The sequence below is a fragment of the Peromyscus maniculatus genome, chromosome X (assembly GCF_049852395.1).
Source record: "Peromyscus maniculatus bairdii isolate BWxNUB_F1_BW_parent chromosome X, HU_Pman_BW_mat_3.1, whole genome shotgun sequence".
NCBI lineage: Eukaryota > Metazoa > Chordata > Mammalia > Rodentia > Cricetidae > Peromyscus > Peromyscus maniculatus.
Window position 1 is genome coordinate 71,987,800 of NC_134875.1, and position 72,089 is coordinate 72,059,888.

General features: G+C 36.2%; 1 protein-coding gene across 1 annotated transcript; it reads right to left on the reverse strand.

The window, feature by feature from the left end:
- Nucleotides 1-17,613: 17,613 nt before the first annotated feature.
- LOC102922622 (ubiquitin-conjugating enzyme E2 D2-like) lies at nucleotides 17,614-18,430 on the reverse strand. The gene is made up of 2 exons (XM_016009425.3): nucleotides 18,292-18,430; nucleotides 17,614-18,175 (listed from the first exon to the last, which is right to left on the reverse strand). The coding sequence occupies exon 2, from the start codon at nucleotides 18,130-18,132 to the stop codon at nucleotides 17,665-17,667; it is 468 nt and encodes a 155-aa protein (XP_015864911.1). The 5' UTR covers nucleotides 18,133-18,175; nucleotides 18,292-18,430; the 3' UTR covers nucleotides 17,614-17,664.
- Nucleotides 18,431-72,089: the final 53,659 nt, after the last annotated feature.

Sequence of the window (72,089 nt, forward strand, 5' to 3'; positions counted from 1 at the left end):
ATCTACTGCTGTTATAAATTTCCAAGACAGCATGACAGTACACAGCTTTAATCCCAGTACTCAGGAGACAGAGGACACTCTCTGTGCATCTGAGGCCACCCTGAGTTCTAGGTCATGCATGGCTACATAGCAGGATCCTATCTCAAAAGAAAAATCTTTAGGAGATACCACTATTCCAGAAAACTCCCAAGGTTATTCTTCTGGGTATGTAGGGAATGATAGTGTATATGTGGTAGGAGTAAGGAGCTTGACATGGTATCAAATGCTTATAATCCTAGCACTTGAGAGTTGGAGACAGAGGAATGCAAAGTTCAAGATATCATAGGCTTCATAGCCAGTTCTGGCCAGTCCATATCCAACAAAATTAATGTAAATGGTAGCTATATTTTTAGTTTGCAGGAACAAAGCTGTAGCACTCAGCCTCCAAAAGTTACAAAGGTTTGAGCACTGTGATGAATAAGATAAAGCAGCGTGCTGAATAGTCTAATCACAAAAATCTAGAGCATAGGTGAATAGCCCTAGGGTATCAAGCTGTAGTTTTGATTTAAAACCAAAAGCTTTTACTTACTAATTTAGCTTTAAACAAAGACAGAATACTTGACAATAAAACATCAAATAACCACATAGCCTCAACTATATGTACATCATACATTGGCTGTCGCCGGACCCACTCCCAGTTATGGTTTTAATATTTGTCTCCTTCTAAACTCTTGTTGACATTTGTAACAGTAACAAGCTGTGATGTCTCCATCTTCAATAATAAGATCAGCACCATATAAATGATGCTGATCCTAAATGATGATTAGGTTCCTTCTTACTCAGTTATCATTCTACTTTCTGAATGAGGCAGCAAGAAATACTATGGTCAGATGGTATGTTCCATATTGTGGCATCCCCCAGTCTCACAACAGTGAGAAATATTTTTATTATGTATTGTTCAATGTGAGTTACTCTTCTGTACTAGTATAAAACAGAAAAGCACACACATTAACCTATACATTACTTCATGAACAATAGTAAACATCAAATTGAAATATACATATCATATATGTGTAAGTATATATAAAATCCGGTTCAAAAAAGCCTTGAAGAAGATGTAAGTTATATGAAATTGGGCATGAATTCTCATGATTTCCACTTCAATGACATTACTTTCTCTCTTTCATCTTGCACCTATTGTCTCATGGGAAGTCTCTAAAATCATTTGACAGAGGTAGTAAAAATTCTGACATGTATTATGAGAATATCTCTGTGTGATATACTGGCTATTCATAGATGTAGACTCAAGCAGCTTTAAAAGCCATGTCTTGGAGAGTCATGAAATGATGTACTTCAAGGAGCCCTCTCAGTAGAAAGGGCTTTGATTAATGCATTTAGCTGTTCATTTGCATTGTGGGGTAAGTGGAAAGAGGTAATCATCATCAATTTATTATGGGCTGAAGCCGATGAGTTGGTTTAATTATCAGGAACATGGAATATATATATATATATATATATATATATATATATATATATATATATTGAAATTAGTGATAAGGAGATGATCTAAATTAATTAAAAATCTGAAGATATTTTGTGTTCAACATAAATGGTTACCAAAGGAATTCCTAAGCAGAACAAGGATTTATTGATATGTTGGATATAATAACATATTTTATGCAACCATTCAACTTTTTCTTATACCTACCTATGACATTTAGTAATGGAGACACTAAGAAAGGATGCCAAGCAACCATTAAGGAGTTTATTTATACTCTCTGTATTGTAGACTTCAACTAATCAAAACAATATAGGGTGATCACTACAGAATGTCATATATAGCTGCAAAAGAGATCAACACTGTATATTTGATATGACAAAATTTCTCACAACGACCATGTGACAATATTTTCCTACTTTCATCAAGATACAGGCCAAATTTTACTGTTCCTTCCATAGGCTTTCTGGACATGGATTTATTTTTCTGTCTGGCTATGATTCTGCTATAACTACCATCCATATATTACAGAATGCTTCATAAACCATAATGTTATTCAAGACAGCATTGCTTCAAATTAAGAAGCTCACTTATACAGCACATGATGTGTGACAGTGGAATTTAATGATGTTTCTGTTTCGCATCATCCAAAAACAGCAGGACTGATGGGATTGGGAATGGCCTCTTTAAAGTGTTAGTAGTAATGCTTGATGAGTGCCCATAACTTTCAGGGTGGGAGCAAGGTTCTCCAAAAGGCTGTGTATTCCACATATAAGCTTCTAATGAGAAATTGTTTTTCTCATAGTCATGATTAATGAAATAGGACTCAATATCTGGAAATATGACTGATGACACTGCTCACCATAGTGACTCAGTATTAAAAGCTCTGTTTTCTGTCTGTGTTAACTCCATGCTCTAAAAACCTAAAAGTCTTACCCATAAAAGCAGAAATTATTCCAACAGGAACCACAGCAATTATTTCATTCAATTAATCATTAATGCTGCTAGCCTAATTGAAATTTATGTTATTCTATCTTTAGCCTACTGAAAATCTTTCTTTTCTTTGCTCTGTGTTGGACCTAGCATTCTATCACTAATAGATAACACCAGCCCTAACATTGTAGCAGATTTTAGAAAAAAACTTTTGAAATCTATTAACAAGCACCAATTTTTCATTAATCAAAAATTAAGAGTGTCATCACATAGTATCTAAAGCCTGGAGCCAGGGTATCCCTGCTTTGCTATAACCACCAACTTGGTGATTCTATCAATGTACTTTACAAGCATCTTAATTTATGGCTTCCTTTGTTCTGTTAGTGTTAAAAAAAACTTTATGGAACTGCTTCCACATTGGAACATGAACTCAGAGTAACATAAATCTGTGCTAACAGGTCATGGTCACTCATATTTGCCTCCATAATAAGTTATTTCTTAGCTGTGTGTTTGACTTGACATCTTTTATCTTCTTACTAAAGAATATAAATACACTGACTTTATATTGCAATGTTATTAACTTTAAATCACAGCATTTTCTTATAGGATATCAAGAATGATGACAATAATGAAGCATCTTCTTGGGCAAGATTTAGCTTTCTTTTCTGGGTTTGTAAAGAACAATTTGATCACTTTAATGTGTTTATTTGGAAAGCACGAATGGATTCAGTACATGTGAATGTGTGCTAATTTGATAATAGTCGCATTTGAACTGGTAAATTGCAATTGTCAATTTGGATAGGCCTATATTCTGTGAACTATTCCTGAAAAAGCAAATTAGCATCCACTTACCCCTGATATATAAATAATAACAGACTTATTAAATTATTCTACCTAAGACCAGCTTGGTGAGCCAAAGAGTTAATTGGGGTTATTTAAAGGAGTGTGGGTGAAGGGTAATAACAAGAATGGGGGTATTCCTCTATATTTTTCTCTAGACAACTTTTGCCTATGTATCTTTGTGATGGTATAGTGCCTCATGAGCACCGCCCACCCAGTAGCAAATGAACTGCTCATAAATCTTTGGGAATATATTGTTGCATTGGTGGGCACTTCTCACTAGCAGCAGTTAACTGCCTACAAATCCTTGGGGAGGGGCAGTGCTTCAGGAGCCATTCTGCAACCAACAGTTAACTGTCTATAATTCCTTGAGGAAAGGTAGCCCTTACCTAAGTCCCTGCTATCATTAACTGCCTATACCTCCATAGGGGTTTTCAGGACTCATGGGCCATTCTTCTACGATTGAATAATATTGAGTTCAATCTTGTTCACTTCTGCTAAGCATAGTCACAACTTCAAGGAGTTCAAGAGAGCAATGGACATGTGGTGGCAGGAGATAGCTTTCCACAAAAGCCATATTAACCCGATAATTCTTCAAATAATCTCAGTGTCATTACTTTTCCTTTTATTTTTGATAATTTCATGTATGTACACAATATATTATGATCATAGTCACCCTTCCTTTACTTCATCTTAGCCCTCTCACATTCCTTTTAACCTCCATCTTTTCAACTATATTTTTCAAATTAACATTTATATTAATTTACTTTAAGGAAGCTATATTATCCTTCATAATTTGGACAGATGTTATAGACCATTTGAAGTACTGGAAAAGTAAAAGACTGACATTATCCTAGCAGGTGGAAAGTCCACCTATGGGACTGAGATGTGAAATCAGTTCTCTTCCCTTCTTTTCCCTCTCTACCCCCTCTCACAGGATATTGAATAATGCACATAGTTACATTCATAAAAAGTTTTACTATTAGCATATGCTGTAGGGATGACTCAGACAAAGAAACATTGATAAATTGGTGGTAACACACTATCACCATTCCTTTAGAAAACAACACATCATCTTCTTCATTGATGTACTGTAATCTAGTTTGACTTTTAGAAGTATTTGTGTTATTTTTTGTGACAGGAATTAGTATTTTTCTTTACCTACTGTTGCTAGAGTTTTCCGCCTTGCCCACAGGGACAAATCTTTGTCACCCGCCAGTCCCACAGCCGCTCAGACCCAACCAAGTAAACACAGAGACTTATATTGCTTACAAACTGTATGGCCGTGGCAGGCTTCTTGCTAACTGTGCTTATAGTTTAAATTAGTCCATTTCCATGAATCTATACCTTGCCACGTGGCTGGTGGCCCACCGGCATCTTCACATGCTGCTGGTCATGGCGGCATCTGGCAGTCAGTCCTTCTGCCTTCCTGTCCTTTTATTTCTCCTGTTAGTCCCGCCTATCCTTCCTGCCTAGCCACAGCCAATCAGGTTTTATTTATTGATCAATCAGAACAACTTGACATACAGACCATCCCCCAGCACAGCCAAGTGCAGACCATCTCAGACACCTGCATTCAGGCCCATGGTCCTAATCATCCTCTATGCGGACCTGCTGGGTAATGCCACAAAGAACCCAAGAAGGGCTCCCACAGGACATACAGAACATCCCACAGCAACCTACAGTTATCCTGTTTATACAGGTACATCAAGAATTATTAGTGGATTTCTTTTATTTTATATTAAAATGTTATTATTAGTAAGCCAATGACATAAGTTTCATAATCTGACAAACTCTACTTTGATTTGATATCTATTCCAGTAAGCTTATGTATCTCTGGCATTTAAATGCCTTCATTTGACCCATATAACTCAGGTACTCAGCTTCACTGGTGGTAGTGTCCTCTTTAACATGTGTGTTTTGATTTATAGAATATAAATCATGAAATCATAAATGATGAAACAAGATCCTCCATCTAAACTTACAAGTTAATATAACTTAACTATAAAAGTTATATATTACAGAATTTTCTCAGTGTGGAAAGATCTTAAATGACCATCCAGTTCAACATTTCTTCTTGATAAACCTTTAGGTTTTTTCCTAAGCAGTTTATAAAGAAATATATATGCTCAAATTTAATAGAGACAACCTTTTCATCTACATTTTGAAGAGCTACAAAATTACATCTGAATTTCAACTTAGGAAGCCTAACTCAATAAACTTAAGTTGTTGTACTTTCTATTACCTCACAGTGTTAGTATACATTATGATACATATCCTGTGTTTTCTACCCATATATGTTGAGGGAAAAGTGTAATATTTTGAAGCATAGCATACTATTTTATGAATTTCTTCATATTTAAGAATATTCTGTAGCATAATTCTCCCTTAATCTCTGATGACAAAAATGTGTGGTAAGAGTGAATCTTAGGATAATTTAAATCTTTTCCAAATATTTTATAGATAATTCATTGAATTTTTAAGATAAATAATTGCAGTTTCCTCAGGCAGGAACTTTAATCTATTCTTTTAGGGATGAAGCACTTCCATGACCAAAGGTCAATTTCAGATTGTCTTGTGCTCAACTGTGAAAGGATCTTCCCAATTATGATAAGAAGAAAACTTTAACATTATTTTCTTAAAGTTTAATGTTTTCACTTTAGCAGTATGTGACATTCTTAGGCAGGAATTAAAGTTTAATTGCAATTAAGCTCTTCACAGTTTGATATGATGGGTTTGATCTTAGGCTATTTCATCTCCAAAGGTAGCAGGAGTGAAAGTATCATTCAAGATGCATTAATTAGTTTTAGGACACTATGAAAAAATAACTGACAGAAAAATCTTATGAAAGGCTATATTTTAGCTTATGGTTTCAGAAAGGCTCAGTCCACCATTTTTGGGAAAGTACCGGGAAGTTCATGGTGGCAAACGTCTGTGACAGAAACTCCTCACATTGTAGTGGATCAGATAGAAGAGTAACCAGAAACCAAGAGCTAGTCAGGAACCATCAAAATCTTACCATTGCTTTGTCTGCCAGTTAGAGTGTGCATGCGGAAAATTCTCCAGGCTCCCCAAATTATCATGCCCTAGATAGTAAGCATTCAAAGCACTATCTTGTGGAGACATTTTAGAATGAAACCATGACAAGAGAAGCCCTAGAATCTTTCAAGTGATTTATATAGCTCTTAAACTGGACAACTGATTCCCTCAGCTTATCTCTTTCTTTCTCCACATTGTTCTCAGTGCAATTAATATTGATATTTTAGCTTAGTCTAGTGGTATAATTCCCTCTTATTTAGGAGATTATGGGGATTTTTTAATCCTAAATTCTTCAAGTTAATAAATAAAGTATACCGTATGTTTACTCAAAGTTTGAAGTTTTATTCTCATCTGTAAAGTACTTTAACAAAGTCATGTCGACTCAGGTTTGAACAAATTTGTGGCTGTGTATATTGGTCTAACCTGGATAGCAAGCAAAATTATATAAAACACACTGGACCACCAGCTTATGAATTGTTTCATATGTTTGACTGAACTTTTCATGCCAGTATGTACATTCATATACCCCAGATTGACATATGAGTACTTCTCCCCTCTCTATGTAAGTAATTTATATAGTTTAAATTCAATCCTCTCTGGTACTCTTAGAAATGAAACACCATGATTTGAAAATGCTCATGAATATTAGGTTAATACAGATCCATTTGGGAGGAATGATTCATTTAAATTTCCTAATATACTGATATATAACTTATACATTAGCAATGTTTTAAAAAATACATCTGCAATTCAATATGTAATCTTATCTATTACCTTGAAATACTGCATGACTCTACAGTATATATTCATATGCTTTGCTTTACACCCATGAATAAATTACAATCAGTAACTTTATAGGTGTTTATACTTAAGAACTGTTTAAGAAACTCTTAATGTATGCTTCCAAAACTTTAGCAAAATGAACATTTCTCTGTTTAAGAGGAATTTAAAATGAAAGTTTCTTCTATTTTTGTTCATTTTTTTAAAATGCTTCTATTGAATTGCTATCTTAGTTAGCACAGTTGATAGAACCTAATAACAATCTATGCATGAATTTGTACAGGAAACAATCAAGAATCACCTACAGTCACAATCCTATGAAGCTTTTCTTTAATTATTTGACCTGATGCATATTATCCAGCCATGGCATGTAAATAACCTCAGATATTGTCTTAATTCCAAAAAGATGTTTTTACTTATGATAGAATCATAGAATCATGCAGAACGTCACAAAATATCTGGATTAGAATCAAATAACATTATTTCTTGTTGTACAGTAGGCAGCATAAACTCCAATTTTGCCACAGTTTTTTTTGCCACCAAAGTCCATGAGTAAGAAGAAAAGACTAGATAAAAACTGAATGAACAGTGGATTTGTGTTATAGCCTAGAAATTGTGAATTTTGAAATATATCCAATCTTAAACTTATCTGATATTTGCTCTGGAGGAAAATATTATTATTATCCTTGTCATGACACAAACCTTTATTCTAGTCACCAAGAAACAAATTGTGTATTACATAAACTTCTGTTATGTGATAATAATTGAAAAGATAGTTCAAAATTATGCCCCTAGAAAGTTAAAAATTCATGGAGATTTTTTTCTCAGTCATTACTAACTTATCTTAGCCTGTTTGTAAAGAATCTTCTAGAGTTAACCATTCTTAGCTAAAGTTAAACTGCTTGCTTCTGTTATGCTCACTACCCTCACAACATTTCTGCTGTTGAGCAAGATGCCAGGACATAGTTTGCCTTAAAGGAAACATGTTTTGCATACCTAGGGCCATATCTTTGTCCCTGAATACCTGGCTGTGGTCCCAGCTGGTTGGAATAAAGGCTTTAAATTAGCTGTAAACTGTATCTGAATGGTTATCTTTGGTAGGATAACTTTAATATAATAGGGGTATACATTGTTTATAATATTTGTTTAGCTCATTTATACATATGTATGAATGTGAGTACACAATGGATTATGATAAACATTTATATCTTACTTGAGGTTATGGGCAATGAAGCTTGAAATTCAATGACTTTGAGTGATTAAACTGAAGAAAACACTGATGACTTAAAAAAATTAAAAGAAATAGAAGTCTAAAATATATTTTTCCTTTTTTCAGTAAGACATGAGATAATTTTAAACATATAAGACAGACTATAGTTTAATGAATTTAATAAGCTTGAAAATGCTATATTTGTTTTCTTTATTTTCCCATAGAATTTATTGTGAGTCTATTATAATTACTTATCTTCAACATCCACTTGTGCAAAGGAGACTTATATCTACTCAAAGGCAATTCAAGTAACAAAAGTTTCAACTATTCCTTAATCCAACTTAACATTAATTTTCATTGCCTCTATTTGGTTTATCTCAAAGGGAAAACTGATAGTTCAGATTACTCATCTTCTCAATCCTTAAGAATGCAGGAATAACCTGGGTATATCCAGCTATGCCACTTTGTATCATCTTCAAGGAAATAATTTCACTTCACATTGCCACAGAATCATGTTTTAATGATGTTAGTATTTTACTCACACAGTGTGTCTTAGTAAATCAAAATCATTCTCAACGAATAACTGAAAAAAAGAAGAAACTCAAGTAGAGTTACATGACATTTGGAAGTAATTTATTGATAGTATAGGATTATAGGGAAGCTAGTGCCAACATTTATTGATTGATTGATTGATTGATTTTCCTTTTATTTTTATTTTACAATACCATTCAGTTCTACATATCAGCCACAGATTCCCATGTTCTCCCCCCTCCTGCCCCCCCCGCCCCTTCCCCCCAGCCCACCCCCCATTCCCTTCTCCTCCAGGGCAAAGCCTCCCCCGAGGACTGAGATCAACCTGGTAGACTCAGTCCAGGGAGCTCCAGTCCCCTCCTCCCAGGCTGAGCCAAGTGTCCCTGCATAAGCTCCAGGTTTCAAACAGCCAACTCATGCACTGAGGACAGGTCCCGGTCCCACTGCCTGGATGCCTCCCAAACAGATCAAGCCAATCAACTGTCTCACCTATTCAGAGGGCTTGATCCAGTTGGGGGCCCCTCAGCCTTTGGTTCAGAGTTCATGTGTTTTCATTCGTTTGGCTATTTGTCCCTGTGCTTTATCCAACCTTGGTTTCAACAATTCTCGCTCATATAAACCCTCCTCTTTCTCACTAATTAGACTCCCGGAGCTCCACCCGGGGCCTAGCCATGGATCTCTGCATCCAGATTCCTCAGTCCTTGGATGGGGTTTCTGGCATGACTATTAGGGTGTTTGGCCATCCCATCACCAGAGTAGGTCAGTTTGGGCTGTCTCTCGACCATTGCCAGCCGTCTATTGTGTGGGTATCTTTGTGGATTTCTGTGGGCCTCTCTAGCACTGTTTCTTCCTTTTCTCATGTGGTCTTCATTTACCATGGTCTCCTATTCTTTGTTCTCCCTCTCTGTTCTTGATCCAACTGGGATCTCCCGCTCCCACAAGCTCTCTTTCCCTCAACCCTCACCCTTCATTACTCTCAATCATGTCCAGGTTGTTCATGTAGATCTCAGCCATTTCTCCATCATTGGGCGATCCCCGTGTCTTTCTTGGGGTCCTGTTTTCCAGGTAGCCTCCCTGGTGATGTGAGTAGCAGTCCAGTCATCCTTGTTCCACACCTAGTATCCTCCTATGAGTGAGTACATACCATATTTGTCTGTCTGAGTCTGGGTTACCTCACTCAGGATGATTTTTTCTAGATCCATCCATTTGCCTGCAAACCTCATGATGTCATCATTTTTCTCTGCTGAGTAGTATTCCATTGTGTATATGTGCCACAATTTATTTATCCATTCTTCAGTTGAAGGGCATCTAGGTTGTTTCCAGGTTTTGGCTATTACAAACAATGCTGATATGAACATAGCCAAGCAAGTGCTCTTGTGGTATGATTGAACATTACTTGGGTATTTGCCCAAGAGTGGTATAGTTGCATCTTGGGGGAGATTGATTCCTAATTTTCTAAGAAAGTGCCATATTGATTTCCAAAGTGGTTTTATAAGCTTGCATTCCCACCAGCAGTGGAGGAGAGTTCCTCTACTTCCACATCCTCTCCAGCATAAGGTATTTTCAATGTTTTTGATCTTAGCCATTTTGACAGGCATAAGGTGGTATCTCAGGGTTGTTTTGATTTGCATTTCCCTGATGATTAGGGATGTTGAGCAATTCCTTAAATGTCTTTCAGCCATTTGAGTTTCCTCTGTTGAGAATTCTCTGTTTAGTTCTATAGCCCATTTCTTAATTGGACTGTTGGGCATTTTGATGTCTAATTTCTTGAGTTCCTTATATATTCTGGATATCAGTCCTCTGTCAGATGTGGGGTTGGTGAAGATCTTTTCCCATTCCGTAGGCTGTCACTTTGCCTTGTTGACCATATGCTTTGCTCTACAAAAGCTTCTCAGTTTCAAGATGTCCCATTGATTGATTGTTTCTCTCAGTGTCTGTGCTACTGGTGTTATATTTGGGAAGTGATCTCCTATGCCAATGCATTCAAGACTACTTCCTACTTTCTCTTCTAGCAGGTTCAGAGTAGCTGGATTTATGTTGAGGTCCTTGATCCACTTGGACTTAAGTTTTGTGCACGGTGATAGATATGGATCTATTTGCAGCCTTCTACACGTGGATATCCAGTTATGCCAGCACCTTTTGTTGAAGATGCTTTCTTTTTTCCATTGTACACTTTTCGCTTCTTTGACAAAAATTATTTGTTCATAGGTGTGCGGATTAATGTCAGGGACTTCAATTTGATTCCATTGGTCCACATGTCAGTTTTTATGACAATACCAAGCTGTTTTTATTACTGTAGCTCCATAGTAGAGCTTGAATTCAGGGATCGTGATGCCTCCAGAGGTTGTTTTATTGTACAGGATTCTTTTGGCTATCCTGGGTTTTTTGTTTTTCCATATGAAGTTGAGTATTATTCTTTCCAGGTCTGTGAAGAATTGTGTTGGTATTTTGATAGGGGTTGCATTGAATCTGTAGATTGCTTTTGGTAAAATTGCCATTTTTACTATGTTGGTCCTGCCTATCCATGAGCATGGGAGATCTTTCCATTTTCTGACATCTTCTTCAATTTCTTTTTTTAGGGACTTAAAGTTCTTGTCATATAGGTCCTTTACTTGCTTGGTTAGTGTTACCTTAAGGTATTTTATGTCATTTGTGGCTATTGTAAAGGGTGATGTATCTCTGATTTCCTTCTCAGTTTCTTTGCCCATTGTATATAGGAGGGCTACTGATTTTTTTAGTTGATCTTGTATCCTGCTATGTTGCTGAAGGTGTTTATAAGCTTTATCAGTTCCTGGGTGGAATGTTTGGGGTCACTCAAGTATACTATCATGTCATCTGCAAATAGGGAAATCTTGACTTCTTCCTTTCCAATTTGTATCCCCTTAATCTCCTTATGTTATCTTATTGCTCTGGCTAGAACTTCAAGTACTATATTGAATAAGTATGGGGGGAGCAGACAGCCTTGCCTCATTCCTGATTTTAGTGGAATTGCTTTGAGTTCCTCTCCATTTAATTTGATGTTGGCTGTTGGCTTGCTGTAAATTGCCTTTATTATGTTTAGGTATGTTCCCTGTATTCTTGATGGCTCCAAGACTTTTATCATGAAGGGGTGTTGGATTTTGTCAAATGCCTTTTCTGCATCTAGTGAGATGATCATGTGTTTTTTTTCTTTGAGTTTGTTTATATGGTGTATTACATTGACGGACTTTCGTATGTTGAACCACCCTTGCATCCCTGGGATGAAGCCTACTTGATCATGGTGGGTAATTGTTTTGATGTGTTCTTGGAATCTGTTTGCCAGTATTTTATTGAGTATTTTTGCATAAATGTTCATGAGGGTGATCGGTCTGTAGTTCTCTTTCTTTGTTGTATCCTTGTTTTGTATATCAATCAGGGTAATTGTAGCCTCATAGAAGGAGTTTGGTAATGTTCCTTCTGTTTCTATTGTGTGGAACAATTTAGAGAGTATTGGTATTAACTCTTCTTTGAAGATCTCGTAGAATTCTGCGCTGAAACCATCTGGTCCTGGGCTTTTCTTTACTTTTCTTTTCTTTTTTTTTTTTTTTTTCCGTTGGGAAACTTTTAATGACTGATTCTATTTCCTTAGGGGTTATTGGACTATTAATAGTTTATCTGGTCTTGATTTAACTTAGGTATGTGGTTCCTATCCAGAAAATTATCCATTTCTTTTAGGTTTTCCAGTTTTGTGGAGTAGAGGTTTTTAAAATATGACCTGATGATTCTCTGGATTTCCTCAATGTCTGTTGTTATGTCCGCCTTTTCATTTCTGATTTTGTTGATTTGGATTCTCTCTCTCTCTCTCTCTCTCTCTCTCTCTCTCTCTCTCTCTCTCTCTCTCTCTGTCTTTTGGTTAGTTTGGATAAGGGCTTGTCTATCTTGTTGATTTTCTCAAAGAACCAACTTTTTGTTTCATTAATTTTTGTATTGTTTTCTTTGTTTCTATTTTATTGATTTCACCACTCACTTTGATAATTTCCTGGTGTCTGTTCTTCCTGGGAGACTTTGCTTCCTCTTGTTCTGGAGCTTTCAGGTGTGCTGTTTAGTCACTAGTGTGAGATTTCACCAACTTCTTATGTGGGCATTTAGTACTATGAATTTCCCTCTTAGCACTGCTTTCATTGTGTCCCATAAGTTTGGGTATGTGGTGTCTTCATTTTCATTGATCTCTAGGAAATCTTTAATTTGTTTCTTTATTTCTTCCTTAACCCATTGGTGATTCAGTTGAGCATTATTCAGTTTCCATGAGATTGTAGGTTTTCTGTAGCTTTTAACATTTATTTGTTAAGCAACAAATGCCTTACCCATTTTTTTTGCTAGTGCGATCTCTTGAGATGAGAGCGACATAGTTTTTCCAGAGTCATTAGAGATATTGCATAACGACTATAAATTACTTTTTCTCTGTATGAGAATAATTCTGTTAGCCCTACCACAGATCTCATACCTTCATTATATTCACTCTCTGGTTACCTTCTCGTCTCAGTGCCCCCTATTACTTGTCTACTTTTTTTCCCCAAATAGCTTGCTTCCAGTATATTTATGTTGTTTGTGGAGGTAAAATGTTCCACACATGAGAAAAAAATGTGTGATATTTGTATACCTTACTTCACTTAGAGGAGCATTTATATAGTCCACAAAAATATAAATTAATTAAAAATACTCAGTTCTTGCATGGGGAATGACTCATGAGCTCCTCGTGCACAAAGACTATTGGCAATTAGTTACAAGTGTAGAAGCATATCATTTTCTTCTGTGATGTAGTAACTGAAAAGCATTAGCTAGCCCATATTCCAGTAATCCACACCCCATCATTCCCATTCAAGCAACCGTAATTAAAATCAGTGTGTCACTCAAGAAAAATATGGTATGTATTGCTTATATGTGGGTATTAACTATTGTTAATGATAAGTAACCTACAATACATAGAAAAACAGAGTAAAGGACAAAAGGGGACAAATAGATTTTCCTAGGAAAGAGAAATAGGATAGGTAAGGATGGATTGGGGTGGGGTGACTGGAATTAGGGTATCAAGCAGAAAGAGTGTGCTGGCTAGTTTTATGTCAACTTGACAAATGGTAGTCATCAGAGTAGAGGAACCTTAATTGACAAAATGCCTCCATAATATTGGACTGTATGAAGATTTGTAGGACATTTCCTTAGTGATAGATTTTGGAGGACCCAGCCCATTATGAGTGGTGTCATTCCTGCAAAGGTTATCCTGAGTTCTCTAAGAAGGCAGGATGAGCAGGCCATTACATGCAAGCCAATAAGCAGCATTTCTCCATGGCCTCTGCATCATTTCCTGCCTCCAGTTGCCTGCTGTGTTTGAGTTTCTGTCCTGACTTCCTTTGATGATGAATGCTGATGATGAAGGATAAGCTAAATAAATCCTTTCCTCCCAAAGTTGCATTGGTCATGGTCTTTCATCACAGCAAAAATAAGCCCAAGAGGAGGACAATGGAGGGAATGTAAGGAGAAACAGCTAAAATTTCGGGCCATTTGAGGAGTAATATGAAAACCTAATATAGTAGAAGCTTTAAAAACCATATACATATATTAAGGCAATCTAAATGAAATCACCAAAGTACGACAAGGCTCCAACTGGACATCTATTTTAAACCAAATGAAGATTTCAGTGATGGAATTGGGTTATACCTGATTGAGTTATTCCCCAAAGGGAACCCTCCAAAACCCAGGCTGTTGCCAACGATACAGGTTGCTCTCCAAAAACTTACAACAAGGCTCTATTGATGAATATAGCACCTTCACAACTGATTAAGCACAGAGAAATCAAGCTAGTACCTCCATAGAGCCTTCACCCATACAAACTAGTGTTCTTAGTTACAGAAGGTATTCTGCAACCTACCAAAGCAGAAACATCAACCATTTCATTTACAATGATGTTGTACCTTCAAGAAATGCTAGTGCAAAGCTGGCACAAACCTTGTGGGAGTAACCAACCAGGATCTGATACAATTTAAGGCCCACTCCATGAGATGGAACCCATACCAGATATAGTTTGGATGGCCAAGTACCTGAGACTAGATATCTAGGAGAAAACCCTATACTACTTTTCTGTTAAAGGAATGTAGGGATAAAATGACTCCTAATAATGTTATCTTATACTCATATATCAGTGACTTTCTCAGCCATCATTAGAGAAGCTTCCTCCTACAGCAGATGGGAACAAATACAGTGATGAGACAATATGGGAGAGAGAGAGAGAGAGAGAGAGAGAGAGAGAGAGAGAGAGAGAGAGAGAGAGAGAGAGAGAGACTGACTTTCGAATACTCATCAAATCCCTCCCCTCAGACCTCAGGAAACCCTTCAAAAGTGGAGGCAGAAGAGCATAAGAGCCAGAGGGTATGAGGAAAGCAAAGAAACAAGGCTTTCTTGTAGTCAATCTTGTGTTGTAGCAGGAATCTTAAAAGTTCTTATTAATAAAGTCAAACCTGGTGCTAGTTATTGGAGTGAATGCTGGAAGATCAGAGAAGCAGAACAAGCCACAACTTCCTCACCAATTCCTCAGCTGATCCTTTTTCCTCAGCCTAAAAACTTAACCAGGCTCATCCTCATCCTTAAATACCTTTCTGCTTCCTGCCATCACTTCCTGGGATTAAAGACTCTTGTTACCACGCCTGGCTGTTTCCAGTGTGACTTTGAACTCACAGAAATCCAGACAGATCTCTGCCTCTGGAATGCTAGGATTAACGGCGTGTGTGCCACTATTTTCTGGCCTCTATGTCTATCTAGTGGCTGTTCTGTTCTCTGACCCTAGATAAGTTTATTAGGGTGCACAATATTTGGGGGAACACAATGTCACCACACTTTCTAAACACAATAACCAATGCACATATGATCTCAGAGACTGGGGCAGCATGCCAGGGCCTGCATGGTTCTATATCAGATGGGGTTGTATAGTTGAAAGGAGAAGTGGACACATAACAAATCTCTAACCCAGAAGTTGTCTCCTTTGGATAACCACTTGGAAATGAAATTTAATTTTCTCCAATGGAATTTGATTAGGGAATCTACTCTTAAGGATAGGCTGCCTGCTCAGTAGTAGATGGCCAACTAAAAACAAACACAAGATATGGCATCCTTTGAGGTTCTTTGTCTCATAATTTCAGGATGTTGTTTTTGTTTTTTCATGAGAAGGCTTTAGGGAAGTGTTAAGAACATGAGAAATCTGACTTAAAAAGTTAATGACTTGAAGGGCTTATCATTTGGTGTCATAATTGGGAGAAAATGAAAATTAGGAAATAGGGTGTGATTAGAGGAACTAGTTTACAGATAGTGTCACTTAGAATTATATATGTTGTTCCCAGACCCTTCTTTTTTTAATAAATATTTTTATTTTATAATTAACTTAATTTTACATATCAGCCACGGATTCCCCTATCCTGCCTCCTCCCACCCTCCAGCCTCTCCCCCCCAACCCACCCCACATTCCCACCTCCTCCAAGTCAAGTTCTCTGCTGGAGAGTCAGATTGGTAGATTCAGTTGAGGCAGGTCCAGTCCCCTCCTTCCTGCGCCAAGACTGAAAAAAGTGTCTCAGCATAGAGACCAAGCCCTCTGGATAAGTGAGACAGTTGATGAATTAAACTGTTTAGAAGGTCCCCAGGAAGTGGTACTGGGACCTGTCCTTGATGCATGAGCTGGCTTTTTGGAACCTAGACCCTCTTGTCTGTCTCACCTTGGGATGAACAGTTTTTCTGCAGTATATCCTTCTGTCAAAATGCATTACCTCACCAAGCTTAGAAGCAATGGTGGCAATAGACATTCACAGAAACCACTGAAACTGAGAGAGAAAAAATTCTACCCAGGGCTGGAGAGATGCTTGCTGTGTAAGTATAAAGAACTATGTTTGGATCTCCAGGATCCAAATAAAATGACAGGTGTAGTGATAGGCACCAAACATGTTACTTATAACAATTCCTAATCCACTCAATTTTAGTGAGATAAATGTGGATTTCAAAATACAGTGTCAAAACTACACATGGCAAAGATCCCCCTGTGAAAATGAGGGAAGCTTTACTCTCCGGCTGGTAATGACAATATTAGGGGAACATTGGGACAGAAGGATCTGGAATTCAGGCCAGCATGGACTACTGAATAAAGTTGAAGACAGCATTAATTACATAGAAACTCTTGGTCAAAAAATGTTCCGCCATTGCTGGTTGGTTATACTGTTTGGCATTGGATTCTAAAGCCTGCACAGCTTTTTCTTGCTTTGTTTTCCAAACCTAATTCAATAAAAATAATTGTTTAGGCAAATCTAAACTGCAACTAGTTTTACACTCTTTCCAGAACCTTAACTCTCCTACTCTCCTGCAACTTCCAGCAACCCCCTCTCACTCTCACCCCATACCTTGCCCACATCCCATTCACCTGTTCTTCTCACTCTCATTCCCCAACCACACATCCATCTGTTCTTTTCTCACTTCCCAAGTCCCCCACACCCAATCAGTCTACCTTTCTCACCTCTTCCACACCTAATCCATCTATCCTCATTGTCACCCCACCTTCCCCACACCCCATCCATCTTCCCTTCCCCTTGCTCTCACCACCCCTATCTCCCAGCCATCTGCCCTTCTCTTGCCTCCCACCTCCCCATACCCAATCCATTTAACCTTTTCCTCACTTTTACTCCCCACCTCCTCTGTATCCCATCCATTTTCCCTTCTCTCCCACCCCTGCCCCTCACTCCTAGTTATCCTAGTTTGAAAATCGTACAGTATTTATCTAGAAAAGATTGGAGAAAGATTGCTTTACTCAAAGTAATAAAACATGACTGATAGGTTTATTATTATGACCACAGAATACAAGTTGAAATTATATGGCATATCTTTTCGTCCACTCCCGAGCTAGTTTATTATACTCCTTAAGATCCTTGCGGTAGACCCTCGCAATTTCTGGAACTAGAGGATCATCTGGGTTTGGATCACACAATAGAGAACAGATAGAAAGAAGCACTTTGGAAATTGTAAGTGCCGGTGACCACTGAGAATCCAATATATCTAAACAGATGCTTCCATTTTTGCTAATATTTGGATGGTAGATTTTAGTAATAAATGAAATTTTGGGGGGCTTGAAGGGATAATTGGTTGGAAAACGAATGGTCAAGAAAAAGACCCCTCCCTGATAGGGGCTGTCATCAGGCCCCATTATGGTCGCTTGCCAATGAAACATGTTTTCGGCCACAGGACCTGCAGAACACTGGGCCGGAGGATCTTGAGACATGGCAAGGAATTCCTTGTGGATCCGTTTAAGGGCCATTGACTCCAAACTAGGACGGAACATCTCCTTCAATGGGTGTGCCAACTGGTTGATGGCTCTATTGAACCTAGAGTATAAAGAGAGATAAGAGGATATATGATTAGGCTGAGGGTTAGGTCAAGTTATTAAGGCATTATTCAGAGATGGATGAGGCAGACAGAGCCAAGGGCTCCTCAACTATACCTGAAGATCTTCAAAAACTCATGTAGCTTTGGGTCAGGATCTGGAGAATTCTCTGTAGTTGCTCGAGGCTGAGATGCGGGGAGGCCGAACAACTGCTAGGAGGCCAACAACGACAACTGCCAGAAGACACAGCTCTCCGGAAGGGCCAATAACTCCAGCTGCTGGCGCTATTGTGGGTAAGCACCTTGAATGTCTGGGTTGCTTCTAAGGAATATTCTGTGAGGTCATAGAGAACGTAATGACAAGTCTAAGGAATATTCTGTTGAGGTCATAGAGAACGTAATGACAAGTGATGGGTACATGGGGTCAATGTGGCATCAACATGGGGGTCAGCTTCGCACCAACGTAGGGTAATGTGGGTGGAACATGGAGTCAACATGGGGTCAATATGAGGTCAGCATGCAAATTAGAACAATCTGCTAGAGGAGCATGAGAGCAAGGGGAAAATGACTGAATCTGGCAGTGCCTCAGGGCCTCACTTAGCAATTGCTCTTTGAGCTAATAAGTAGAGTCACAGTGAACCTCTTCTACCCATTCACAATAAATCAGTCATCTCCCCTCTATTCATTATAATGACTTTGCTGTAATTTTTATATTTTTAAGTTGAACACACTACAGCCATCAATTTTATATATTTCCTAAGGATGATATTCTCTAGTGTAAACAACTTTAGAAAATTTAATACCAAGGTAACCCTTTTAAGAGTTTTATTAGTTATATTTTTATAAAATTTAATGTGAAAGTCTTTAAAAATTCAACTATGAAGTTAAAAACATAAGTTTTGATTAAATTCTGACAGCAAATGGGTAAAAAAAAATAACAATCTATTGTTATTGCTAGCATTGAGAAGCAATCAACCTAATGCCAATATAGTAGTTATACCTAATGTAATAATATAATACTGTATCTGTAGGACAATTTCCTTCAATGGTTAATATTGCTTTTAATTTTTAAAAAGTCCTCTTGTAAAGAATCTACTCTAGGGCATATTTGTCTATTTATTACTCTTGAGTCTGGCATATTCCCATAACTGTCTGAATGTTTTCCACTGGTACTTATGAAGAGTGCATTTCAGACCCTTTATTTCTCAGTCTTAAGCACATTGACATTGATAATGAACTCAGACAATTTGGAAATGAGGAAGAGGAAAATGGGACAAGAAAGTAGATTCATTTTTGTATTTGGAAAAGTTTTATGAAGTTCAAACACTTGATGCCTTACAATAAGGGTATACTTACTCTCCATAAATAAGCTACATGAACTTACTTTCATTTACAGAACCCTTTTTGTTTGGAAGCAGGGATGTACAGAGAAGCTGCCAAGTCTTTGTAAACAAACAATTATTTATTTACTAAAAAGAGGAGTGAAGAAACGGGAAGGTAGGGTACACACTGTAGTTTTCTTTCTTTTTACTCTTTTTTTTAATGCTTCCCTGACTTCCTGGCCTGAAATTACCATGTATGTAGACCAGGCTGGCCTAGATGCCATAGAGATAAATCTGCCACTGCCTCTAATAAAATAATTAATTCTTATTTCTAATTAAGATATTCTATGTGTCTGTTTATATGTGTGTTAACCCCTCAAATCATTGTTGAGTAAAAATATTAATATGAAATGTTATACAGAATTGCGCTTTCTTATGTGCTTTTTCTGTCCCCTTTTTTCTTTCTCTTCCTCCTCTTCTATCTTGTGTTAGGTCTGTTGTGCAAAAGTACCACAAAATGAATGACTAAAAAAAATTTAGTTTCTCACAGCTGTTGAGGTTGAATTTTGAAATCAAATTGTTGGCAGGCATATAGTGCTTCTGAAGACAATGAATGAATCTATCATCACCTCTCCCTAGGTTTTAATGTTTCTGATGTCGTTGTTTTGTTTCGTTTTGTTTCTCTACTTTCAAGTAACCAAACCCAGGGTCGGTATTTTTCAGGCAAAGGCTCTACCATTGAGCCCAACTTCACATTTTCCATAGCTTCTGCTGTTCTCTGCATCCCTGATTGTGTTCTTAAAGTCACTGTTCCTTTTTGTTGAAGAATGCACATGTTGTAACTGCTTTCAATTAGAAAGTTTTGCTGCCTTCCAAATCCCTGAAGTCTACAGGTCTTCCTTTATTTTTTCCTGTTTCTGTACTCTATAGTTCAATATTGCAGAGCTTCTTTCTGATATTAAAACAATCTTTAAAACTTTGATAAATTTTCATTGAGAAAGAAAAAAATCCACACTTCTATACAACAAGATTATCTATGGAAATTCACTGAATTACCTTTATCTCTGTTTCTTGCTACGAGTGATGTTCATAACTTCATCCCTATGTCACAACCTTAATCTTTTAATCTTTTACTGAAAGTTAATGTGTCTATGTGCAGATGCTCCTAAAGTTTAGAATAAGATTATTTCCCCATAAAACATAGTAAGCTAAAAAAATCAGTGTTTAAAAATAGATTGGATATACTTACCTACCAATCAAATTATTATAGCTTGGCAAGAGAGTGCACTGTAGGATATTGATTTTTACCTTATGTTCATATGGCTAACTGAAAATTTACTGGTGTCAACTGCTTACCATCTTGATAATGTTATGTCATACATTGCTAGATTATAAATGGCTAAGTAAAAAATTAATGAATGATTTCTGAGTGCACATTCCTTCCACTCCATCATATATTTGAAAAATTGTAAGTTGAACTATATCATCTAGTATTGTCTATATTGAACCCTGTTTGTATAGTATGTAGCTTGTTTAGATAGCTAATATTTATTAATCATCAATTTCCTTGGGTTTTCCTTGATGTTATTGTGAACAAAAATGTATGGAAAGAAAGTGTACCTTACCATGAAGCTACTACAAAGCAGATTAACTGATTAGAAATTTCTTTATTAAGAAATATTTTATTCATTTTACATACCAATCTTAGATCCCCCTCTTCCCTCTTTCTGCCTCTCCAGTGTCCCACCCAGCCTACCCCCTATTCCCTCCTACAAGGAGGTTAGACCTCCCTCAGGGAGTCAGCAGAGCCTGATACATTCAATAGAGGTAGGTCCAAGCTCCTCCCCCTGGCTCAGGGCTGTGTTGTACAAGGTGTTCTCTACCATAGGTAGTGGGCCCCAAAAAGCCATCTCATGTACCAGGGATGAATCCTGATCCTATTGCTAGGGGGCCCCTTAAGCAGACTTACAATAGTTGTGGAAAGGTTAGAACTTTTCCAGTCCAGAAAGAATCTAACTATAATTTATCTTAGGCAATCTTTAGTTCTCTTAATAGTCATTCCTTGACCACCTCTGTATGTGACCCAATACCCCTGTAGTTATAAAGTGAAAGCTTTTGGAATGTATTCACTTAACAGACAACCATATTTCACCCACCAAAAGGCTAAGGATGTCATCAAACAACATCTGAGGCTTATCTTATTGCTCTGCTGTAAACCATCTACTGAATATTTACACAAATTCATTTGAAGTTGATTTATGGTTTTCGTTGTTCTGATACTACAAAACTTCATGAAACTGTTATTACACTGAAAAATGGATTTGGGGAAATTTGAAATTGTTTTCATACATCATGGTTGCTCATATTTTATTCTAGAATAAAATATCTTTAATACATTGGGAGATAAAACCTATTTTGTTGTTGTTGTTCATTGGAATTATCTAACAGCTCTTTGCATAATTACTTTATCTTTCAAATTTTGTTAGCATTATTGAGGAAAAATAAGACTTCACATTCTATACATTGTTTGGAAATAAGGCTAAACCAATTAGTTAATCACAAGCGTTGTTTTCTTTCTAATAACATAAGGCAAAGTAATTGTTTTGCCAATTTGCTTAAAGAAAAGGGATCACATTTCCACCAACTTTCTACATTTACATCTCAGGCTTTTTAGAAAGAATTGTTAGCACTACATTACTACCAATATTCAATCCGTGAATTCCTTGCTATTTATTTTCTTCTGAGCCACCATCAATGTGACATTAAACATGTATACTTGCGGCAATCATTAGATGAATGAAATATATGTTCCTTATTCTTACATGTCCCTCAATATTTTTCCAATTTCTGCACACTAACCAATTCTAAAGTAACTCTCACAATTTAAGATAGATAAATGGTAAACAGAGATAGATTGATTGTGCTAACAGTTAAATATAATCAGGTTAGAGGTAGATATTTTTCCTCATTTTGTGCCTATTTTTTTTAGGATTTTCTTTTCAGTCCACTTTCATGGGAGAAAGTTAACAAAAAAAGAGTGAAAATCAAACAGCAATGAGAAAACTGAGCCAAAGTGCCTAACTGCCCATTCATTCAATGTTTATACAAAGGAAATTAAAATAACTTACACTTTTCTTTTTGATTCTTGAATTAAACTTTTTAAATAATGTATGTTTTCCCCCATTAAAATGATATTCTCTGCAGGCAAAATTCTACATTAACTCTAGTAGCAATGCAGTTAGGCATATTTAGCTGAAGGCAGAATTTATCGATGTGAAATATATTCATTGAATATAACACATTTCTATAACATATGTTCTAAAATTTGCAAGATAGTTATGCCCATGTTAATTTGATTGACCATGAACTTTAAAAATAGTCATAAGCACATTGCTTGCAATTATAATGTTTCCTTTTTATAGTTCAATCATTCATCAAAATGTGTTGATAATATGGAGTGTATCTCACCATAGAGTATATCACCAAAGTCTAAACAATATTAGTTCAGCACTAAAGAAAAGAGTTCTCAGAAAACACTATTTTCTAATTTTTACACTATTTAAAGCTGTTGTTTTTTCTTCCTCAAGTTATTTCCTTTTTATATCCGTTAGGTATGGTACTCTGGGGATTTTGTGTAATAAGAATTGTCAATTATCTAGTCTGAGAAGATTTTCATGTAAAATTGGTATTACAAACCAACATAATTATAATTTTAAAAATATTTGGAGAGATACCTAAACAGTTAAGAGTATTTGGTGCTCTTCCAGAAGACCCAAGATCAATTCCTATCACCCACATGATGGCTTGCAACCCTCTGTGACTCTAGTTCCAGGGCATCTGATATCCTTTTCTGACCTCAATAGACAGTAACAGAGCTGTCAGAAAAGGATGTTGGATTCTCTGGGACTGGAGTTAAGAATGGTTATGAATTACATTGTGTTTGCTTGGTACCAATCCTGGGTCCTCTGCAAAAGTAGCAGTACTTTTAACCCCAAAATATTTCTCTAGCACCAAACTCAAATACAAAAATGCAAGCACATTTTTCTTTTCTTAAAAAAAAAGAGACAGAGTTGGATTTTCCAGCCAATGCACTATGTTGAATGATATTTGTTCTTATTTCCCTTCTGTGACTGATATAAAGCATCCTGACCAAAATCAACTTAGAGAAAGAAATGGTTTATTTTAGCTTATACTTTCAGATCTCAATCCATTACTGATGAAAATTGAGGCAGAAATTCAAGTAAGAACTTGAAGCACATACCACAGGGTTGAGCTGCTTGCTAGTTCACTAACAGATTCATGATTAGCTTGATTTCTTATACAGTGCAAAACCACCTTGCCAGGGAATGGTGCCACCTACAGTGCCTTAGATTTTCCTCATTCAAATAATCTGATAGAAAATTCCTCCCATCAGTGTCCAGCATTTTTCTTTAAGTCTGAACCTTAGCTTGTTCTCATTAGTCTACAGAGGAAAGATAACTATCTACTTTCTAAGTTTCAAAATAAATATAGTTAGTAGTGTGAATAACAGGATATTAAAATTTGTTTAAGAATATTTGGTATACATTTTGAAAATTTTAGAAATAAAATAGATGTTCTGAATTGTTTTAGTTATACTGCCTATATTATAGGGAAAGGTATGCTACAATAATTTAGCATTCAAAATGGACTTCTAAGACTGTAGAAAACACTCTTTCTTCAGTCTTCTACTATCTATCTTAAGGTTATTGAGTTTGTTCATAACTCTTTTTACAAGCTGTTGTTACATGCAACAGCTACTGATTCACAAATTATCCTTTCCATTTCTACAGTTATCTAATGCTAATAATCAATTGTTATTTTTCATTTCTAAGAGGGCACAAAAGTAGGTTGATATTAATATGTATATATATAGGAACAAAGAAAACTGTTTAAATGGGATGACCATTGTATAAAGCTCACAGGTAATCAGAAAGTTGTTTCATCATTGATTGAGATTAGAAATATAAAGCTATAGTAGAGCTTCCAGAAGTAAGCAGTTTAACAGAAGCTAAGATAAGTTAGCTAAGAAATCCTGGCCTTTGGTTCCTATAATGTGATTGGGTAATTACCAGTGGGATTCTCCATCATGGAGATAACATTCTAGTTAAATGTGAAATGGCCTCAGCAAGAATACAAGATGGAAGAACCTCTGCACTATCTAGCCCCATCACAGAAAGAAGATACTAATTCCATGTGCTTTTATGAGAAAATATTATGCGATTTTTACAAAAACCTCATTTTTTCTTTTTAAAAATGAATTTATTGTTTGACTAGATTATGCATATATATAGTGGACTCTAAACATATTCACGTGCTCTATTCCCCCCATTCTTGTCCATCTTCTTTTCTTTCTACTAGTCTGTTTTCAATTTTCCTGTCTCTAGCTTCATTTTATTTTTGTTTCTAAAATCAGTAAGTATAACAAGCCGTGAGCATGAACATGAGTGTGGGCCATCCATTGGAACATGTATGACTCACCAATAGCTAGATCAGTGAAGACAATAACTGTCTCCCCTGGCATTCTTCAACAGCCAATAGTTTCCCTGTGTGGGGCAGGTCCCCTGCCAGGTCATCATTGAAACATGTTGGTTAAGGCCAAGGATGCTTCTTTTTCCTCATTTGCTTGCAAAGCACCTTTGGGAACTCTGAAAGCTAAGAATTAGAGATTAAATATCTAGTGAGGTTCTAGCACAATTTCTCTGTGTCTTATATACAAAGTATATAGTATCTTCAGCAATAGCATTGTGTAATCTAGGGATTGTGAGCAACCATGAGCAATGGCAACAGTGACTGTTATTTTGGAGAGGCTATGCAGCCTTTTTGACAAACAGCTCATAAGGAAATATCCTACAGTAGCCTTTGGATTTTTTCTTTGTCCACCATTGGCTTCTGGTATATGAATTATCTAACCATGAAGGTACCTCCACTTAAACTTCATATATATTTATTCTTTGAGAATACCATACATGTATATAATACATTCTGATAATATCCAACTCCCTCTGTCCCCATCCAACTCTTGCTTGACTCACCCACACACATCTTCCTCCCAACTGAGTGTCTTTTCCTATATTTTCCTTTGGTTTTATCTAAAACACTGAGTTCAATTAGTGCTGTCAGTACATGCATGTCGGTCCATTCATTGGTTCCTAGGTAATCTATGAGGGGACACAACTCTGAAAAAAAAAACTGATACTTTCTTGCCCATTCATTGCCAATACTGCCTCAGGCAGTAGTGGTGTCTGGGAGGCTTATCTCCCAGTTATGCTGGAGTTTTTACTGACTTGATCTTGTGCAGGTCTTGTGTAGACAATCACAGTTACTTTGAGTTCATGAATGCAATAGTATTACGTCCTGAAGACAGTATTTTTAACATTCTTTCTTGGCCTCTGGCTCTTGCCACCTTCCACTTCCTTTGCCGTAATAATTTCCTGAGACTTGAGGGGAGGGCATGTGACATGGATATCCCATTTCGAGCTTAGCACTCCACAGACATTTATTAGTTGCATGTTAACACCTGTAAATCCCTTTATTAATTGTCATCCACTATAAAAAGAAGGTTCTCTGATAAGATTTGATAATTGGACTAGTGTATAGTTATAAGAATATATATATGTAGAAGGAAGTTTAATATATATATTCACATATTAAAATAAAAAGAACAGATTCTCCTCTAAGATTTATGACCTCCCCAGTCATTATTTCTTGTCCAGGTTTTCCTACTATGCTTCTACAGAGTGAACCTAGAATGCATTCAGAAAGTGGTTGATTATCCTCATAACAATTCATGGTGCTAGTGTACCACTGGCCATATGTTACAAGTTCTAGTTTCTCAACCCTCCTTTAGTCCCCTCACCAAAACACTTCCTTATGCTTTTGTATCTACAGATACTATAAAGCCATTTCAGAGTTTCTGAGATATTCCAAATACCTCATTTTTATAACTTGTCTTCCTGAGGGTAATAGCATTATTTAGATAAGATAGACATAAATTTATAGACAGCATGAAATAAGGGATTGAGATTAAAGGTGTTAATCTGAAGTCTTTAACATGATTATTATGATATTATTTGACTTTATTGTAACATGTTTTTTTATCCACTGTGGTTAATGAAACTGAAGGTTGCAGCCAGCTTGCTATGTTCCAATCTTAGATTTTCCACTGACTAGCTCTGAGAATATGAATAAATTACTTAAACTGTCCATGCTTCAATTCTCTTCATCTGCAAACTATCAGTAATAAATCTCTCTTGTTATTTGGAGGATATTATTAGTTTATTTAAAACTACTTCAGACAATATCCAGTCTCTAATAAGTGTTAGATAATATTAGACATTATATAAAAATAAAAATATCATATTCTCTAAATGATCTAGGAAAAGTGTTGATAAAATTATTTTTTATGAGAGTAGAACATGGTTATTGGGTTTGTCAAGACAATAACAAAAATAATTGTGCTATATCCTTCATAATGTTGCCTCAAATATATTATTCTAAATACAGGTATCAGAAGAAGTATACCAACTTAAAAATGTAAAGCAATTATTGGATACAAATCTAAAAATCACTCTTAATGACTTAATAAAGTATTACAAACCTGATTTATAAAGTGATTATAAAATTTAGTTAATATATACATGTTATTTGTTACTATTTTCCTAATATAAATTTTTATGCTCAGTAATAACTCTATAATACAAGGCTAAATTTTAGCTTTCTGACAAAGCAAGTGTTTACTATATATCTTTTGAAAATTACTAAGATTCACTTGAATGTTGAGATAAGATGTGCTATGGTATGAAATAATAGAAAGTGAAAACAATAAATAACTGATATATAGTAAATTTTGAATAGAAAGTATAACAAAGATGTTTTTGATACATAGGGAAGAAGAGACATGAGATATATTACTTCTTATTTAAAGAAAAAAATCATTGAGAAAAATTGTGATTTTTAGATTTTTATCAAATAATTGCTTCTTATTTGTAGGTTAGCCTATAGCTGCCTTCTCTGATATTTGAACTTATAATAGTATATTTACAGCGTATTGCTGCTATCAGTGAATCTATTTTAAAAGCAGATTCTTAATAAAAAGATTAATGTGTCTTACTTAAACAATCATTGAATAGATTTTTTCCTGACTTCACATCATGTAAATACAAAAAGAACTGGCTGTGAGAAAGTGATAGTGGAAATGGTTAATATTATCTTAAATTGTTTTGGTCTGTAGTCTACAAGCACTAAGTTGCAAGTATAAGTTATGAATATTTCAGTTTTCTTATACAGAATGTTTTAGAGTAAGGTGTGAACATGGAATCAGGTCTACCACTTGATGGAGAATGACACAGAGTAAATATATATCTATGAGACATAGTTTGTTCCAGAAAACTGGCACCTGGAAACATCTTGCAGGAATTTAAAATGTTGTTCAATATTTCCCTAGAATAATATGATTTGAATTCATAGTTCATTTTGCTGATTTATACTTAGAAGATACATCTGGAACAAGGAAATCAGAAGACTGTAAAGGAACTTTAAGCTTTATGATTAGTCAATCAGAAAACCACTATATTACCAATTCATCTCATTAAGCATATCAGTTACATATTTCATGAATTATCACTGTTAGAGAAAAATAAGGACTTATATAATTTGACTTGTAAACTAGCTCTAAAGTTCTTTGTAAAATAAAATTATGATATGTTATTTAATAATTGAGGCCTATACTAATGTGTGACACTATTCCTGGTGCTATGTGAACAAACTATTTAAGCCAAATAGAAATCAATGACAGACCAAGTTAAGGATACCAAAAAAAATCCCACTTGGTGAACCAGGGTTTTGTTGGAATTACTTATAAGAATATATAGATTCTCAAAGGAGCAGAAAGACTCACAGATAGCCACATCACAAAACACCCACTCCATCAGGGGTGACAGCTTACAAACCTAGAGTGTACTACAAAGCCTGGAGGAAACTCAACAATTTGGAGTCTTTTTTCTAGGTAGTTCAGTGGGTCTGAGCCTCTTCTTGATTAGTCTCTACTTCTTTCAGATGTTTAGCTTGTCTGAGAGCTCAGGGAATGAAGGAACCTACTGAATCTGCTCATTATCAGGGACCTCATGAAGACATTGCATTCTTTATTTTCTGAGCTTAATGTGCTTCCGAAGGAATGTCTCACCTCGCTTCGAACACACTATTGTTTCATCTTCCTGTAAACAACATATGTATTAGTGAGCTTCCTTCCAATGGAAGATTTTAATCAAAGAGGAAACTGTTTTACAACCAACATCAACATTTTTATCTCTATCAATTATATGCACTTGTAAAAGTTTTTTGATAACATTGGTTCACATTTATCAAAGGGCTTTAGAATTTATCCTTCCTAAAACTAGAATCTTAAATTTGTAATGGTCTTTTAACTTTATAAAATGTGTTGTGTTAGCAGGAGGGATGCCATAAGTTTCATAGTATGCAGAATATTCAAGATAGCACAAAGCCAGAAAAAAATTGCCACTTTCTATCAATATCTTAATCTGGATTGTCAAAGTACTGATAGTTACATGCTTATCGCAGTACCTAAGACTTGAGAAATAATAAGTGCTATTTGTAGAATTACTACACTGACTACTAGACAAAACATATTTAAAACCAGAGAGAAGATGTGCCAGAAGAGATGACACAGACATGTGAAACTAAAAAAGGATGCACAATGACTTTAAAAGCAGAAATATGCTGTAGAATAATCCTTTTGTATGCTGTGCAAGTTTGTCACTGTGATTTGTTCAATAAAGAAGCTGACTGGCAAATAGCTGAACAGGATAGTTAGTCAGGAGAGCCAAATTGAAAATGATGAGAAGTTTGGAGTCAGAGGAGTCACCAGGAGAGGTAGAGGGAACAAAACTTGCTGGAGGACAGGTAAAGCCACAAGACACATGGGAAAGCATAGATCAGAAATATTAGTTAAATTAAAATATTAGTGTTAGCTAGTAATAAGCCTGAACTATTGACTGAGCATTTAAAATTAATATAAACCTTTGAGTTGTTACTTGGGAGCAGCTTGTGGGATAGGAAAACTCAACCTACATATCGCATTCCAACATGTGGCCAGAATTTCCACATAAGACCTTAGAAAGCTTAAAAAGGGTTCTCAACACACACACACACACACACACACACACACACACACACACACGAACCCAAGCACAGCTTCCTAGTCTCATGCCTCTCATAGCAGCCACAATACAGAGCACCTCTTGAAACCTGACAGCACACCATGAGCTACACTGCATTGTGGGTTCCCACAGTGTCTCACATGGGCCACAGTACAGAGAGGCATCTCCTAGCTGGTGCCTTCAGACTTGAAGTGCCAGCGCGAGCTGCCAGGAGGATATGTGGGAGGTTTGGGGCTTTGTTCATGCAGACAGAAAAGGTTATAGATATATAGTAAGGACAGATCCAGACAAAAAATTCTGTAAATGGATTACAGTTTGTTTAAAAATGTACAAAGGCTTGGGAGCAAAAAGAAAAGAGGAATAGACAGATATATGTATATATATATATATATATATATATATATATATATATATATATATATATATATTTAAAATAGTAGAGGAAGGTCCTTAAAGGGAGAATAAAATAATATTAAAAAATAAGCTATGTAATGATGAAAAATACACAGAGAGTCTGCATCCTATATGTTATTGTGTTGTCTTTATATTTTTTCCTGCTAAGAGACACTGGATTATAAAGGGTACTAGAATAATCTAACCTAGATATTTTAAAAACATCTTGATTTCAAATTTTAGGTCAAAGACATTTTACTTTGGGGATGAGGCTATGCTTTTATTTCCACAGAGAATGAGATGCTGTGGATTCATTCAAGGTTAAAGATGATCATGTTTGATCAAGGAACACTCCCAGAAATCCCAACTACAGACATTAAAAAAAAATAAACCTAAAAGAACTACAAGACATGTGATGTATATTTTACCTGCTCAAACACATAACAAAAACATCTTTGACTGACTTGTATACAATGGACAGTCTATACTGGGATTAATGCAGATATGTATGTTACCTTTAAAAGTTTATGTATTTTCAGAACAAGGGGACCAGACACTAGTAAAAATGGATGGCCCAGGTGTCCAGCATTGAAAACAGCTTCAAACCTGCTGACTGAAATCATCCAGCCTCACAAACTATTCCACCCAAGATCTAACAATTATCCTGATTTTCTCAAGGTAACCCAAAAGATTACCAGCATCTGCCAACAGAAATATAGTGAAAAAGGATGTGAAATGCCATCTTCTACAACAGTAGACTCAATTCGCTAATGTTGTGCCCCTTTAGTATAGTTTCTGAAGTTGTGGTGACCTCAACCATAAAATTATTTTGTTGCTTCTTTATAACTGTAATTTTGCTACTGTTACTAATAATTATGTAAATATCTGATATGCAGGATATCTGATATGTGATGGTAGTTGCATCCCGCAGGTTGAGAACCTTTGTTCTACACACAAAACAACCATGACACTTGTAAACTCCTTATAACATTTATTTGCTGGCATTGAGCTTACATAAGTTGGCCTGGTCAACAGTTATAAATGGGAGAGGGGCATATGGTCCCCTACCAAATACTGTTAAACTATCAGCAGCTGACAGATTCTGGAGTTGGGTAGGCATATTATCCAGTTGTGTAGACATTATTGAGCTTACTAGGCTCCAGTGTACAACTGCAAACTCATGCTTACACAGCTGGCCCTGATTAAACTCAGCAGGATGCACCCATACACACACACACACACACACACACACACACACACTCAGAGTCATGAATATGGAAAAGAGATCTCAAGGGAAGAAGTACTGGCAGAGATAGGAGAAAGATGACAATGTTTAGGGCATGAATTATTACAAACATGTATGAAATTGTCAAATCAAAAAGTAATAAAAATGATCAACACAGATACTCGCTTATGTATTTTGAATACAACAGCACAAATTCGAAGCAAAATTCATAACCTGTGTGTTTATAGAAGACTTTTCTAAAATAAATACAACATAGAGTTTACTTTTATGATTATCTTAAAAATTCTTTGTAATTTTCTTTCAAAGCTAATGTGGGAATGGGATGAGAATCATTTCTGTAAGAGTTCACATCTCTTAGCCAAGTATACATCTAATTCTAGCATGCAGGAGGCTGAGGCAGGAGGATTTCTATGAGTCTGAGGTGAGCTTGTGCTACATAGTGAGTTCCAAGTGCGTCAAAGTTACCATGTGTAATACTGTCTTATTATAACTTCACTTCAGAAAGTTATCCCTGCTCACAACTTTTCCTGTGGTAGAAACCTCTACATTCATGGAAAGGTAGGAGCCCCTTAATATATCAAAGGCAAACAATGACAAAAGCAACAACAAAAGCTGTGGAGTTTGTTGAAACAGAATCAGTGCATCTCAATTAAGTTTTTACCATAATCTAGCCATGTAAAAACTCTTCAATTTTAAATTGGATTTAACGTAAATGCTAACTGATTTATATATGCATTTTCTAATAAAATTGATAATTTCTCTCTACCAGGAAATATTTAAATCATAAATTATTGAATTTAATACATAATATATAAAGTAACATTGTTGTTAGAAAGCTAGACAAATATGCAGTTAAAAATAAAAGCAAGATAGGCTGCATTCATTATAAAAGTAATAATTATATATAAAACATGAATGTTTTTTCTTCTGTCAATCTAAAACAAATATGTCTTTGTCAAAGATGTGATAATTTAAAACGTATTATATTAATTTAATATATCAATTTATTGTCAAAGTACAATTGTTTTTTGTTATTTTTCCTATGAATCACACTTTAGTCATTTCTCTTTACAACTGAAACTCTGAGAATTCAAAATTAACATCCTTACTTGTGAGCATTTTGTGCACACCATAAGCAGTTCTGCTGTGATTCCTCTAAATTAACCTTTATGTTAATCCAGTCTCACAGGAATCATGTCACCCACAGTTTTACTTGGGAAGACCAAGTCCTCAAAGGATGCTGTCCTGCACAGTAGCCAGGGTGTCAGTTCAGGGTGCTTTAGCTTTTTTATTTCTCCCTATAGGCTTTTTCAAGCTGGCTTAGGTGAAATCCTCTTCTGAGCAAAGGACTACATGCTTCCAGCTTAACTTTTTCTCTACTTCATACACTTGGCCTGACTTCAATTTTCATAAAAGGTATCAGCTGAAGAATTGGCACAAAAATTATGTTAGTTTTTCTGACTGGCATTACAGTTATCTTGGCTTGCAGCTATATTGAGTTCCCACAGCTGCACCTAGGGATCTGAGTTCATCTCCAGTTCAAGCAGCACCTGGAAGATGCCACATTCAACTTGTATAGCTTCTTGCTGTTGAGTTTCATCATCTTGGCAATCCTGCTGTCCATGGCTTCATTTTTGTGGAGCACCTGTTAAAAAGAGCTGTTAGTGCTTTCCTAAAAATGTAACCTTTTTATTATAAATTAAATTATAAATTATAAATTCAAAGAAGATGCTAAAATACTGGCATACATAAGATTAATAGTATATCAAACAGTTACTTATCTGGTGTTTGAAAATATGATAGAAGTCATAGTCTTTTGCAATAGTCCTTGGCTGTCTTTACTTTTTATACTCTAAATATTCTATTCATTATTTAGATGTGATAATATAATGCAATTGTGCTTACAATAGGGCATTCATTCCAACTGGTCTCTATGTATAAAGAAATGCTCCCAGACCGCCAATAGAATCAGTCCTTAGTTTGGAGAGCAGGGTCCATATTCAGTTGGCAGAAATGAACCATAGAATTCTGGCTGACTCAGGTGGGATAGAAAGACACACAAGAGGAATACTAGGGCCCAACTGATGAACAGGCCCCCTTTCTGGGCAAAAAGAGCATGGAGAGTAGAAGTCAGCAACTCTTTTCTCCAAGGCTCTCTGGATCTATCTGCTTTTACCCAATATCTGACTCCTGATTTTTTTAATTAATAAAACAGCAAAAGAAAACGTTATAAGAAGGGGATCTGAAGGAGACCTTGTCTAGATGCAAGTTCGGTTTTACAACAACAATGGAAAAACCAAAATCATTTTAATTTCATGAAGTGTTTATCTAGTTAATCTATGTCAATAAAAAATCTAGAATCATATACTGGGATAAGAACCTGAAAGATCAGAGAACTAGGAGCAGCCGGTAGTTGCTTCCTACCTTTTCCATTTCTCTGTCCAAAAGGGCTGAGAATCTCTCTCAGCCCCACTTTACCACTTCCTGTTTCCTCTCTCTACAATCCTCGAAACATCTATGGTCAGCTAGTGACTAGCTCTGCTCTCCGACTCTGAGCAAGATTTAGTTGTCAGAAAACAATCAAAATATCAATACTTAGCATAAATTTCCACATAAAGTCTGAAAAAGCTTTAAAAGGGATTCTAAACGCACAAAACGGAGTCAAACTCGGCTTCTTGGTAGCCACTTTTTCTTAGGTAGGCTCTGTTTGCTAGCAGCAAGCAGAGGCATGGCTCCTTTGAGAGATAGCTTCCTGACTCAGTGCTAGCAGCTAAAACCATGCAGCTCTTTTAAGAGGCCCTGCTACCAAACTCTTAAATGGGGTTATGAGTACCAGGTGGCAGGCTACTTAGTGGCAATATGAACTCAGAAACTCCACAGAGTTGGGGTGGTAAACATGGCTCCAACCAGTACCTCCACCATGAGATTAGGCTCTTAGGGAACAAAAGATTGGGGCAGAGCCAGCCACCAAAGCTGCTACTTTGGTCTTAACCATGCCTCTTAACAGTTTATAGGCTCATGTGGTCAGAAAAAGATAGAGATAAGAAATAAAACAGATTTAAATGAAAAAATAAGTCTAAATAGTGTTAAAAATATATGTAGCCTTGGGAGAGAAAAGAAAAAGGGTAGAAAAAGTCCTTAAAATGGGAAAGAGTAATAAAAACATATATTAAGCCATATAAAAAATGGAAAACACACAGAGTCTGGATTATGTACATTAGTGTGTCATTTTTAAAATTTTTGACTGCTAAGAGACCTTGGATTATGAAAATTGCTATATTAAACCAACCTACATATTTTAAAATTATCTTGACTTCAAATTTTAAGTCAAATGATATTTTACTTTGAAAGAGAGTTTATGCTTCTCTTTCCACAGGAAATGAGAGGCTTTGAGTTCATTACCAGTTAAGAAAAATCAGGTTTGATAGAGCAAGACCCTCTGAAAAATGTCCAATGGGAACTGATGGCCCAGGTGATCCAGCATCCAGAACAGTGTCCAAGCTGCTGACTGAGATGATGTAGCCTCACAAAATACTCCAGTCAGGACTTGACCATAATCCTAAATTGTCCTAGGGTTCCCCAAAGATTACCAGCACCCCAATCAACAGGAAGTATTCTAGATAACTATGTCCACATTTCCAAAACATTGGTTATAAATCCTTATTATTTAAGGGGGGTTGGTTACAAATTGTTATTGGTTATAGTCAAAAAAAGGCTAAACAAAAGATGAGTTAAATTCAGATATCTCTTTCTAAAAGAAGAAAGGAGGATATGATATGGAAATTATGGTGGAAATAGGTAGATTTTCATCTACTTTTATCCAAAACACAACTGTTAATCTCAAAGTATTTTACACTGGTATGGATTTTAATTTATTGATACAAATTTAAAGTTAGTTCGGTCATGCTATATGTACGTTTCTACTCTTGTTTAGGGTATTATTTTTCTGCAACTCATTTGAAAATGTAATATATAATTTAAAAATACAGATTAATAGTCATCTATAGTAGCAAACATATAGTCATGTTAATTGTGTTTTCAAGGTCATACAGAGTTATAGTTCAGATAGATAGGCAATCTTCAAACACTTCAAAGATCTACATGGCATTTAAAATGTTTTAATACATTAGACTTTTCTAGATATGAGAGGCATCTGTCCCTGGTGGTACCAATTACTTCAAAAAGAATGATGAGCATCGAAATCCCATATGGAGTTTGCTTTTCTTGTGTCAAAAGCTAGCCATGCCAGGTGGTGGTAGTGTATGCCTTTAATCCCAGCCCTCAGGAGGCAGAGCCAGGTGGATCTCTATAAGTTCGAGGCCAATCTGGTCTACAGAGCGAGATCCAGGACAGGCACCAAAACTACGTAGAGAAACCCTGTCTCCAAAAAAAAAAAAAAAAAAAAAAAAAAAAAAAAAAAAAAAGAAAGAAAGAAAAAACTAGTCATGTGGGTAAAGAAACTGCCGTTGCCTCAATTGCTAACAGTTACTGTCCAAACTAGACCAGCAGGATGCAAAATAGGTGACTGACAAACTGTCAAGACAAGGTAGGACAGTCCTTCAAAATTCCCTACTTCACAGTAAAGTGTGTCAGACATGCTAGGGCTGTAGGCCAGAGATGCATGCCCCAACATTACAGAGGAACTTTTGGTGCCTCACTAGGTAACATTTTACCTTTCTATGGTCTTGATAGAGTTGAAGACTAAGTAGTTATAAATATAGTGCTCCTTAGTTATAATACAAAGTAATTGTATACAAAACTTTAGAATCACCAGGATAAGGTAGAAAATTAATTATTTTCTCTAATTTTGCCAAATGCAAATGGATTAGTGTTATTATAATTCTTAGTAACTTCTTATTGTATGTAGTTTTACTATATTAAGGTTAAAACCATCCTTTTAACTAGATAAAAAGTGGTAAATGCTGTGGAACAAACTTTTTGTATACTGTAAAGATTTGTCAAAAAAAATTTGTTTAATAAAATGTTAATTTGTCAATAACCAGGCAGGAAGTATAGGCAGAGTGACCAGACTAAGGATGATTGGTAGGAGAAGAGCAGAGTCAGAGAGTGTCACCAACAGATGCAGAGAGCAAGATGGGCATGCCATACTGAGAAAAGGTAGCAAGCCACATAGCAAAGTATAGATAAGAAATATGAGATAATTTAAGGGTAAGAGTTAGCTAGCAACAAGCCTGAGCTATTGGCCAAGCATTTGTAATTAATAGAAGTCTTTGTGTACTCATCTGGGATCAGGCGATTGGGACAGGAAAATTCCACTTAAAATTTTAAGCTAAAGGGACTGATCTCACTTTTATGGGCCTAATCTGAAAGACACTCAGGAAACTGTTTCTGGAGTTGAGCCTCTGTTTACAGTTGGGCTTCAATTTGTATCTAAGGTTTCATTGTGTGCTTAATTTATAATGGTTCTAATAATCTACCAAGTAGAAATACACCTAATTTATAAAAAAATAATAGCACTAACTATGTTGTGATGAGAAAAGAACATGGTATTTTTTATTCCAAGTTAGTAGCAAATCAAAGAGTACTTTCTTAAACTTTTTAAGTGTTAAGAAAATGACTGTTAGATTTTCTTACAAAGAAAATAATTTTATGAAAGGTAATATCTATTCAGAAATCCTTCATTATAATGGTGAAAGAGCCCTGTGTAAATCATTGTTCTGACAATACCATCTAAAACTATAACAGAATTTCCTGTGAGTACACATCGAAGAACAGGCAATATGATTTTGTTTCTTTCTTATAAGAATTGCTTAGGTTAGATTCAATGTAATTTTATATAGACTCTCTCATAATAACAAAAAAATCTGTACTATTTGGTCAGGGCTTAAGATGCTACCATATCCTCAAACATAGTTCATTATCAGAAATACCTAGAGAGATTAATAATAACTCATTTTCAAGGCCCTTCCCCTCACCTGCCATTAACAATTCTGATTCTGAAAACTTGAGACATTTTTTTGTGTGTAAAACAATATATAGCTTTTCTCTTGCTATTAGTTAAGTGAAGCATAACATTTCCTATTCAATGTATGGTTCTTTAATTGATAATTTCTCCAAAGATAAATATTTAGATTTATGTCCCTTTTATTAAGATCATGCATGTTATTTTCATCAAAAATTTCTAATTAAAGTGATCTTATACTAGGCAAAAACAAAGCAAAATCTTATGATGATTTCTTTACACAGATCAAAAAATTTATGAATGTTTCTTTGTTTTTGAGAGTTCAAGATTTTGCTCCTCGTGTAGTTTAAAAGAGAGATTTCCAGAGAGGAGATAAAATTTCCTCTGGTTTACTATGCATATGATTTATATTTTCTGGAGTAGATGAATAATTTAAAATTCTAGGTAATATCCACCCTTACATATTTATTTCATTTCAGTCATATAAAACTATTCTATTTCCCTGTTTTCTAACCTTTTTCCTAGTCATCCACAAATTTTCTGGATACTTGCTACTATTTGACCATATAATCCAAGTCCTTTCATCTAAAATGATTTTTAAATTCTAAACTGCTCTAAATAAGCAGGGAAAAAAGTAATTCTTCGAACCACTCTGTTGTGATATTTTTCAATTCATGTATTATGTCTAACATCTGAAATGTCCCCAACAGACTCAGTGTTTGGACATTTTAGTGCTACACTGGTGATAATATTTAGAGAGATTGTGGGTTATTCCCCAAATAGGACCTATCTTAGAGTAATAGATCACTAGTGCCTAACATGTAGAGGTTCATAGCCTGTTTCCCCATTTGAATACTTTGCTTCCTGTGTCCACAATGATGGCAAAATTCCTGGCTGCACAATTCCTCCACCTCAGAGCTGTCCCACTATCAGAAAACATGAAACAAATTTTGTCTTTCCTTCTTCAAATTTGGCAAGGAATTTTCTCATAGCAATGAGAAGGAATATACTGTGAAAAATTCTTTTTCCCAGTGGATTATTTGACAGTAATTCAATGTGTTTTGGACAGTGTTCTTATGACACTGAGGTACTGTAGGAATGTTTCAGGAATACTGTCTGAAACAGCTGACTTATGAGAGATTATTGGTGACTAATGAGAGACACTTGACATGGTAGCCGGTAGGAAAGTAAATGCCCTTTGTTTATCTAATCTTGGCCCATATTTATAATAGTAGATGTTCAAGAGTTTGTTTATAATGATGTGTAATTAATAGCTTTTTTCACATGAATGGTTCTATAAAGAACAAAATATTTTAAAAGTCTATTGAGAAATAATATAGTCTCATCTGTCTTCTGTCTGTAGTTATCATTAAGTTACTTTTGAGCAAAGATTCAATGTGTTCTTTAAGTCCAGCTAGCCATTATTTCATAGGACTGAGCTGTAAGAGCTATAATTTTCACTTGAGATCCTTTAAGTAGAAGAGATGTAAGTCAAGTAAGGGTGAAAGAAGACCAGCAATGGGCAGGATCTGGCCAGCTAGGGTAGACATCAAGTTCTTAGAATCATACGTTAAACTTACAGCCTAGAAGCCCCGATCTAATTAGGAGCAGATCCAGTGAATGCTCCTGACCTTGATCTTTGTACGGTACAGAGATGATACCTCCAAAACCTTCATTGACCTTCCTCTCCAGTAATGTGTAGATATCCACTGCCTAAGCCAAGTCTTTCTCACTATAATTGTACATTTTAATCAGAGCAGGTAGTACAAACATTAAGTTTTCTTACAATACCTGGAGGAGATTAAGTTTAAAAGCTAACCAAATTTTGAAGAACTGAAATATTAGCTTAAAGTGTCAGTCAGTACAAAGTGAAATAAATATATTATTACTTGACTGTTGTGAATTGACTGATGGAAATTTCTAGTTGTACAATTACTTTTTAAATAAAACCTTTGTAAGAAAGAATTAGGAGAAACTTAAAAGACTTGAAAATGAATTTTCCAAACTACTTTCCCACAGTTCTGTTCTCAATAGGCAGGAAATTAATATCTATTTTTATGAAGGCAAACTAAAATCACCAATAATTGAATACCTTTCTAAATCTTAAAAAGGAGTGATATTTTCTTCTGTTTTTACCAAAAGTAACCTTTTATGCAACAACATATACTTTTCTTTAATTTCATAACCTTTTCTACATTTTATTTTATCTTTTTCTAATAGTTTTATGAGAAAGTACTATTAGCAAATTGGCATTGGCCTTAAAGCACAAAAAAGTGCTAACATTGATTGTGTTCTGTAACTGTAGTAACACATAATCCATTCAATAATATTATAAAGCTAATACTTCTATTTTAATTTTATATGTAAAGAAAGATGTATAAACAGTGAGTCCATGATCAAAAGCTCACAACTAGTAAGAAGAAACTTGAATGTTATCATGAACTCTCGATTTGTGGTTACTAACATTAAGTCTATAGAGTATAAGAACACTTTCACTATTCTTTATGTGTCTATCATTCTAGATAAATCTTAATCTGGGAAAATATAAACCTCTTTCACACTTGAAACTAAACCCCTTAGTCTACTGAGAGAAACCTAAAGTTCTGAGATCATCTACTATTTGTAAGTAGTACTAATACACTTGGTTTCTGCTAAGGCATGGTAATTTAAGGAAATTTATCTCCTATATGTAATTAAGTACACTTAAGTTAAAGGATATTTGCATGATTTTGTATTTTTTTTGATCAATTGCACCAACATTAAACTTTCAAAGAAGTTTTGGAACTCCCCAACCCAGTAAATTAATGTGGCAAGATGAGAACCCTTCTTCATATAAACCAATTATTTGTAGATACTTTGCCTGTTTTGATTTTAGAGTAACTATTATCATATGTAAAAAAATAATTTTTCTCAAAATGAACTCAATATATAAAATTATTCATTTCCTAATATTTCAGAGTGAGCTCTCTTCCTTTGCCATTTTATATAACATAATAACATCCTAGATTATTGTTTATAAGTCATTTTCATACAACTGCATTACTATAAGGTTTCATAATGCATTAAGCATGAACTTTAACTATAAATATTGTTTTCAATTTTTACTGAGTTGCATAAACACATGCCATGAATAAAAGTAGTTATAGTACTAACATTTCACATAGAAAATAAAAGCTAGTGTCTTCCATGTGAAGTCACCAATATCACTAAACTTTGACTAAGGATTAGGAACCCAGGAAACGAAAATACAATTGCAGTTTTAAAGTGTTGAGGGTCACTAACTTAGTCTATCATATCAATCTATTCAAGTGCCAAGTAATGATTTTACAAATAATTTGACTTTAAAAGGCATAAACAAATTTATGTCCTTCTTGCTTTTATGGTGCATGTAATGATAGCTGTATTATCAGTCAGACTATTGTTCTTAGGTACACAACATCTCTTAATGTTCTAATGAAAATGAAATATTGCATGTCAGTAACTGATCAGTGACTGTATAAAACACATTAGGGGCTTTTATTCTTTCAAACTACTTTTAATCAAAGCTCATTCATCATGACTTTGAAACACAGAATGTTTTCAGGCTATTCTTTCTGAAAATGGTAATGAACCTTTAAAGTCAAAAGGACAAGGCAATGATCTCAGATTTGTAAAACAGTTACAATACTTGTTCTACAGGCAGGCCTATAATCCTAGAAATTAGGTAGTGCAAGAAAGTCAGGAATTTGAGGACAACTTCAGCTACATAGTAAGTTTGAGACTAGCCTGGTCTTCAGGAGACTCTAAGAAACAAAAAAGAAAAAACAAATAAACAACAACAACAAAACCAAAAAGCAAAAACTACAACAGCAGCAAAATACCAAATTATATAGTTGAAACTTATATATACTTGAATCAATTTCTTCACCTCTCTTGTAAACACAATTCTTAGAGACAAATTTGGAAAATATTTTAATTTGATATGCATTGTTAAAATGCCAAATTTGAAATGTAACCTGATAGGAATCATCTATTATTTATATTTTGATTTTGTTTTGTTTGTATCATTTCCTCCCAGATTAGGTTCTGACATTACTGAAATATTCTACATATTGAAAACAAATAATGTTGATACATGAAAAAACTTCATTCCAGGCTCAATTCACAATGAATTCTAAAGTGAATAAAGGCACTGAATTAAATTTCTCAAATATTTTTACTGATAAGAACTAGTAAATAACTGCAATTAGGAACAATACGAAAATTCATTTATGTATTTATTGCACTAAAAGTTTATAGTTAAATAGTGAAATCTAATAAAATACTTGAAGAAAATAAATAACTTTCTAAAAAATTATTTGCTGTGGATATCACTCTATATAAATAAAACACTGATGGCCAGTGACTAGGCAGGAAGTATAGGCGGGACAAGGAGAGATGAGAATTGGGAAAACAGGAAGAAGGGGGGAGAGACACTGCAGCCACCGCCAGGACAAGCAACATGTAAAGACTCTGGTAAGCCACCAGCCATGTGGCAAGGTATAGATTTATAAAAATGGGTTAATTTAAGATAAAAGAACAATTAGCAAGAAGCCTGCCACGGCCATACAGTTTATAAGTATTATAAGCATCTGAGTGATTATTTTATATGTGGATTGTGGGACTGTGGGGCTTGGTGGAAGCTGGAGAGAAGCCCTCCAGCAACAATTCTGAATGTGAATGTGTATTACTGTATCAAATAAAATGTTTTTCTCAGATGGAGATCTCTCTTTACTTGTACAGACATTATTTAATCTTCTTTTAGCCTACTGTAATGTTATTAGAGTTAAAGAGAATATTGATATATTTTCAAGTGTCTTTTAATGGTTAAATAGACACAATTTTATGCAAAGAATTGGAACTGTCATATACTTTGGAGTTCATGAGATTCCTAGAACAATCCCCCTTAGATGCCAAGAGAAGATCATAATGTTGGGGAGGGATAAACACTGAAAATATAATCAAGCCCCAAAAGAGGGTTGATGATTGTAAGGGCTTACCATACACTTCTTATAAACAATTCACAGGGAAAAGAAGTTAGAGCTCAGTAAGGGGAGGGAAATGAGTCATGTATTTATTCAGAGTTTTCTAGCATCAGAGTTGTTAAAAGAGCAGTAGTTTTTAGAAATGCTGAATGAATAAGAAGGAAGTCAATATAACTGAAAGGAAAAATCCTGGGGTGGATATTATGAGATGGTACCGAAAAGATGCAGAGAATGGTGCAAGGTTAGAATTGTAGAAGCCAGGAGGCTGAGTTCATGGACTCACTATTTCAAGGTCAGTCTGGATTACATACTGAGATTTCACATCTTGAAAAAAACACCTTAAACACAAAATAGATGTTATCTATCAGCAAAGAGATAACTTCAGTTATAGGATTGCTGGGAAACTCTTTATAGTCATCTAAGCACTTTAAGTAAGGACTTTGTCTTTCTTTCTGACTTATAAAGAAAACCATGTGAGTTTTAAAACAAAGAAATACCTGACATGCTCAATTTTAATGGAATTATCTGTGTTATAATTTTTTATATACATGACTATTTTTACAGTGACTGACACTTTTCCTGTGCAGATAAATATTAACAGTGAAATGAAGTTGTACAAGGCATTTTATCTTTTTTCAAATAGGTAAATTTCAGCCTATAACATAAAAGTTTACCAAACTGAAGTTTTCCTTTGATTTTACTGCCATGCAACGACTATTTACTTGAACTGTTGATAAATGTTATAACATTTTGACTCCCACTATCTTATTTCCAATCTGTCAAAGAATTTTAGAATATAATTAGTCACACTTGAAACAACTTCAAAATAACTGCTGACAAAGAAATACTAACAAACTGAATTTATACAAGAAAGATTCTGCTCTCCATCATACATATGGCACCTACGTGATTAATGAAGTAAAAAGGGGTGATTGTTTTTTTGTCTTTTTTTAATTCAAATACTGGGAAAATTGCAAAACTGAAGCAGCATGTATAATCAATTTCTTAAGAATGCCATCAGAAGTATATTCTATGTGAAGTAAACAAAATACAGAAACAAACAAAATTGTTTGTCAAAGTATTACAGCTGTGGTGTGTTATACTCATGTAAAAGTTGTCCTTGTGATCATTATTGGAGCCCATTCATTCCTTATCAGGGTTTCTTCTGAAGTTCACTTATGCAAATTACCCATGGAGTACTACAATAGACCTAGGAGTGCTCAGAAATGAAGATGTCTGGGACTCTTGACTTTTATTCCTGATACCAACATTTCCACTATGAATCTGAGATATTGAGGAATACACAAAAACATACATAAAAGTATAGGTATGCACAGTATAGGTAAGCACATTTTACCTTGGATTATTCTTGAAACAAGACAAAAAGTATATAGAATAGTAAGTGGTAACAATAAGCAACTGATTATATATATATATATATATATATATATATATATATATATATATATATATATATATATATCATGCTTTATACATATCTAACTCTCAAAACTAATTTGTGTCAATTACATCAACATGTTCTCAGATGAAAGATGGAAGAAGAAAGAGGCAGATATGGTTTCTATTTTCATATAGCTTCTAAGGGAAGAACCAAGATGTGAACTCAGGTATTTGTGATCAGAGATTGCTATTTTAGAGAAATACTTGATTTGTTTCATTATTATTTTAGTGTATACTGTAAGAAACACTATGAAAATTATATGCATAAATTTCTTCCTCAGCAAATCAAAACCAGGGTCTGTAAAAGAAAACAAGTATCATTCCACTCTTGTTCCATTCTTATAATGTCCCAGAGAAGAGACACAGATGTTGTGGAATATTACTTTAAGATGTGCTACATTTGTTTATGCTGTGGAACATTTGTTAAATGATACAAAGATGTGTTGCCTTCTTTTGTGTTGCATTTGTTTAACTCTGTGAAGCTGTGTTGCTTTGCCTGTCTAAAATACCTGATTGGTCTAATAAAGAGCTGAATGGTCAATAGCAAGGCAGGAGAGAGAAATAGGCAGGGCTGGCAGGCAGAGAGAATAAGTAGGAGGAGAAATCTAGGAAAGAGAACAAGGAGAGAGAAAAGAAGAAGAAAGGAGGATGCCAGGGGCCACCCACCCAGCCAGTCATGGAGTAAGAAGGAAAGAAAGATATATAGGATAAAGAAATGTAAAAAAAAAAAAAACCCAGAGACAAAACATAGTTAAAGAGAAATGGGGTAATTTAAGTTAGAAATCTGTATAGAAACAAGCCAAGCTGAGTAAGAATCAATAAGCAAGAAAGAAAATAAGCCGGGCATTTATAAGTAAGAATAAGTTGCCATGTATTTATATGGAGCTGGGTGGCAGGTCCCCAAAGAGTTAAAAAAAAACTACAAATAGATTAAAAAAGGAAGGGATGAAAACAGGTATAGCACAATTTCTCATCTCTTAAGGAATTCTTCTTGTACTGTTTGATTCCCCCCCAACTCTTAGCCTAAAAACTTACTGTCATTTGGCATTGTTATCAGCCAAAGTGTTTGCCAGAGAAATATATAGACAGTGATCTCATTCTAGCAAATTTATTGTGTGATCTTCATAAATGAGGTATTTAATAATCCCTTCTCATAACAATACCAGAATGTATGGTTCCATAATTATATACCTATCAGAATTTCCATTACAAAACGTTCTTCCCTACTTTAAAATTATCAAGAATTGAGTATAATGTAACTTAGTATACATGAATTTAATTAGGAGACAGATACGTTTAAGAGAACAGTTAGTTATACTTCTTCAGCATTAAAATTATATAATGATGAGGAAGAAAGTCTCTATCAAGAGAGCACATTAAAGAATAAACACTGGCCAGGCGGCGGTAGTCCATGCCTTTAATCTCAGCACTCCAGAGGCAGAGCCAGGCAGATTTCTGTGAGTTTGAGGCCAGCCTGGTCTACAGAGCAAGATCCAGAACAAGCACCAAAACTGCACAGCAAAACCTTGTCTACAAAAACCAAAAGAAAAAATAAAAGAATCAACACTATAAGAGGAGATTAACAAAAGAGATATATGAAGGACTATATTGTCCCCCATAACAATCCAGAAATCTCCATTATTAATAAAGGATAAAGAAAAGAAAAAGCAATGGCCAAAACCACACTAAACCAAACCAAATATCAAGAAGGAACAAAACTTAATATCAATCCTAAATGTAACAATTATAAGGCACAGAAAGACAAGCTGTTTGATTAGAAATATGATCTATCTGCTGTCTCCAAGGAACGCATCTTACTGACAAGGGCATTTGAATTAAGAATAAAAAGAAAAGAATAGAAGTAAATTTTCTAAGAAACAGAAGCCTGAAATAAGCAAATTTAACTGTTTTAATTAACTGCTGGACTAGAACTCAAACAAAATTTAGTCAAAATAAAAACGGACAATACATATTAATAAAGGAACTAATCTAGGAATGAGATGCTACAATTACAAATAAATATGTACTAATATTGGCTTTCCCAATGCAACCAGATTCATTCCCAGAATATAATACTAAAGTCTCTAGGTCATTTCTAAGTATCATCTTGATACTTTCTCAAATCTCGTGAATCAAGCTTCCACTGTCTGCATTTCTCACACCATTTGATCTACTAGACTCCCATCAGAGTAGCCCATTAAGCTCTTCTTGGAGGACTCCAGGGACTCTCAAAACCCAAGTTTCAAAGACTTCCACATTCCTTTGACAAAGTAGTTCCAAATGCTTAAGAATCACAGGTTTGTCACAGTAATGGCCAGTGGTCACATTTCTAAATACCCTTTTCCTACATCTGTTACATTCTTATTACTGAGGACAAAATCCCTGATTTAAAGAATTAAAAAAGGCAGGAAATAGGGATTAATTTTGGCCTGCAGTTTGAAGATCCAGTACATCATACTGGGGACAACATGGCATCAGGAGCAGGAGGCCACTGGTCTCATTGTATCTGCATTCAAGAGGCAGAGAAAGGAATTGAAGTCCACTCTGTTTACTTTCTCCATTTTCTTTCTTTTTTTTTTTTTTTTTTTGGTTTTTCGAGACAGGGTTTCTCTGTGTAGCTTTGTGCCTTTCCTGGAACTCACTCTGTAGCCTAGGCTAGCCTCGAACTCACAGAGATCCACCTGCCTCTGCCTCCCGAGTGCTGGGGTTAAAGGCGTGCGCCACCACCGCCAGGCTCTCTCTCCATTTTCTTTAAGTTATGAATCCAGCTAATAAAATTGTACCACCCAAAATGAAGATCAGCCTTCCCACTGTAATTTACATAATTTAGATACTCCCTCACAGATTTCCCTAGAAATTTGTCTCCTATGTGATACAAAATTCTATAGGTTCATAGCACTAAAGCCCATAGCAGCCAAGTGAAATTCAGTGATAGTTTATAAAATGATATAAGGCCAGTGAGATAGCTCACTGGGTAGAGTCCTTGTTAAGCAAGTCTAATAGCCTGAGTTAGATTCTAAAACCCATAGTGAAGGGAAACAAATGACTAAAGAAAGCTGTCCTCTGACCTCTAACTGTGTGCCATAGACAGGCAGATCAAGAATTGTATAAAATACTCCCGAGCTCTACTTTCACAAAGTTAGAGCTATCCAAGCTTCTATACTACATTATAATAATAAAATATTCAAGCTGGTGAGACTATAGTTTATGGGCTGGACAGATTGTTCAGTGGTTGAGAGCACTGGCTAAACGTCCAGAGGTCCCAGGTTCAATTCCCGGCACCCACATGGCAGCTCACATACCTGTTTGTAACTCCAGTTCCAGGGCTTCTGACATCCTCACATAGACATACATGTAGGCAAAACACCAATATACACAAAAGAAATTTAAAAGGATATAGTTTATTAGTAGTATTATGAAAACACTAAATTCAAGTAATAATTGTGATTCAAAGAAAAGTGATTAATTCTAGGCAAAGAATATTTCTAGGCAAAAATAAGAACAAAAACATGTAATTTGGAACATGAGGATGGATCAAGTAGACAATCTGATGGTGTATACAAGAAAATAATGGAGTCCATCTGATTGAATAATATTAATGTTTCATTTTGCTAAATAATTTAATATACCATAGTAATAGAAGCTATTTTCAAAAAGCCACTGTAATATTTTGTCAAGTGCTATGGATATTGGATCCCAAGGAGACCGTTTATAAACTGTAAAAATTACAAATTACTTGTAATGATGGACTCCTGCTATTTTTAGGGATAAATATATGACAGAGCAGTTACATGATTAATTTGCATAGACCCCAATTATCTTAAACACCACTCCAAAGTTTATAGATAATAGAATTTTTTATTTAAATTTTTTTCATTTTGCATACCAACCCCAGTTCCCCCTCCTTCCCCTTCTACAGCCCCCAACTACCCCCAACCCACCCCCTCATCCACTCCTCAGAGGGGGTAACTCCTTCCTTGGGTAGTCAACAAAGTCTGCCATACCAAGTTGAAGCAGGACCTAGCCCCTCCATGCTGTATCAAGGCTGAGCAAGGTATCACATCACAGGGGATGGGCTCCAAAAAGCCAGTTCATGTACCTAGAATAAGTCCTGGTCCCACTGTCAAGGGCCCCACAAACAGATCAAGCCGCACCATTGTCATGCACATTCAGAGGACCTAGTTCAGTCCCATGCAGCTTTTCAAAAATTATACGTGTATATGGTTGTGTTTGTGTGAGTATATGCCATGTGCTTATGTGTATGCCCTGGGATGCCAGAAGGAGGAACTGGGTTCCCTGGAGATGGAGATACAGGTGATTTTAACCTGCCCAATGGGAGTGCTGTCAACAGTAGTTGGGTCCTCTTGAAGAGCAGGACACACTCTTAAAAACTGAGCTGTCTCTCCAGTCTCAACAATGGCATATTTATTAATCCAAATCTTTAGGGATTATTTCACTATGAGTTTGGTTGGCCATGAGATAACCCTTTATCTATCTTTTGCTATCAAGCATCATCATTTATTCATTTTAACTTAATTTGCTTATTGATAAAGTAATTTATTAACAATATTTAAATAATACAACGGTCCATGAGGCAAATTTTTGCAGTTCCTTGAATATAGATTAGATACTGACAAATATTTAATGAGTTTCCACAAATGTGACTTTGTGTTTTACTAATAAGAACTAAATAAACATTACTACCTCCATAGCGTATGCAACCACTTGTACTAAAAAAGGTAACTGACAAGAAATAACTTAGATAATAAGAATCACAATTTAACTCAAAGCACTGCCTTCTGGTTTATAACTCATTAATATGTAATTGATTTTGTTCTTCCCCTTCCTTAAGCTTTATATTAACTGATTTCTTTACTACTGAGATGTGAAACCTGAAACAGACTTCGGACAAGAGTTACTTTAAATAATGATTATTCTCTGTAACATTCAACTACATTATGCCTTTAAGGAATTTAAGCACATAGTGCTCACATGGAGAATCTTACCAGAAATCTTGCATGATCCACACTAATTTCAAAAGCATTTCTCAGATGACCATGGAGTTATCTTACAATATATCTGGTGTTTATCATGTGTTATTTTCCCTGTTGCTCAGTAGGCAGAAAGCAAATGTTTAAAACTTTTACCTTATAAAATTATTTATGAACACAAAAATTAATTGGTAGATGTTTTAAACAATTGACTCAATTCAAAGCATAAACACTTGTTAAACAAATAGTATTTGATCAAGATTGTATTTTATACTGGGCATGAGGTTAAAATTAGCCAGTTTGAACAAAATATCTCATGGACTAGTTAAGAGTGTGGTGATTTTATTAGGATACACAACATATCAACACATAAGAGTATTAAAATTACATGCACAAAAATAATAGATGGCAGCCAGGCGGTGGTGGTGTACACCTTTAATCCCAGCACTTGGGAGGCAGAGGCAGGCAGATCTCTGTGAGTTCGAGGCCAGACTGGACTACAGAGTGAGCTCCAGGAAAGTCAAAGCTACACAGAGAAACCCTGTCTCAAAAAACCAAAAAAAAAAAATAATAATAATAATAAAAGTAATAATAGGTGGCAATACAAATATAATCCTTTGAGATGGCATAAAAGGGTATCAATATTATTTTTTCAGTGAGATCCTTCAAGGAAGCAGTAGTTTATCTTCTAATATCTGTAATAATACTAGTAATATGGGAAGTAAGAAGATAGCCCTAAAATTCTTGATAGACTGGCATGTCTTAGTTTAAACTAGTTAGTATATTTACTAGCAACCATTTGCAAATTAAAAACTTATTTTCTTTGAAATGCAAAATATGTAAAGTATTTTTTCAGGTAAACTGTTAAAAGAGTTCTGATGTAATAACTTTATCTAGTTCTTCAGAATAAAAGTTAATTCCTAAGATCAGATGTTTAACTTTTTATAGATTACAGTGTTACCATAATAAAATATGAGTTTGGAGATTTGAAACATTATTTAACTGCATATACAAAATATATTTATAAGCTATGTAGAAATCCATTCAGATACTTTTATCAAATATGATTATGTGAAGTAGCATCAGATTTATAGAGGTCCAACTTATATAATCATCTGAATTTGTGTTATATTTTCACAAGCAAAATATGGGCATTGTTATTCTGGGAGTATACAATTAGGATCAAAGTAAATTTACATAGAGATAAAATGGAGCTATATAACTGACTATACACCAAGAAATAACCTTTTCCAAATAATATACATATAACAAATACCTATGTTTAAACATTGTTTCTTCAAACATTATCATTTTAAAAATAAAATCATTTTATTAGCAGTTTCATGTTAATGCTTATTCATTTAAAATATTTAGCTTGTCATCCAAAAATAAAAAATACTGAAAAGAACTGCAAAGTTATTTCAATAGTAAGAGTGCTGAGGTCTAAGCAGGACATCTGTATCATGTTCTCTATGGTCCAGGAAACATCACAGAAGAGGGTTTGTAAGAGTATAAGAGCTAGAATATGGTGAGGAGTGATGCGATATGTTACCATCTGGACATGGCATAACTATTTGTTGGGCCTTGACCCCTGTTCCTTGAGTAGCTGTTGCCTTGCTTGCTGACCTTGATCAGATGTCCTCCCTATGCTAATTCCCTGCCAGTTTCCTTCCTTCTGAGCAGCTTACCAGAAGTTCCTTGTTTGTGTAACCCTGCATATTTGGTGTAAACAGCTAGGATGCAAGTATGTAAAATATCTGTAGCAAACTTCTGCCCTCTGGGGTTCTCACACTGTGCTTCCTCCCTCCTTCAATAAAGGGCATTCTACTGCTGTCTTGTCTCTATTTTTAATCCTCAGCCCCTCGCTTGGATGTGGTGAACAGGTGGTAGCGCAGGCACTACAACTATTGCACCTATAAGTGCACAACAACAATGGCTCCCTGCAGAAGACGTGCACAAGACAAAGCCTATCAAAATTCTATCATGGAGGAGTTATGTTCTATTCCACCACTCCTTGAGAGGTTATGGGCAGTTAACAGAAGCTAGAGGAGGGGAGTCATATTATCAGTGCTAATCTCTCTTGAGTTGCTCTTGTTCAAGTAGACAACACTGCAACTGTGTAAATACAAGCAATACTAATTAAATTCACTGGGGCACTAGCTAAAAGACATAAAAATAAAAGGAATATTTGTTAAGAGGAAGAGAAGGGCTTTACTGAGAGCGGAAAGGGGATGAAAGAGGATAATGGGGAATATGACAAAGTGTATTATACATGATCTCAACAATGAGTGGTCTTGACATGAAAGGATGTTTGTAGTAGTTGTTGTTCTGAGTCAGGGTTAACATGTGTAAGGATTATGTCCTTAATTATGTCACCAGCCTGTGATGGTGTACCAGCCGAAAAAGCAGGCGTACCCTCTCTGTGCTCTCTTTCTGCACTCTCTCCTTCCGTATTCTCTCCCCTCTGCGTGGTCTTTTTCTTTCTCTCTCTCTTTCTTTCTCTCTCTCTCTCTCTCTCTCTCTCTCTCTCTCTCTCTCTCTCTCTCTCTTTCTCTCTCCTCCTCTCTCTCTCCCAATAAAGCTCTAGAAAGGTAACCATGGATCATGATTCTTCTGCCACCACAACTTCTGTCAGCCATGAGCACCTCTGCTTAACCAACATCTGGTGCTGTTCAGACTCGGATAGATCACTGAGGACCTGCTCCCGCTTGCTGCCAACTCCTCCCCATCCAGCAAGACCAGAGACCACGAGTGCTCATGTCCCTTGTCTCCACTGGATCCCTACACAGTTACTGCTATTGCTACTGCCAGGATTCTTCATCACAGTGAGTATGCCTTTCTCGCAGCTGTAGCCTGTGGTGGTAATCTAATTGTACTGAATTATTATTTTGATTGTATGTTAATAAATAAAGTTGTCTGGGAGTCAGAGCTATTAGAGCCATAGCAAGAGTGTGGCGGTGGTGGCACACGCCTTTAATCCCATAGATATCTGTGTGTTCAGGGTCAGAGCTATTAGAGCCATAGCAAGAGTGTGGCGGTGGTGGCACACGCCTTTAATCCCATAAGATCTCTGTGTGTTCAGGGATACAGTCAGCATTGGAGACATATGCCTTTAAGACCTAGGGGGCTGTACATTCAGACAGTGACGAGGCAGTCATGTGTTTGGGTTTACAACCAATGAGAAGGCAGAACAACATACTATAAAAAAACAAACCGACAGGAAGTAGGTCTCTTTTCGCGAAGCTGGGACAGCAGGAGGAAGGGTGAGATTTTAGCTCTGAGCTCTGACTTCTCGGCTCTCTCTTTTACATTGTTTCTGTGTTTCTTATTTAATAAGACGGTTGGTTACATCTACATCTGGCGCCCAACGTGACAAGAATCCATTAAAAACCGCTTGGCTTGACGGCAGGTCCGCTTTCCCGCAAGGGAGGCAGGCGGTGGCAGGCGGCGGAGGAAGCGGCCGGAAGCGGCCGGAAGCGGCCGGCGTCTTAGTCCGAGCTGCCGGCTTCCTAGTCTGAGCTGCCGGCTTCCTAGTCCGGGTAGCAACTTCTAGCCCGGGCCTAGGTCTGTGAGCAGCTTGCCTAAAGCCGGTGCTACAAACAACTCAGACCTGCCCTGCCGAACAGGGCCCTGCCTGTAAAGCCAACGCACGTGGTCGGAGCTTAAGGAAGCCAGACCCAAACCTTGACTCGGCACAAGAGGGAACACGTGGCTGCATTTAAGCTTTAGCCGGCTACGCTTTCTTGTGCGTTCTCTCTTTCCTCTCTCTCTCTCTCTCTCTCTCTCTCTCTCTCTCTCTCTCTCTCTCTCTCTGGATTTACACCTGGGATACTAGGTGGCTGCTTTGAAAATCCCCTCGGATTTCTACTATTCTACGCAGATTTGGTAAGTCATAATATATCAGATATTTTAAAGGAAACTATCTAAAAGAGAATTTTTTTCCACATTAAAAAACAAATGGGTTTTATGTGTACATTGGAAGAAAATTGGTTTTTGTTCGAAATTTTAGGCAGTCTGGCAATGGAACAACTATATAATATTAGTATTGGTGGAATTATGCACCTTATCACTATAATAATCCACATTTTAATATTTAAAAAGATAGTCAATTTAAGTGCCAGGATAACAGCTTTAGAAGAACTTGTTAAACCTGTAAAAATTCAGACAGAAGAAATTAACAGTGAAGTTGTTTCAAGTCGGGATCATAAGGTTGCAGAAAGAAAGCCTGTTTTCACACAGTCACCCTTAATTTATCCTGTAACCGTACAGCAGATGCCTGATCAAATGGCTACACAAAATACTTGGGCTCCAATTGAAATGTTGGATTTAAAAAGGTTTAAGGAGGCAATAGTATCTTATGGCATGCATTCCCCATATGTAAAGCAAATGTTAAACACTTGGTGAATATATAATAGGATAGTACCACAGGACTGGCGGGACCTTGCACAAGGTGTTCTGGAACCCAGCCAAAGACTTCAATTTCTGACTTGGTTTAAGGAGGAGGCTAAAAACATAGAAAAACAATGGAGGGATAAAGGAATACAAGTTTGCCAGGATCAGCTTATGGGCGAAGGCCAATATGCTTCAGCACAAACACAATGTTTATATGATGTCCAAACCCTAATTTTATGTCGAACGGCAGCCTTGAATGCATGGGACAGAGTTGAGGAACCAGGAAAAAAATCTGAGTCATTTACAAAGGTGATGCAAGGCCCAAAAGAGTCTTTTACAGATTTTTTACAAAGACTGGCTTCAGCAGTAAAGAGAATGGTCTCGGATTCAGAAGCTAGTAAGGCAATAATTGAATCTTTGGCCTTTGAGAATGCGAATGCAGCATGCAAAAGAATAATCAGGCCATTAAGGGCAAGATCTGCACCTATGGAAGATTGGATTAGAGAAACAATTAATGTTGAAGCTGATGAGCATGATGATACATGGGTAGGAGAAGTAAATTTCAAAAGGTTTGAGGAGTGTTAGATGTTTTGGATGTGGAAAGCAAGGACATTTGAAAAGGGACTGTAGACAGGTCATTCCCAGAAACAATGTTTCTTCAAGGAACAATGGCAACAGAATGCCCCTTCCTTCTGGAGTATGCAGAAGGTGTGGTAAGGGAAAACACTGGACCAACGAATGTAGATCAACAAAGGACAGACAGGGTAATCCTTTGCCTCAGTCTTCGGGAAACTCCCAGAGGGGCCTCAGGCAGGCCCCCAGTGCAAATCCAGTTCAAACCGTTCCTGCAGCCATAGAGGAAATGCCTCCTCTGGAGAGCGATTAAATAACCAAATGCCTATTGGAATAAATCATGCTGGTCAGGATGATGAAACAGAGAGAATAGAAAATTCAGGAGAAAACATAAAGAAAATTTTTTGGCAAACTTCTATTAATGAACAAAGACCAAAATTAACAATAAAAATAAATGGTGTTTTGTTGTCTGGTCTGGTAGAGACAGGTGCGGACATTACCATAATTGCACCAGAATTTTGGCATCCAACTTGGCCTCTTCAGGAGGTAAACGTTCAACTGTTAGGAATTGGGACATTATCTCAGGTGAAACAGAGTGCAAGATGGCTCGAATGTATAGATCCAGAAGGACAGAGAGGAAAATTAAAACCATATGTGGCTAACATAACTATGAACCTGTGGGGTCGAGACTTGTTGCAACAATGGAATACTCAGATTAACATCCCTCCAATCTCAGAAACAAATCATAAACTAGCACATGTTACTGAGAGAAATATTAGAAGATATTGTTCTAATGAGTGGTCACCAGCCATCCATATTATACAAGAACAGGGCACAATAACTGATGATCTTCCAAAGACACCAACAGCTCTACCTTTAAAATGGTTAACAGACAAGCCTGTATGGGTCCAGCAATGGCCTTTAACAACAGAGAAACTCCAGGCTTTAGAAGAGCTGGTAGAAGAACAGTTAAATGCTCAGCATATTGAAGAATCAACCAGCCCTTGGAATTCTCCTGTATTTGTTATTAAAAAGAAATCTGGTAAATGGAGAATGGTAACAGACCTTAGGGCAATTAACAAAGTAATTCAGCCAATGGGTTCTCTACAATCTGGGATGCCTTTGCCTACTCTGTTACCAAAAGGATGTCCTCTCATAGTTACTGATTTAAAAGACTGTTTCTTTTCAATACCCTTACAAGAAAAAGACAGAGAAAGATTTGCTTTTACAGTGCCTACTTATAATAATTCTCAACCGGTTAAAAGATTTCAATGGAGGGTCCTCCCACAGGGAATGTTGAATAGCCCAACTCTGTGCCAATATTTTGTACAGCAACCATTGGAAGTGATACGTAAAAAATTTCCTAAATCTATAATTTATCATTATATGGATGATATTTTACTAGCTGACTCAACTGCAGATACTTTAGAAATAATATTTGAAGAAGTAAAGAAAATTTTGCCTTGCTGGGGATTACAAATTGCTCCTGAAAAGATACGAAGAGGAGATTCTATTAATTATTTAGGATATAAAATAGAGCTACAAAAAATTAGACCCCAAAAGGTGCAAATTCGGAGAGATAGACTACAGACTCTTAATGACTTTCAAAGATTATTTGGAGATATTTCTCATCTACGAACTATTGTTGGGGTAAAAAATGATGAACTGACTAATTTGTTCAGAACCTTAGAAGGTGACAAGGACTTAAATAGTCCAAGAGAATTATCACCTGAAGCTGAGAAAGAACTGGCCTTGGTAGAAAAGAAAGTGCATGAAGGACACGTGGATCGTATTGATCCAAAGCTGGATTGCATTTTGGTTATTCTACCTTCTAGGCATTCTCCTACTGGAATATTAATGCAGAGGGAAGATATTATATTGGAATGGATATTTTTACCAAATAAACCAAATAAAAAATTACAAACTTATGTGGAAAAAATCTCTGACTTGATTTACAAAGGAAAACTGAGACTTCGTCAATTAGCAGGCATAGACCCAGCAGAAATTGTCATACCATTAACTAAGGAGGACATTGAAAAATTATGGACAGAAAGTGAACCTTGGCAAAGAGCTTGCAGTAATTTTTTGGGAGAAATTAACAGCAAATATCCCAAAAGCAATAGAATTGATCTTATAAAGAGAGCTGATTGGATCTTGCCTCGAATTGTACGGCAAAAACCCATATCTGGAGTTCGTACATTTTATACAGATGCCAACAAAGAAGGAAAGGCAGGTTACAAATCAGAAAATTTAAGTAAAGTGGTTCAAAGTCCTTATAATTCAGTTCAAAAATCAGAATTGTATGCTATTCTGTTGGTATTAATGGATTTTTCAGAACCTCTCAACATAGTAACTGACTCTCAGTATGCTGAAAGAGTGGTGTTACATATTGAGACTGCAGAATTTATCCCTGATGCTTCAGAATTAACTTCACTATTTATTCAATTACAAGATACAATCAGGAAAAGGAATCATCCTTTATATATAACTCACATTCGATCCCATACTGGTCTGCCAGGCCCTCTAGCACAAGGCAATGATGAGATTGATAAATTATTGATAGGAAATGTGCTGGAGGCCTCAGAATTTCATAAAAAACATCACGTCAATAGTAAAGGTTTAAAAAAGGATTTTTCCATAACCTGGCAACAAGCCAAAGAAATAGTAAAGAAATGTCCTACTTGTTCCTTCTACAATCAAACGCCATTACCAGCAGGATGTAACCCAAAGGGTACTCAGAGAAATGAGATCTGGCAGATGGACGTGTTTCACTTTGTAGAATTTGGAAAATTGAAATATGTACACCACACTATCGATACTTATTCGGGATTTCAATGGGCAACTGCTTTGAGTTCTGAAAAAGCTGATTCTGTAATCACTCATTTGCTAGAAGTTATGGCCATCATGGGTATACCTGCACAAATCAAAACTGACAATGCTCCATCATATGTCTCTGTTAAAATGAAACAGTTTTTTGCTTATTACAATATAAAGCATATTACAGGCATACCACATAATCCTACAGGTCAAGCAATTATAGAAAGATCAAACAGAACTCTAAAGGATATGCTAAATAAACAGAAATGGGTAACAAAAACCCCCAGAAATAGACTGCATAATGCTCTTCTAACTTTGAATTTTCTGAATGCCAATGAGAAAGGAACAACAGCTGCAGAGAGACATTGGATAATAGAAAAAACTACAGAATTAAATCAGCCTATATACTTTAAGGATGTGCTGACCTCAGAATGGAAACCAGGGTATGTATTACATTGGGGACGTGGTTTTGCTTTTGTTTCTACAGGAGAAGATAAGCTGTGGGTACCATCAAAATTGATAAAGGTTCGATTTGAACAAGAGAGACCTCTTAATTAGAGGACGTGTTAGTTCATCAACCAGCATGAACATCCAATTTAAACTAACTTGTATCAATAAAACATGCCTTTTCATTTCATCAGATAATAACTTGCCAAAAAGGAACATCCCCAAAATTAGTCTTGGGGAAAGGTTTTTGTTTTTGTCTTTTAGGAGAATGAAGGTTAAGGAATCTGAAGAACACTGGACAAATGAGACAACTGAAGAAAAGGGACAAATCATCTATCCCAAGAAACAGAGTGAAACGGTGTATGGGTATATATTATCTAAAAAAATTTTATGTCTTCCTAAATGTTTGTTTCTGCTTTTCTCTAAAGATTTAACACTATTGGTCTTCTAACAGTCCCAGTTCAATTAAAATTTAAAGCTGACTTTGGAGTTGGAGAATGGCTCTCTCCTTCTTTAAAACCAAGCATGTTGTTAAAAGGTAAATGCAAACTCCCTGTATCATGCCAGAATAAGAGCCATCTTCTGCTATGGTACAGGACAAAAGCAAAATTAATTAAGGGACTATTCTATTACTAATCTCAACTCTTTGATTCTATTCTGATTCTTTAAACTTTTCTCAAAGTATAAATTTTATATCAAAATTTACAAGATTAATATATATATACATTTTAAACTTTGTTAAAATATGAATGGTCACATAGAGTACTAACTAATTCTAGAAAAAAGGCTAGCTGCATATATATGTTTGTGTTCGAGTCTCTTATCAGTTTTCTGCAGGAAATCATGGCCAGGCCTAACATCAACGGAATTCTCCAGAAAGAAGATGGGGCCCCACAACAACAACAATTCCACGTGGATAATAATAATATCATTAAGCTGACAAACATCATCCATAGATCAGCTTGTACTATAAGATGTTCAGAGCAATTTTGAGATGACTAGCTGATATGATCCAGTCTCAAAGACTACTTGAATAAGGACTTGAGATAAACCCTGAAATTTGGCATTATACACAGACTGGATAATGAAGGATATAGTTACCTCTCCTAGAATTTGACAATTAACCTAAAATTTTTCTTTCAGGATAAAGAAAACTTCGCCCATACCCAGCAGGAAGCAATTTTAAGAATACGACGCCCACATTCCCAAAGAGGTGGTGTGGGGCGGGTGGTTTTTTGGTCTTTTTAATGGGTTTTGGGTCTGGGATAATTTTCAGTGTTTAGGGGGGTTTGTTACAAGTTATTGTCAAGGGTTAGGAAAAAGGCTAAGCAAAGGAGATTAGATTTAAGGTTCTTGTTTAAAAAAAAAAAGAGAAAGAAAGAAAAGAAAAAGACAATTACTAGTTTTAAATACTTTACATTGGATTGAATTGTTTTATATTGTATACAAATTTGAAACTGATATTGTTAGAAAATGCTATATGTATATTTCTAATTGTATTTATTCCATCCATTTAACAATGTAATGCAAATTTCTGATCCTTGAATGTTATTATTATCAACTATTAGGATATAAAGATATGAAAGCTAGTAGTTAGACATTATCATAGAACTTGTAGTCATATTAGATATATTTTAAAAATTGAGCAGAGATGTTTTAGACAGGTCATCTTCAAACCCTTCAGAGATCTACAGAATATGGCATTTAAAATGTTTTAATAACTTAGAAAATTTTTCTTTTTTGAGACATGTCGGCTCCTGACAGTACCAATCTACTTTAGAGAAAATATGGGCATTGAAGAAACTGCATATGGAGTCAACTTTCATTCTGGCAAAAGTTAGCCACTGGACAACAAAGTATCCTCGAATCAACAGGACAAAATGGACAGACAGATCACGAAACAAGGGACTACTGATTCTTGTCAAAACAAGTGTGGTTATAGCTTTATCAAAAGGCATCTTCTGAGGCCAGGACAATATGGCCCCATCCCTGAAGTGGCCTTTGCATCCGGAAAAGGTACGGTGCCCTTTTCTTCGAAGGCAGCTTAACAGGCAGAGGGCCGATGGATTCTGTTGTACAATGGAACAGCAGCTGAAAGCTCATGCCTCTTAAAAGTAGACTGGCATTTAATAGAGGGATGTGGAGAAGAAGGGGATGCTGAGATGAAGCCATATATACACAGCCAAGAAGAATGGACAGCTGAATTAAAAAACTGTCAACAATTTCCAGAATTTAAAATCCTGAATCATGACAGGACACTAGTGGAATTCAGGTGTTTCTGGTACGTGGACTGCTCTCACCCAATGTGAGGTTGAACTGTTGACCTTGTGTACATCCTACTTCACAAATGAGTCTGTCAGATACACTAAGCCTATAGGCTGAAGATGATGCCCCAACACTGCGGAGAAACCTCAGGTGACTGCCCAGGCAGCTGGCTGTTTCTGTCAACTCACAAAATTTTTTGGAAGTTGCTTGCATGTACTTCCTGTTTTTATTTTTGTTAGCTAATATTATTCCCTTCTTGGGTCTCTGAGGGAGTTGAAGATTAGTTAGTTATGGTTGAAGATTAGTTAGTTATAGTTGAAAATTAATTAGGATAGAAAGTGTGTTAGATACATCTTGGATTTACCAAAATAGGATAGATAATGGAATTGTTTTCTCTGATTTGTCAAATAACTGTTTAGGTATTTATTACTTGTATATATTGTATATAGTTATTGTACTTTTGTATATAGTTTTTCTTTTGTTAGTTATAACCTTTTGCTTTTTTTTCTTTTTATTAAAATAGAAAAGGGGAAATGTGGTGGTAATCTAATTGTACTGAATTATTATTTTGATTGTATGTTAATAAATAAAGTTGTCTGGGAGTCAGAGCTATTACAGCCATAGCAAGAGTGTGGCGGTGGTGGCACACGCCTTTAATCCCATAGATATCAGTGTGTTCAGGGTCAGAGCTATTAGAGCCATAGCAAGAGTGTGGCGGTGGTGGCACACGCCTTTAATCCCATAAGATCTCTGTGTGTTCAGGGATACAGTCAGCATTGGAGACATATGCCTTTAAGACCTAGGGGGCTGTACATTCAGACAGTGACGAGGCAGTCATGTGTTTGGGTTTACAACCAATGAGAAGGCAGAACAACATATTATAAAAAAACGAACCGACAGGAAGTAGGTCTCTTTTCGCGAAGCTGGGACAGCAGGAGGAAGGGTGAGATTTTAGCTCTGAGCTCTGACTTCTCGGCTCTCTCTTTTACATTGTTTCTGTGTTTCTTATTTAATAAGACGGTTGGTTACATCTACAGTAGCCTGAGCTATATTCTTTGCGACCGACATCCCAGGGGTTGTCTTCGGGCTATGCTGGCAAAGGCAGACACATTTTCGCTCCTGACAAGGGGGTCAATGCTTTCTTGGGTCCACCGTGGACCAACTGCAGCACAGCTGAAGCCTTTAGCATCTCTTGACAAAGAGGATGGCTAACGAGCTGATCCATACATCTTTTTCACTCGTCGGGGACACCCAAGATTGGAATCTGATCCCAGTTTGTTATTTTAATTTTTTATTTTTCTCTAGGCTTCAGCCATGGGACAAAGGGGCAGATACACTTACCACTTACATTGGCGGATACCGATAAATCTGGCCACATAACAGCTTCACAGGAACTTCTGCCAGTGAACAGGCAAATGAAGAGTTACTTTATCCCCAAGCTCTTAACCCTTCTCCCTCCCCATTTCTGCCTCTGCCACATGCACCCTTTTCTGTCTGACTTCTACCAGCAGTGGGCGAGCTCAAATGGACAGGCTTGGGTGGTTTCTACAACTCTCACCCTAACTCACCTTAACTCCACCCATTCATTTTCAAACTGCCTTGAGAGACACAGACAGGTCTGGTGGCGGCTAAGATTCATACAAATAAGTTTACAGTAGTCGGAATGGCTCCTAAGCCAAAAATCAGCTTATAGCCTCAGGAAAGTCTTCCAAAAGGATCGGTTTATAATCTGCCTCCTAGCAGATCTTCTAAAATCTGTCCTTAAGTCATCATTAATCAGGGAAAAAAATTCAGGACACAGAGTAAAATCCATCTCTTGTTCCCCAGACCTCCCTGACTAAAACTTAAGCATTTGGAGAGCAAGGCTCCTGACCCCACCGGAAAAAGAGTCATCTGTGGCGTTTAAGGTTTGCCAGAGAAGAGATAAAAGCCCCAAAACAAAATTGCCAAGTGCTGGCACTCGCTGACTCCCAAAAGCTGTTAGGTCCCTGTTTTAAGTGAGGAAAAAGGCCACAGGCTAGTGAGGGCCCTGCCAGGCCATCAACAGTCTTGTTAAAAGTGCCACCTATAAAGACAACCAGTCAGCTGACTGCCCTCAGGCACCAAGATGCATGGGTACATCAAGCTAAGACCTCCAACAGACCTAGGCTTGGCTACAGACATGGCAGGGAACACAGAACACAGCAGCGAAGCGATCCATTTCTTTCCTGTTGGACACCAAAACCATTGACTCAGTCCTGGGAATTTTGGGATGTCACACCTCTCCTTTCTCTATTGTCGGGTACAGAGAACAGCCTTACCCACCTCACCAGATTTAATTGCACTTTCAGAGTTACTTAATAAAAAAAGATTTCCAACTAAGATTAGAGCTCATTGCCTCATTCCAGAAATACTGCCTGTGTTTCTCACATGCACACAGACAGGGCCCTGATCTTTGCCTTGTCCCTAATTCAAAAAAAAGTAAATTCTCATGCACCACAAGCTTTTCTCTTCCCAGTTCCCTGTTCTAACGCACTGTTCAGCCAATGATACAGGACCACCACAAAACCGGAGTCCAGAGATCATCAGGTAAAAAACTGTAACAGCTAAAAGGTATTTACACCCCCATACCCAAAAGTGTCTGGGCACTTCAAAAAGACTTTAATGTAAACACCTATTACTGTAAAATGCTTTTAACAATTGATCACCTGTCTCCTGGATGCCAAACTAGTAAAGGAAACAGATGCTTTAGAATAATCTATCTCTGATAAAGCTTAACATGTTTCAAAATTCTTTCCAAGCTCCAGAAACCGACTTAAATCCATCTGGACAGGCTGGATCTACCTCAGATAAGTGCCAAATAAAATAATGATTCTTTTCACTCTAAGCATTTTTTTCTGTGTCACTAGCATCTTGTCAGACAGAAGGTTCCCGGCCACAGCCAAGAGGGATACATGTCTCCAGAACAACGAAAGGCAGACAGTATCCCACAACGCCTGTCCACCTCGGAAGACTCCCCTTCCCCATTCCCCCAAGAGCCAACCAATAGTCAGCTGGAAGCAGCTTTTGAGAGAAATGACACCCCTATTCCCATCTACCTGCTTTTTTTTATAATAAGCAAAAGTCTGGGATGTAAGAATTATGACCTTAATTAAGTCACCAGCCTGCAACAGTGTCCCAACCTAAAAAGTGGGCATGCCCTCTCTGTGCTCTCTCTTTCCACACTCTCTCCTTCTGCCCTTCCATATTCTCTCCTCTCTGTTCTCTCTCTCTCTCTCTCTCTCTCTCTCTCTCTCTCTCTCTCTCTCTCTCTCTCTCTCCAATAAAGCTCTAGAAAGGTAACCATGGCTCAGGATTCTTCCACCACCACAACATCTCTTGGCATGGCCACCACAGTTGGTGGCTAGCCATGAGCACCACCGTTTAACCAAAACATGCTTCTCGTAATAATGTCTGGATCCTGGTCCTCTTATTTGCCTGAAATTTTATTTTATTCCTAAATAAATGTATATATGTAACATATACTCTTTCTCACTCACTCTGTCACTCCCTCCCTTCCCCTCCCTCCCCTCCCTCCCTCCCTCCTCGCTCTCTATTTATTTTACATCCTGGCTGCAGTTTCCCTCCTTTTTCTCCTCCTAGTCCCTCCCTCCACCTCCCTTCTGTTCCCATTCACCAATCTTCTCCTCCTCCTTTTTGATTCAGAAAAGTACAGGTCTCCAAAGGATAGCAACAAAACATGGCATATCAAGTAGTAATAACACTAAGCACCTCCGCATGTATTAAGACTGGACAAGGTGACTCAGTATGAGGAATGGAGTTCCAAAAGCCAGCAATAAGAGTCAGAGACAGCCCCTGCTCCCACTCTTAGGAGTCCCACAAGAAGACCAACATAAATAATTGCAACACATGCACGTAGGCCTAGGTCAGTCCATTGCAGGCTTCCTGGTTGTTAGTTCAGTCTTTGTGAGCCCCTATGAGGCCAGGTTAGTTGATTTCTTGGGTTATCTTGTAGTGTCTTTGACCCTCAAACTCTTACAATCCTTCCTTCCCCTCTTCTGCAAGATTCCCTGATCTCCACATACTGGTTGGCTATGGGATTTCTGCATCTGTTCCTATCAGCTACTTGATGAAGTCTCTCTGATGACAACTGGGCTAGACATCTATGAGTATAGCAGAATATAATTAGTCATCATTATATTGACTTTTTTGCCAGTTATGTTAGATTCTATCATAGGTCTCTAGGCCATCCAGCCTCTGGGTCCTGGCACTCCAGGCAGTGTCAAAGTGGGATCATTCTCAAGGCATGGATCACAGGCTGGAACAGTCATTTGTTGACCACTCCCACAATCTCTGAGCCGCCCTTACTCCAGAATACCCTATAGGCAGGACAGACTTTAAGTCAAAGTTTATGTGGCTGGTTTGTTTCCCATTCCCTCTACTGGAAGTCTAATCTAGACACAGGAGATGGCTAGTTTCTCAGAGTCTTAGCATGTAGATTACTTGGAGTTTCCCTTGCACTAGGTTTCTACCTTACCTTCAAATGACGCCCCCTTTCTAGTCTTCTCTTTCAGTACTCTCAACCTCCATCTGTCCCCATCTGATCCTTCATGTTCCCATCCCTACCTGCCCCTTGGCCACCACGAAATCTATTCTATTTCTCCTTCCCAGGGAGCACTCCTTGTTATCTAGATTCTCTGGGCCAATGGATGCTTATCATGTATTTTACAGCTAATATTCACTTATGAATACATACCATGTTTATCTTTCTGGGTCTGGGTTACTTTCTCAGGATGATTTTTTTCTAGTTCCATCCATTTGCCTGCAAATTTCACAGTGTCATTATTTTAACAGCTGAGTGATGCTCCATTATTAAAATGTACCATATTTTCTTTATCTATTATTTGGTTGGGGGATATCTAGGTTCTTTTTAGATTCTGGCTATTAGAAATGAAGCAACTGTGAATATAGTTGAGCAAGTGTCCTTGTGGTATGATTGAGCATTCTTTGGTTATATGCCAGAGAGTAGTATTGATGGGTCTTGAGATAGATTGATTCCCAATTTTTTGAGTAACTGCCACATAAAATTCCAAAGTGGCTATACAAGTTTGCACTCCCACCAGCAATGAAGTTCCTCGTGCTCCACACCCTCTCTAGCATGAGCTGTCATTAATGTTTTTGATCTTAGCCATTTTTACATGTGTAAGATACAATCACAGAGTCATTTTGATTTGCATTTTCATGATGGCTAAAGATATCGAACATTTCATTAAGTGTTTCTCTGCTCTTTGAGATTCTTCTGTTCTGAATTCTCTGTTTAGATCTGTGCCCCATTCTATAATTAGATTATTTCATTTGTTGATGTCTAGTTTCTTGAGTCTTTTTATATATTTTGTAAATCAGCCCTCTGTCAGATTTGGGTTTAGTGAAGATATTTTCCTATTCTGCAGGCTCCTGTTTTGTCCTGTTGATAGTGTCCCTTGCCTTACAGAAGCTTTTTAGTTATATGAGGTCTTATTTATTAAATGTTGACTTTGGTGTCTGCCCTATTGTGTTCTGTTCAGGAATTTGTCTCCTGTGCCAATGCATTCAAGGCTTTTCCCTATTTTGTCTTCTGTTAGATTCAGTGTAACTGGTTCTATGCTGAGCTTTTTTTTTATCCACTTGAACTTGAGTTTTGTGCTTGGTGATGGATATGGAACTATTTTCATTTTTCTACATGATAGCATCCAGTTAGACCAGCACCATTTGTTGAAGATGCTTTCTTTTTTCCATTGCTTAATTTTGGCTCCTTTATCAAAAATCAGGTGTCCATATTGGTGTGGGCATTGATGTCTTCGTTTTGGTTAAATACCTTTGATCCACCTTTCTGTTTTTATGCCATTAGTATGAGGTTTTTATTATTATAGCTCTGTAGTACAGCTTAAAATCAGGGATTGTGATACCTATTGAAGTTGTTTTATTGTACAGGATTTTTTAGCTATTTTTGGCTTTTATTTTTTCATATTTATTTGAGTATTGTTCTTTCAATGTCTGTAAAGAATTAAAGAACTGTGTTTGGATTTTATTGATTGCACTGAATCTGTAATTTTTTTGTAAGATGGCAATTTTTTCTATGTTAATCCTATGGATTCATGAGCATAGGAGATCTTTCCATCTTCTCCAATTTCCTTCTTCAAAGACTGAATTCTTATCATAAAAGTGTTTCATTTGCTTGGTTACAGTTAGACCAAGGTATTTTATATTATTTGTGGATATTGTGAATGGTATTATTTCCCTGATTTCTTTCTCAGCCTGTTTATCATTTGTATATAGAAGGACTACTGATTATATTAAGTTAATCTTGTATCCAACTACTTTGCTGAAGACATTCATTAGCTGCAGGAATTCCCTAATAGAATTTTTGGGGTCACTTACCTATGCTATCATATTATCTGCAAATAATGGTACTTTGACTTCTTCCTTTCCAATTTATATCCCCTTGATCTCCTTTAGTTTTTTCTTGTTTTCCTCTGTTTCCATGATAATAATTATTCAGATGAAGGTGAATGGAATTTCAAACCTGACTTAAGTTTTAGTCCCCTAGTGATTTTGGATGAACACCTTAAAAATAATATATTGATCATTTGGATTTCTTTGGGGAAGAGTTTTAATACACTTATTGAATGTCAGTTTTTAAAGATTTTTTTTATATTTAACTTTGTATGATGCTTGTTTTATTTTAGATATTAACACATATGCAAATGATAGTTGCCAGAGATATCTTTCTATTTTGTAGGCTTGCTATTCCCTCTACAGATACTTTGCCTTAGTGTGCAGAACTTTTAAGTTTTATGTAATTTCATTTGTCAATACTTAGGGCTATTCCTTGTGCCATTGGAGTCACATTCAGGAAACTCTTGTCTAAGCAAGAAGGAAAGGCTGGGGTTTCCTTAGTAACTGTCATTTTAAAACTTAGGTTTAAATTAATAATTGTGATCTTGTGTTGATTTTTGTAAAGACATATGAAATAACATTGTTGTTCTGTATGTAAAAATTCAGTTTTTCTGGAACAACTTACAGACTATACTACCATTTCTCTAGTGTATGGTTTTGATAGTCCTGGCCATACCTGTGCAGATTTATTTCTGGATCCTAGATTCTGCTTCTTTGGTTTACATGTCTGTTCCCATGCTTGATCCATGCTGTCTTTTCTACTAGGTCTATACAGTACAATTTGAAGTCAGATATTGTGATACCTCCTGAATTTTGTTTTGTTTTGTTTGTTTGTTTGTTTTTGCCTAAGATTGATTTTGCCACTTGCAGTGTTTTTATATTTTCTTGGGAGCTTTTTAATTGTTTTCTTCTAACTAACTAAGAATGTCATTGGAATTTTTGTGGAGATTGCATTGAGATGATGAATCACATTTAAAAATATAGGTATTTTCACTGTTTTAATTCTGCATATGCAGGAACATGGAAGCTCTTCCCCATTTCCTTCTTCAATTTCTTTGTTCAATGCTCTCAAGATTCATAGTAGAGATCTTTTGCCTCCTTAGCTAGATTTATTCTCAAATATTTTATTTTTAAAGCTGTTGTAAATGGGAGTTTTTTCTATAATTTCTTTTTTAGTAATTTGATTAATTGTATATAGGAAACCTGCTGAATTTTATGTTGGTTTTATATACTACAGCTTACTGAAAGTACTTATCAAATCTAAACATCTTCTGGTAGAGTCCATAGCTTTGTTTTAGGTAATGAACCATACTTTTTCTTAATTGAGATAGTTTCATTTCCTCCTTTTCTACATCTGGCACTTTATATCTTCTTCTGGTTGCTGCTGTAGCTGAGACTTCAATCTATACATTGAATAGAAGCAAAGAGAATTAGCACCCTTGTCTGTGTTAGATGTTAGTGGTAATGTTCTCTGAAACTCTTGTTACTGGCAGAGGCAATCAACATCAGAGTAATTGTCATGGCTATGGTGTGGCAATAATGGTGGCAGCCACTAGAGGACTGTTTATGTTTTAGGTTAACTGGAAATACCATTCCCCAAGCAATCTCAAGTAGGAACGAAAAGGTGGATGCCCTGGTTAATGGTCCCTGGACTTACAACAGTGAGATCAGTGGCAGTGAGTATGTCTTAATTAGGATCACTATTGCTCTGATGGAACTTCATGACCAAAGAAACTTGATGAGATAAAACATTCATTAGACCTATGCTTCTTCATCACTGTTCATCAGGACATGAACTCAAACAGGGAAGGAACCTAGAGGCATGAGATGGTGTGGAGGCCACAGAGGGATACAACTTACTGTCTTGCTCCCCATATTTTTTTCAGCTTACTTTCTTATAGAACCAAGGGCCACCAGCCCAGGGATGGCACCACTTACAATGGGCTGGATGATCCCCACCGGACATTTATTTAGAAAATGCCCAACAGACTTGTCTGCCTACAGCTGGATCACTGAGAGGCATTAACTTCGGTGATGTTCCCTCATCTATGATGACTCCAACTGTGTCAAGGTGACATAAAACTTAACAGATACCAGCATAGGATGTCTGATTCCATTCCTGGAAGGTATTTGCTGATAAGTAGAGGAAATGCTGATCAGTGAGATGGGGATGTGGCAGGAGTTGCTGCTCAGTGTTATAGCATTCTTAGTAGTTTAAAGTACTATCTTACCTGATTTAAAAGATTTTTTAAAATTTATTGTGGGGGCTCCACAGCTATTGGTCCACAGTTCATGTTTCCACTGTACGTTTTCCTATCATGATCTTGATGTACCTTGTTCATAGAAGCCTCCCTCTCTCTCATCGATTGGACTCTTGGAGCTTGGCCCTCTGGATAGGTGAGACAGTTGTTTAGCTTGAACTGTTTAGGAGGCCCCCAGGTGTTGGAACAGGATCCATCCCTGGTGCATGATCCGGCTTTTTGAAGCCCAGTGCCTATGGTGAGACACCTTGCACAGCCTTGGTGCAGGGAGGAGGGGCTTGGGCCTGCCTCAATTGAACGTACCAGGCTCTGCTGACTCCCCATGGGAGAGCTTGCCTTGGAGGAGGTGGGAAATGGGGGATGGTTTAGGGAGGAAGGCTGGGGGTAGGAGGAGAGAGGGGAGAGGAAATCTGTGGTTTGTATGTAAAATGAATAGAAAATTTCTTAATAATAATATAATAAAAAATTCAGTGTGTGTGTGTACATGTGCTATGGTGACCTTAAGACTGCTTTCTGGAGACAATTCTCTTTTCTCCTTGGAGTCTGGGGACTGGACTCAGGTTATCCAGCTGAAATAGAAAGCAGTTCTACTCCCAGTGGCAATTTCTTGTCATAATAACTGCTTCTTACATCCATACCTAGTTCATTTGTTTTCGATTTCATTGTGGGTAAAGCCTAGTACAATGAAATATTTTCCCCAAGGGACTCATCTAATGAAAATCTAAAACATGGGCTAGTCAAAAGAAAGTAAAGAAAAATTGGTTTTATGCACCCAGAGAGATAAGACATAATCATTTGGAAAAATAAATGTACTTAACTGTATGTTATGGTATGGTATATAATTTAGTATGAAAAAGCTGTTTAAAATGATGTCTCTGTAAAATTGGGTGAAATACCTCATGTTATTCAGGACACAAGGACATGTCAAAGTGAATTTACTAGTCAGACAGACAAAGCCCTCACAAGTCTAATTTTGATGAGAATTGCTTCTTTTATCATCTCCCCATTACCCAGGCTGTAAGAACAAGGATCATTTCCATAATGTTTTAATTCGGTGCTATTGGTTCTTACTTGACTTACTGATAGATAGGTTCTTATCACTACCATATTTTTTGGAGATAAATCACTAAGATTATCATATGTGTGCTACTAGTTATTTGATCTGATGTAGCAATAATAGCCTTGAACCTTAATACAATAGGCCTTGTTCCTGTTCAAACTACTTATGCAGAAAAGCTGAACAAGTTATGTACTTGATGCAAAGGAAAAGTACATTGCCGGCAATAAATAGGAACACCTGAATTTAATATTTAAATTTTAATACCTTCTGAAAGTAGCAAAGAAATGTGTGACATTGTGAGTTTGAAGAAAACTATAAAATCGGCCACATCCTTCTGTTATGCTAGTATTCTTCTAATCTTAATAATGTGAGGTTCATATCCTGCCTTATTCCCATGAGCACCTTCATGTAATGTATAACAGTGATGCCTACAAACACAATATGAAGATGGAAGATGCATTCTTCAAATGTATATCATTGCTTGCAGAGAGTGATTGATGCTTTTCCTGTTGTTTCATGTTAGGAAAAAAAAGCTAGTTAAAGCCTTGATAGCTCCTCAAATTTCAATAAAAATGTAAACAATGAACATTGCTGCAAGCAGACCAGTTATACTTTTGAAACACTTTTCTGAAGGGCAAGAGTGAAAACAAAATAGAGGTAGTTGAATTCACAGTAGAATAAAATAAAAATTTCTCTTACCTCTTTTTTGGGCTCTATGATTTTTGTTGTACAGATGAACAAATTTATGTACTTTAATAAGCTGTAGTACATTTTCCCAATCTTATGAAATTTCATTTTAAACATTATAATTTTCCCTATCATTTTCTTTAGTGCAATCTACCAGAATTCTTGATTGAAATTAAAGACTATAATTACTTTTCTGGCCATATGGATTAGATTGAACTCTTCATTATCAGCAAACTCTTTTAAAGTCTTGATCAAATGCTTTGTAGAACTATGTCACCTATGCTTAAAATTTGAAAAGTAATTTAATTTCCTCCTGAATGCCTTATAATGATGCCTTTTATATAGCAAGGGGATTGCTATTACATATCAATGTTTTTTGCCATGCTTTAACTAGTGCTTAGATTTGTTTTATGCTATTTTATTCTATATAAAATGAGTGACAATGATTTTCCTTTAATTATGAATTACACAAATTTTGGTGTCTCAAAATATTAATTGAAAAATGTTAATGGTAAGGAATATTTCTTAGAAATTGTAAGTGAGATACAATGCCTATACTCTTTAATAACTATGAAGAGATTTATACATACTCACCAATCTAAGAAAACACTTTCCATGAGAAGGAAATATTGGATAACAAGTTATTAATAAAGGTAATAAAATAAGTAAGTTGAAAAATTATAGCAACTTCAAATATATAAATGTATTACAATATATAAATATATTGCAAACTACTAAATTCTCTATAACCTAGGAAATGGAGACAGTTATTAACTTTAATAGTATTTAGGAATATAGACAATGGACAAAAATACAGAACAGTGTAAATTTTAATATATCAGTGGTTATCAACTTGGTATTCTGAGTCTTAAATATATTTGAGAAACTGAGTGTATCAGCTAAATGATTTTCATTCATACCATGGGAGAATAAAAAGGAATTGAGACTGAAGCATCAGGATTAACAAACGGAAGAAGCAAATTTGCAAAGATAGACTGGAAACATATATTCACCTGGATTCATGTAGGGAGCATGCAGAAGGACAGTCCAAAACATACAAACTTGAAAGAGACAAGTACTATTTAATTGTCTTACAGGTTTAGAAACTCTAAGCTCAATCCTTTTGGCATCTGTTCTTTTTAATCAGGAGCCCATTTCTTGTCTCCGGAGTGATTTGCCTTTATTAAAAGTAGACGGGGGGCCTTTTGTGGAAGAAGAATTTCAGTAGAAGCAGTAGGGGTGTGAAAAGGGGAGATGTGAAAAGAAAGACTAAAATTCATTACATATATATGAAACTATCAAACAATAAAAAATAGAATTTCAAGGATTAAGGAGATGGCTCAATGTCTTCCAGAGGACACAGTATGATTCCTAGCACCCAGATGGTGGTTCACAACCTTCTGTAATACCAGTTCCAAGGAATATGATGCCCTCTCCTAACCTCTGAGAGCACAAAATACTCCATAGTGAACACATACACAGGCAAGCATTACATCCATACATATAAAATTTCTAAGAAAAAAATTATTGATCAAAGATAAAAATTTTTAAAGAAAATTATGAATTTTTCATGTAAATAGACAGACCTTTAAAGTATACCTAGTAAAGTGACCCAGACACAGAATGTAAAACACTACATATTCTATATTGTTTTGGGATCCTAGCTCCAAATCTTCAGAGTTGAGTATATAACCACAGAAGCCAGGAGCATAAGAAACCCATAGGGAGCAGAGAAGAGAAGCTGTTCTAGAAAGGAGGAGAGTAGGACACAGACAGATGCTATGAAAGAAGAAATGGGGAAAGTGAGGAATTATTTCAACTGTGGGGGAGAGAGGGAAGTTAATACAAAAAAGGAAGGTAGGAGAAATAGACAACATTAAGTATGTTTGAAAAAGCCATAGATAAAGATTTATACAAGTATACTTAAAATATATAATATATGTGCACACATGCAATATATGCATATGTATATTTGTATTTTTGAAGGTTATTTTAAGTTTTATTTTATGTGTATGAGTGTTTCTCTTGCATATGTGTAAGTGCATTATGAACATACCTGGTGCCCACAGAGGCAATAAGAGGGCCCTCTGGTAGTGCCAAATACCCTGGAACCGGAGTTATAGATGGTTATAAGCCATCATGTGGGTGATGAGAAATAATCCCTGGGCATGTGCAAGAACATTACATACTCTTTACCACTAACCTATCTCTCCAATCCCTATATAAAAACTTTAAATGTAGTTATACCACAAGAGATGATAATACTTCACATAGAGCCATAGATTATTTAACAAATACCCCAGTGCCCTACATGGGAAACCTTCTTTGTAATTGTTGGTTAAGGGAGTAAGAAAGACTTCAAAAACAATGTAACTATTGCCATTTCTCATGCTTGCCTCTCAGAACTTGAAGTCAAGACCTTATTGTGGAAGACACTATACACTACAACATAGACTTGGAGAAAT

What these genes read in the sequence shown, in the direction of transcription:
- LOC102922622 (XM_016009425.3), bottom strand. Translation starts at nt 18,132, where the DNA reads ATGTTCCGTCCTAGTTTGGAGTCAATGGCCCTTAAACGGATCCACAAG.